Below are 72,089 nucleotides of genomic sequence, written 5' to 3'. Positions count from 1 at the left end.
TCAGCATGCCTTACGCTTGCCTCACTACGAATTTATGGTTTATTATCTTTAGTTTTTATATTGATGGTCACAGTAGAGTTCTGAGACTGTCCCTAATCAACACGTTGGGCTTAACTGAATTTATTATCGTGCCCTTGATGGCCTTCTCCTTCATGCTGGCCACTCAGTTTCAGGAGAAACGTAATCAAACTTCCGTGGCCTTTGCGTAAGCTAGTCGGCTTCAATGCTTTTTGGTATGCTCGCCATTTGTTTATTCAAGGTTTGCACTCTGCTTATCATTCAATCCATCTTAATGTATCTCAAATACCAATGGTACAAGAAAACGGTACATAGGTTCACAGATTCTCTTCACTTTCTCAATCAAAATAACAATTTACCAACAAATTATATTTATTAAAGGATAACTCAGCAAATATCATGCAGGCTTGGCTGTACATAGCCATATCCGTACTTTTGTACATCAGCAAGCGATTGTTCAGATTTTTTCATGAAAATAAACAACAAATTAAACCTTGTGAAGGTCGGTGACTGCTTTCTAGAATCTGTATTTCGTGATGTGACATGACACTGTCACTATAAATTTAGCATCAAATTCCATAAATTCATGTTAATTAAGTTTGAAAACTAACTCATTGAAGCTTCTTGAACCTTCATTATTGTCTTTTTAGGCTTCCAAATATCATAGTAATGTTCTTGCATTGCATATGAGCAAGCCTCTGGGATTCAACTACAACAGCAGGATGTATTCGTTTATAAGTGTCCAAATGTCTTTTCATTTGAATGGAAAGACTGAATTCAATTTACTGGGCATCATCTTCACTAAAGCATTATTATCGGAGCGGAGGTTCAACAAGCATTTTCTAAAGTTCATGTCTCAGGGTTCAAATCTGCTTTTTAGGTTTGAAAATGTCAGTTTTTTCATTCTCACATTTCCATATCCTAGGGCTAAAGTGTCATCATTTTTTGTGAGGCCAGCTTTTATTTAATTCTTTGTCTTTTGATTTGAAGAACATGTTTCCACAATATTTTCATCTTCTTGTGGGTATTCCTATCGAAATTACAATATTTGCAATAGGTTTGGAGTTATGTTTATGACGATGTTATAAGGCTTGATGATTTCGTAAAATTTATAGAGTGCTCACATGTTCAGGTAATTTAGTATTTTTGGTGCAAGTGCGAGTTCTCCATTATCCCTTAGAGTATTTATTGTTGGAATTGATTTGAATTTTATGTAGGTAATGGATCCGTAACTGGGCCTGCTCCTGGGTATAGATAAATTTTTATGTGCTAATAATAATATGTGAGCAAAAGCGATCCAGGTAAGGAACTAACTAATTGAAGCTTCTTGAAAAATAACTGATTCAAGCTTCTTGAACCTTCATTATTGTCTTTCTGCTTCAATGACATCTTCATGTTTATGCAATTTATGTGTAACTGTTTTAGTCATGTATCCTAAACTTCTCATGACATTGAATCTATACTAATGTGCAACTTGTATAGTATACCAACACCTTGAGGTAATGAACGGTGTATATTCAATACTTTAATGTCATATCAACGCTGCAATGACATCTTCATGTTTATACAATTTATGTGCAACTGTTTTAGTCATGTATCCTAAACTTCTCATGACATTGAATCTATACTAATGTGCAACTTGTATAGTATACCAACACCTTGAGGTAATGAACTGTGTATATTCAATACTTTAATGTCATCTCAGGAGTGGCACTTTCTCAGCAATGAGTTGACGCAACACCTTGAGGTCCGCATTGCAGCTCAAAAATATGTTACATATTGTTCTAGTTCTTTTGCTCTGCCTCCTTAGTCATGGATTTCTTGAACTTTGATGGGCCACGAAAGCTTTGCCCAATTAATTCTTGTGTTTTTGATACAAACAGCTCAACACAAGTTGCATCAGGAGACAGCAGTACTAAACATAAAGGTATGCCATGAAAGCATTGGCCAATTAATTCTTGTCTTCTTGATACAAACAGCTCACATATTGTTGTAGTTCTTTTGCTCTGCCTCCTTAGTCATGGATTTCCTGAACTTTGATGGGCCACGAAAGCTTTGGCCAATTAATTCTTGTGTTTTTTATACAAACAGCTCAACACAACTTGCATCAGGAAACAACAGTACTGAACATAAAGGTATGCCATGAAAGCGTTGGCCAATTAATTCTTGTGTTCTTGATACAAACAGCTCAACACAAGTTGCATCAGGAGACAGCAGTACTGAACATAAAGGGGAGTGAAAATGCTTTGATCAAGGTTGAGAATAGGAATGAGTGCCCCTTTTTCGACTGTGTATAGGAGTTTAGCAGCATGCTTCTTCCTAACTGTAGCTGGCAAATACTTAAAAACAGAGTCCCCAGGCAAATCTTTAAGGCTTCTCAATGCTTGCGTCAAGGCGCAACTTCTTCCTCTAGTGAAAGATTCAGTTTACCGATCACTTGCAAATGCATACGCCAACTTTTGAGTTTTGTAATCTGTATTTAACTTGATCCAGGCTTTAAGGGGAAGGCTATGTTGTTTATGCAATGAGATAATGATAATTATTGAACAATTGACACATTCTATCACCTAATGTGGAGTGCAACAAGGGGAATATATATAATAGTTGTTCTTTAATACAGTAATCTGAAGTTAAAGCTATATCACAAGTGAGCTCCAAGTGTGCTAGTCTTAAATGATGCCAGTATTCTAGTTTCATTTTTTCTATATATATGAAAACTTTCTGAAAAAAGTATCAGTCTGCTTTATAGGCATAATCTGCTTCATAGGCATAATGTCGTGCTTGTCTTGTACTCTTCACATGTTACAATCTGTCATAAGAAATGATTATTTTAACTTGATGCTATGCATTTGGATCTGCCATGGTGCTGAAACTCTCATTTTTATGCTTTTATCGTCTCTGCTGGGATGCCGATGATTACGAAACTAGCATATCAAGCTCACAAAGGAGAGGCACTGCAGACTGCCCTGATTAGAAATAACAACGCTCTTTGAATCTAAAGAATCAGTGTATCATTGATGCCACATCAAATAGGACCTACTTGGCTATGCCCTTAAGGCTACTCCTGGCTGTGATCGACTTGCTATGACTGCTAGCTATCGGCAATGACAACTGGCACTGACTAGCTGCAAAGACTAGAGGTTCTATGACTAGAGCTTCTAGACTAAGCAGAGGTTCTAGTAAAGACTGTGAGTATGGCACATGACTGTGTACTTGAGTTGTTCGATCCCTACCGTAAGTAAGCAAGAGCAGTAGGCAGATGCAAGCAATATGTTGTCAAGGTAAAACAGGAGCTGTGTTTCCTCGGCCCCTCTAAAAACAGCAAATGCAAGGCATAAGAAATGCTTATTTTAACTTGATGCAGGGACTTGCTGCCTCACAACTTCCCTTGTTCTAACTAATATTCAATCTTGGATGTAGAGAAGGTGCAGATGTGAAGGGATTCCATTCCAGTAATTCATTGCAAATGGGAGAAAAATCTAGGGTAACTTGTTGAATTAAGTTTTCTCCTTTTCCAAGTACTAATGTATTCTGATTCACCTACCACTATAGGGTTTTTTATTTTGAATTTGCACAAGAATAAAGGCTAGAATATGTTTCATGTTCCTAATGCCACCTGCTATGAATTACTTCCCGAAGGACTTGGTTAAACATTTTCAAACCCTCACCTTTGTGTAGAAGGATGGCTATAGTTTTTTTCTTTCTTTCGTTTTGTATTTGTTAAATATTGTGGCCCTTGTCACCTCTTAAGAATCGTTTTACTATTCCAAAAAACCTTGTTCGGATATTCTTGTATTTTAACCCATAATTATTGTTATCATGACAACTTAATGACTAATGTGTTCTTTTCCATGTATCTAGACTGCTAGAATTTTAAATATTTGTTTTAATTTATAATAGAAAATTTGACATGTTTTCCTTAGTACATGCCTTGCAGTTTTTGAAGATGATAATATACAGCTTCTGATTATGATGTAATAAATAAGGAAAATTAAATTATGCATATATCCTTTGTCTCATCCTTGAGTCTACATGTAAATACACAATGTATTATTGACAATATATTTATAATCAGACCCTATTGTAACTACTCTTTCCATGCCTACACACATTCTTTCTAAGTGGAAAACTTACAAAAATCACATGTTCATTAGTATAAATTTACTAATCCATAGCACATGCATGGATGCAGAGCTATATTAGTAGTAGACATGCAATATTTATTATATATTGTTACTGAAATCAAATCTCTCATTAATTAAGGTTTCTTGAAAAAAAAATGATATAGACATGTAAACTAATAACTTGTGAAACTAATTCCATACCTTCCATCTTCAATTTGCATTCTAATCATGAATCTATTTAAACACTAATAGATAAAGGAGAATAAGAACTACACTTAAGCATAGGTATTGCTTGGAAAATATTAAGGAATTGACCATGTTTCACCCAACCATGAAATGTCTCCAAAAGTTCCCCCTGATGTCTCCAAAAATTCCCCCTGAGCTAAGATATTTTTGTATTTGGGAATCAATCCCCTCTTTGATTTCTATGTGGTTTATTTTATACATTTCTTGCCAACGTATTTTATGGCATGCTATCCTTTTTCCTAGGCCTTTTTGTTTTAGTTTTTTTTTTTTTTTTCAAATGATTCTTTTATTTTTGTTTAAAGCACACCTTTCTCTCCAGTGGTGCTTTATTCTACCCCACTTATTAAATTCTCTCTCCAAGTGATTAACGTAACCTTTCTCTCCGAGTATTTTAATTTACTTTATTTTAATTATTTTCTCCAAGGCATTTTAGGAAACTTTTAGGGAAGGTCCATCATATGGACTTAACGACCAACAACATTTTCTAGGCTGGAAAGAAGTCTTCTAACCTCTAGAGCTCTACTCTGAAGTATCTCAAAGAAATTTATTTATTAAATCAAATAATAATATATTTCATCATCACATAAGTCAAATCATGGCTTCCATATCCATTTAGTCCAATAATAATTTAATGTCTAAAATTAGTAAACATTTAGAAACAAGAACAATAGGGGTGTTACAATAGAGAAATAACTGAAATAAAATTATAGCTAGAGATGATGAGAGGATTGCTACAAAGTTATAAGGAATATTAGGGTTATAAATGAAGTCTCTATAACAAAGAAAATGGGATTTGTTGTAGGCGAAGTGGAGATAGAGTTAACTACTCAGTTGGAGGAAAGTCTCAAAGGGAGCTGTGTTGCATCCATGAAAGAATATCCTAAGTGTAATCAACACATGTGATCAAGTAGATGAATATTTAAGTAGGAGGATGAAGAAAAAAATTCCAATCAAGGACTGAATTAGAAGGGGAAATTGAAGAAAGGAAAGCACGAAGGTATAGTTGGTTGTATGAAGAGATAACCTATGATTTTGAGAATTCTTTTTGGCAAGTTTGAATAGTTTGGCAACAAGTAAAAGTTCAGATTTTTTACTGGAAGTAGTAGAATAAGGTACAAGTTGATTAAGGAAATGGTAAGAGATTATTTTTAATTTGCAGGTGACAGTAGAGGTAGGTGACGACATTTGTAGCATCCTAGAGTAAGGACTGCTTGGAGTGTTTAAGAGAAGAGAACCAAGAAGATGCCAAAATCCAAAACTCAGAAGAATGTTTGATGAGGTATTGTGTTGCAAGGTCAAGACTTGTTACTACAGAGGCATGCTGCAACTCACAAGTTGAGGTGGTCATGAGAATACCACATGCATATGCATATGACTAGGCGGTCATATATCTCCGTACGTTGTGAGTTTCGTGCATAGATGGAGCACAAATTTTGATGAAGTGAGGATGTGAGCTTGCTAATGCGATGAGATCTAGTCACATGGTGATGTTGGGAGAGATTTTAAATGTTTTGCAGATATTTACATTAGGATGTGAGTTTTCTGTGTTGTTTTCTTTCAGATTTCTTGCATCCATGATTGTTTGTATCGAAGTTTCGAGCCATCCATCGTGCCTCATCATTAGGATATATCAGTAATTATGTAGGACAGATCTCATTGGACTTGAATAAATAGGGTTAAGAGATGCACAGGAATGGAAGCCAACCTTGCCAAACTTTTTCTGTAATTTTTGGGTTTTGATTTAATTATATACTATTAATAAAATAGAATGATTTAAATTAAGTTTGAAATATTTAATTATATAATTGAAGTGTTTAATTATTAATTTTTATGTTAATATCAGTAATGTAAAATAATTTAATTATTTAATTTGATATTCTTTGTCTGTAAATTAATATTTTTAATATTTAATTATATGATGAGATTTTTATTATTTAATTATATGTTTTTTTTTTTTTAGAATTTATGTGATGGGATTTTTATTTATTTCAATATTAATATTAAAATGAATTTTTAATTTATTCTTACTTACTTTTATTTATTATTTATTATTTATTTATGATTAATTATATTATGTTTGTTACTACTTTGTTTAATACGGTAGGTGTTTAGTACAGGGGTGAAGTGTGGAGAATGTTGAGGAGGGAGGTCAAGTTTAATGGAGGAAGGGTTAGGTTACGAGAGGGTGTTCTAGGACGTTAAGTAGGAATCCAATTGTCACTTATTTTCCATCATTCATCTCGATTGAGGTTGTTAGGGTTTCTACCTATTTCTATGGCTTCTCTCAGTTTTCTATGGTGATAATGATCAATTTTGGCTACCACCTTAGAGTTTTCAATGCAAATGTGATGATTGGTTTGAGGTTTTTGAGCAGTTATGTTTTATATCGGCGGCATGTTCTTGAATTCTAGTATGGATAGATCGAACAGTTTCTCCAATGTATGTTTTTCCACAGGAACACGGAGCCATGTAAACTCGTTTATGGCATTTGGGATCAACAAGATCTTTGATCAATTTCAGGCATCTGCTGATGGTGTTCATGGGTTTGAAAGTGGTTCTAATTTTGTTCTTTTTTAATATGTGTGCAATTTTATCTGTTGTGCCTAATATGTAATGGAGGTGTACCTTGCCTAAATGATCATCTAGTGCTTGTTTGCTTTTAGGATTCTTAGAATTCTCAAAGGCTTTGATCACTTGGTGTTTTTTGTATCCATTCTCTATGAATACATTCATAAGATGGTTCTTTTCATCTTCAAAGTGATTTTCATCTGAAATACGAATGACCCTGGTTGCTAGAGTGTTGAGAACACCTATTTTTTGGGATGGATGGTGGTGAGAGTTGGCCTATAGCTAATGTTTCGTATGGGTTTTCTTATGATGTACCTGGTGAGATATGGATCCATATTTGTTTCTTTTGATTAAGATGTCAAGAAAAGGAAGGCTATCGTTCTCCTCTATTTCCATGGTAAATTGGATGGAATTGGATAGACTGTTTAGGTGTTGTAGGAAATCCTTTAATTTTTCTTTTCCATGAGGCCAAATAATGAAAGTGTTATCGACAACCATTTTCCAAATTTTGGGTTTTAATGGGGAAAATTCAATGGCCTTATTTTCAAAATCCTCCATAAATAGATTTGCAACAATAGGAGATAGAGGGGATCCCCTGGCTACACCGCAAGTATGTTCATAAATTTCATCTCTAAAACTGAAGAAGGTAGATTTGAGACATACCTCAATTAATTTGGCTGTGTCAGAGTTTACGATTTTATGGATCACTTCAATGGCCTCATTTATGGGAATGTTGGTATAGAAATATTTAACATCAAAACTGACTAATATATCATTGGCATCTAGGTTTAGATCTTTGATCTCATTGATGAAATGGGTGGAGTCTTTGACAAAAGAACTAGTGTTTCCCACTAGATGTTTTAACTTCCTAGGTAGGTGTTTTTCCAATTGGTAAGTTGGACCTCTGATGGTATTAACAATGGGTGTTATGGGGACGCCTTCTTTGTGTATCTTCAGGTCTCCATAGATTTCGGGGGTGTATGGGTTGTTTTCTAATAGGTTCTTAATATTGTGTTCTTTACTTGATTTTATCACATCGTGTACGTTTTTGGATATCTTTTTTAGGGGATTGTTATTTAATTTAGTGTAACACCCACTATTGGTGAGGTGGTCTATCATATTTTCATTATAATCAATTGTGTTCATTATGACAGTTGCACCACCTTTATCAGTTTTTAGGACTATAATATCAGGGTCTTGGTTTAAGGTTTTGAGGGCTAAATATTCTTGTTTGGAGATGTTGCTTTTGGGCGGGTGGGATTTTCTTAGTATGATGGAACAATCTTGTCCGATATTTTAATTGATGTTGTCCAGTAAGTCCCTGATCCCATACTCTATGTTGCAAAGAATGTCTTCTTTGGGGATTGTATGGGGGAAATGGCAAATTTTAATCCTTTTTCAAGGAGATTGAGGGTGTTTTTGTTCAATTTGCTTGTTTGATAGGTTCACTACGTGTCTGATTCTACAGGTGGGTGGATATGTTATTGTGGTTATAAGGTTGATGCTTTCCCTATTTTCCACGGACTTTTCTGACCCGCATCTTTTATTTACTTATACCTGTTCCTTAGTGATAGTGGTCAGCGTTGTAGCCTCCCTTAGTGTTAATGAATTTAATAAGATTCTTTTAGGATTAGCAACATACCTGGGTTCTTGTACTGTTTCTGCTACGCTGTTGAGGCCTTCATGTTCCTGAGTGTTGCAATGGAAATTATCACAAAAAAATGATTTCTTTAGAGCTGGGTACGCTGGATATGTTCTTTGCAGAAATACCTGTTGGGATCACGCTGTTATGCCTGGGTTCTTGTGCCGTTTCTGTTGCACTGTTGAGCCTTGGTTGTTCCCATAATCCAAACTATCGCAGAAAATGATTTCTCTAGAGTTGGTTACGTTGGATTTGTCTACTACCATACCTGTTGCGTTCACATTGTTCTGCCTGTCACCTTTTTGATTGCTGCAATCTTTAGTGTATATGCTTCTAAATGTTGAAGGCGCCTGCGTATTTTTATCTGTTGTTCTTAACGCTATAGAATACATCTTTTCTTTGGATGGTAGATTTGCTAAACCTTCTTTATGTGTTTCAGGCTACATTAGTTGTTCTTTGGAATGTGTTTGAGCTAAGATGGTATTGTAACCCGATGTAGTCTTTGCTATAACCTGCGTAAGTCCTTCATTCTTTGTTTTTAATGTTGTAGCATAACACCTGCTATTACAGTTCTCCTTCAAGCTTCTCTTTGATGATGGCAGATTTGTAGAACTTTTGTTTGTTATTTTAAGTAGCATGTATTTCTCTTGGCTTACCGCGGAATCAATATCAGTATGGTGGTTATTGGTTTTTGGTATCTCGGTTTGCGCAGTGTTAATCTGATTGATTGTGGGATGGCTGGCCATGTGAGTTTTATTTTTAGAATAAGTTAGAGGAAATATTTCGTAATGTAAATGTAAATTTAGTTTCCCTTAATATGTGGGAAGGGGAAAGGAATCATCCCTTAGAATTCCTGGTTACCCTTGTAATCTTTCTTTATAAATAAATGAGTGTTTGAGAAGAAGAGTGTGTGCAATAGATGAGAAGTGCATTGGAAGAAGAGAGGAGAATCTCCAATGATAGGAGAAGAGGTAGAGGATGAGAGGGTTGGGGTTGACATGCCCACATTGAGTATCCAGCCATTTTATTGTATGGTGAATTTGATTAATGAGAAAAAGTGTTTATGAGCCTCTATGTTGGTAACTTATTTATGTTTATTATTAATGATATTATTTATTTTTACTTATTGAGTCAATTTATAGAGAGAATATGAATTTTTCATGGTTGTATGCCTTTATGTCAAAATGAATCTTTGGCTTAGATGAAATTGGAGCTAGAATATATACCCATGAGCGTATGAAGTTTTAACTTCATACTACTGTGTAGTTTTGGCTGACATGTTTAGAATATATGACGTTGGTCTAAATATTGGTTTTTGTTTTCATTGTTGGTTTATTGCGTTGTTCGATAGGTGATGTAAATGTGATTTGTTGATGGTATAAAATCTTTGAGACCCTGAAATTGAAATACGATGAATTGATTGATGTTAAGAGATTATGTCTCTTGAATTTAAAATATATGTGCTATAGTCATGCACCTTTGGATTTCATTGTAATTATTTCCAAACATGTGATGGAGTATTCACCATGTTTTGGTAAGTGACTTTGTGTAAGTTGAGCATTGTTATAGTAAAACAGAGTACCCTACCTTAATGTCTCTTTGACTCTCTTGACCCCCTGACGTTGTGTGGTGAAATTTCTGAGTTTCCTTTATCAAATTCCTATAGTAAAGGTTGCATAGGAACGTGTCTTCCATTTGATTGTTAAGTCAATAATCCCTTATCTTATACTTTATTAGTTTATTCACATTAGAATTCTACACATGGTGAGTCAACCTTTGTATGGTTGTTAACAACCCTTTTGTATTTGTGTTCCAAACATATGGGGGGTGTTCCTTATGTTTATGGAGTGTGAAGGTGTAGTATTTATAATGAATAGAGTGTTTTTATAGCAACGTGAATACCTATTCTGTGAACGTTGTCAAGGCACTTTTTGTAATTGATTTTGATTGCCAAATGTGTTAGATTTTCAACCTCATGGAAGAAGGGCATAATAATTTCATGTTTGAGTTAAGAATCATGTTGAGACATTGGGGAATTGACTGTGCAGAGGGCCAAGTCATTTTGGTTTCCTCAAACACGAAAAGACAAAGTTTTGGGGCACTATGAAAATATTTTTTAGTGACTACAAGATTTTGATATGCTGTGAAATTATTTTGCAGCGCATATAAAAAGCCTTTTCTAGAACTACAAGTTTGATTTTCTTAAGCTTGTTTGGCCTACTCCGTGTATCACTTGACAAGTTAACCCATATGTGAGTTGGGTGAGATTGGAAAATGATTAGAATAATTGTGGGTATTTGTGTTGGAGTATCCTAGGTTATGGGAAGTTTGGGTAACCCAGATTGACCCCATTAAGATGTAAAAATAAATTCTCTACACGTTCTCAAAGAATATATAAGGGGAAAATCAACATGTTTATAGGATATGGATAAGATCAAATAAATTATTAAAGAATCCTAGTCAATTTTAAAGGGAAAGGAGAAAACACAAGTTATATCACCAAAAAATCAAATTTGATAAATATAATTTAGAGTAAGTCCATGAAAGTGACCTAGGAGAATCAAATATGAGAGGGGCCCCATCATATTGTACTTTGGGAGATATTGGGGCCTTAATAAAGACAAAAAAAAAATAGCTACTTGAAAAAACTATAAAATGAACATAGTTGTGGTATATAACATCATTCTATGAAAAACATACGACATTATTACATAATTATTGTAAGGTTATACTCAATACCAAATGTCACAATGTTTTGAGCATAACCTAGTGTAATAATGTGACAAGCATTGACTATCATCATAATGAGATGAACAAAAACTTACATTCCAACCCAATTTTTGTCTTGTTCAACATCATATGTGATGAAAGAAGACCGTAATCAACCCTAGTCCACCATGTCCATACTAAAATACGGGCATCTAGAGACAACCATATATTAGATATGTTAACCATGATAAACAATGCCATATTAAATATCCAGTAATGAAAGTAACAATCTAAATCAACCCTTCAAGAATATCATATGACTACACAACCATTGAGTAATAGAACAATTTGTAATAAGTTAACAAAGATAATTGTTGCAATACTACACAAGAATTGAGTAATATAATCTATAAAAACAGCAATACAATTCAACATAGGTCCACCAAGATGAACAATTTAGGACCACCAAAAATGTTGCATAACCATTAATGGATGTTTCTATGTGACATAACCATTGAGGAACATAGAACTCAATATAAGTTGATGAATGTGAATATCATGATGCATCATGAGCATTCAAAAATATTTTATTGAAACATAACCCATAAGTAATTTTGGAAGGTGAACTAACCCTTAATCAATGTGATATTATCACAAGGCCATGATGAAAAATGCAGTTTGATGTAATATCATGATGATGAATCTCACAATGTAAAGTAACCATTCGAGAATGAGGAAAATAAATATAAGTCCACCAAGATGAACCATTTATGACCCCCAAAAATCTTGCATAACCATTATTAAATCTTTCTATGTGACATAACCATTAAGGAACATAGAAACTCCATGTAAGTTTATGACTATGAATATCATATGCATCATGCGTATTCAAAAAAATTGTATTGAAACATAACCCATAAGAAATTTGAGAAGGTAAAATAGTCCTTAATCAATGTGATATTTTTAGATAACCACGAGGAAAAATATAGTTTGAAATAATATGATGATGATGATGATGAATGTAACAATGTGAAGTAACCATTGAGGAGTGAAGCAATTCAACAAAAAGAAATGAAGAAACATATCATGATGTGTTCTAAACCTATAGGAAATTGGTATAATTAATGTGATTTTAATATGAATTAAGCATCCTTCTTTGTCAACATTAATGAGAGGATAATATTGAAGACAAAATGTTCATTTAGAAATCAAATTGTTAGCCATTAATCCACATCATAATCAACGATAAGTATTATAGTATCTATTTAAGTTTATATAATGGGTTATTGGATCATATTAAAATGTGGTCAACCAAATGAAACAATGTCCAATAATGATTTGAAATACTTAATCACAATTAAAAAAAGTCAACATTACTAGACCTTTTCTTACTGATGTTAAACATATCTAAACATAGTCAAACATAACCAACCACACTTACCAAAATCAACAATGCCCAAACATAATAAATAATTTTCAATCATAATAACCAATTATAAACCATACCATAATATGGTCATTCATGGTCAACCACAATTAGACATGGGAAATTAACTTCAACCATTGTCAATAACAGTTCACCATTGTGAACCAAATTCGACATCAATACACACTAGTTTATTCAATTTAATCAATGTTAAGGGTAATGAAACATAATGAAAGAAGGGTAATGAAATACATCAAAGGTCAATCATAACCAATCAAGGTTAGTCATGGAAAACTATAGTATAATATGGTCATCCATAATCAAGAATATCCTAGAAATTTAATTATTAATTATATTAATGTTATTCACCATCATCCATTGTGGTGAACGGTCATCAACATTATCAATGTAGCCACCCATAGTCAAATATGGTCAATGTACTCACCATGCTAAAAATGGTATTTCCTACTCAACCATTTATTAAATATTTAATTATTAATTATTATAATATTTTATTTTACAAATATATTAATTCTTCCCATGTGCATTAATTGTCTACTAACACAACCACATAAGTAAACATGGTTGGCACTAAGTCAAGTGACATCATTTTCTATGTTAGGAAACTAAGGCCATTGATTGTTGTATATTAATCACTTTGACTATGTTGTTATGATTGTATTATGTTCATATATTAAAGCATACCTTCATATTAGTTCAATATTTTATAATTCAAAATACTGATGTTTTATTTATGAATAATTGAAGACTTATTCTCAACCACCTCAAATCATGAGAATGTTTTCTCTCGTAAAAATGTAGATTCCCATTGAATTGGTTGTTATTAGCCAATCATAATTTGTAGTGAACCATGTATTCTGAATTGCATCCATTATTTTAGGTTCTTCTTAGTTTCCTTATCCTCTTTAAGTCCTTTCTCTTACATTTTGTTTTGCAAGGAATTTAAGAAATTCTAGATTTTCATAGATAGAAAATGAACTCCCTAGTGATAATAATTTCAATGTCAAATTGTTATAGATTGTTTATATATATAACATGTTTACAATATTGAATTTTTGTCATTTATCATTATGTGCACTTTTTTGTGTCTTGATTTTGGTTTAATTCCCTTATATTTACATGCTTATTAATATGTCAGTATGTACGTGTGAACACCCATACATGCATATATTCTATCTACTTAAAATTCACATGGAGAACAGTGTAATCATGGTATTATTCTCAATTACATAATTAGAGATATATATTTTTAGTGTCTTTGTCTCATTGAAATTTATTTAGTTTTCAATTATTTTTGAAGGGGGAATTTACCACCCATCTATTGAAGGTTCTTGTAAGAGGAGCTCTATTTTTCAATCTTGTGGACATCTATTATCGACAAATATGAATGACAATTTGGATTCCCACTTCTTCCTGGGTATCTTTAGCGTATGATCTAATATTGTTATTTTTAAACCACTAGCTTGTGTTGTATGATTTGACTTGCATTCAATTTAAGTGGTGTTCAAGAACATATGAACTTTATATTTATTGTGGAAGTAGAAGTATGTAGAATTCACTTCTATATGAAATATATTTGGGCCATTTATTTCTATGATATAATACAAGAATCCAATTATAGTTAATAGGTTTCATTTTCATGGGAAATATGTAATAGATTTCATGAAAATTCCATGTAATAAAAGTAAATAAAGGAAAATATAATAACCACAGTTGATGGGACACTTATTCCAACCGGAATGTTGGGCACGACAACCTAGGTGGTGTTCATTTGGTTGTTTATGACTAAGTAAATTGACAAAGGCAATGGGTAAGGCTTTGCAAAGGCAAAATGGCACTTTTGGCACTTTTATATAAGAAAATAATGGAAAAATGAATTAAAAAAAGGTAAAAGGTCACAGGTGTTAGGTTCCTATAATAATAGGGTTCATAATTTTGAATTGACCATGTATATATTGTAATATTGTACATACCTTTGCTTTTCTACAAATGTTTTCCCATACTAAAAAATGTAAAGAGGGTATGTCCTAAAAGAATAATCAAAAGACAAAAAGAAACAAAGATAAAAAAAGAAATATTAAATATGAACCCCACCAAAAAGTGATAAAAATAGATCATGAAAGTGTGCACATCCAAATGCCACTCCTCTGAGTTTACCTTTTGCAAGTAAGATTGTATGCAGCTTGTCAAAATGCCACAATCCATGATCATCAAACAGTTTAATCTTGATTCATTCATGATTTAAATTTCATGTTGATAGATAGAGAATAAATATCTATCCAAATTGTTTAATCTTGGCATGTCAGTAGTTAGGTAGAGAATAATAATGAGCTCATCAGTTTAATCTGAGCCATTGGAAATTATAAGGTTAGAACTAGATATTTTTCTTATCAAAAGAAAAAGAAATAAAGGGTCAACAAGCTCAAATGCACCCAATGAATGAAGAGAAAATGATAGGCTAAATAAAGGGTAGGTAGAAGAAGTTTTGCAAGTGCACAAGGTTGCTAAGTCAAAAGAACATTCATCATGCTTGATCCTATGTTTAATGTGTCGGAAGAGTTGTGAAAGAGAGGGTACTCACCACAGCTTATTTACTAATTCCCCCTTATTTCACTAAAACCCCACATACTTACTTTACTAACTTCCCCTCATTATTCCCTTCATTCCTTCTAAAAACCCTTTCCCCTCATTTCAACCTTTTTCCCCTAGTTTCACACATTTTCCTAGACATTACCCTTCAAAAATCATTCCCCCTTCCCAAAACCCCTTTCCCTAGTGTGAAACACATTCCCATCACAAATAATACATTCCCCCCTTATTAATTTCCTTTTTCCCCTTAAAAACCCACTAAACCCCTTTTATCCTAAGTTATTTACTATACCCCACTTTATACATTTAAAGTCCCCCACATCATAATTCCCCGACACCCTTTTAACTCACCAAACCTTGGTGTATAGTTAAAAACTCCGCCATATAACCCATGGTCCCACCTTTATTAACCATTTGCTTATATTAAAAATCCCATCATTATTTGTTGATTAATTACAATTCATTGTAATTAAACACTGACCCCCACAAATCACATCAGAACTCCATCCGTGGAACTTCACCGCGCGATATCCCTCTGATCTCCCACCTCTAGATCCAATGGTGCACAACCATATCATGTGGATTCATCGTCCAACATTTAACGGCTTGAGAGCATGCAAGATTCGTGGTTTTGGTCGAGCATTGTTCTGTTATGTGGCAGCACTAGGTTATATCGTGTGATCATGAAAAATACTGCCCTCCATCCAAAAGTGGTGTGATATGGCCTAAAACCACCTCCCGACCTAAACCAAAACTCCCCACTGTTCATTCAATAAATATTGCACCAAAATGTAACAGTTATAGGTTAAAAGGCTGAAAAAGTCCCATTTTACTCTTTTCGCTCATTTTCATTGTAAACCTTTGTTAACCAATTCTGACACCCTCAACCTCTACGCAACCAAATTAACCACATTTGGCCACCCAACGATGTTTCAAACACCAAATTGAAGCAACAAATAGCCATTTGAAGCCTCAGTAACCTCTGCAGCTACCACAGAACCCCATTTGTGCCCCAAACTGTCAAATTTCTAGGTATTATTGATAGAACCGAAATGGCCCTGCAATTTAAAGTTCTACACAGTAGTTATCAAAGGTTAATTAACTAAACTAATTAAAAAACTTTCCTAAAGTCAAGAAAAGCTTACTTTGCACCCAAACACCTTTTTGCATACTATTATTACCCTCCCCACTATTTTAGACCTTTTGACCTTACTTCCAAAGCCATAGAAAGAGTAATTCCATTGAAAAAACCAAATTATGGCTTCCCAAACTTCTGTGGATGTAAGACCTCTACAAAACCCTCACTTGGATATCGACCACCTTCCATTGGCCGACAAAGAATTTCAAATCAAGGACACTTCTTCCCCTGCCCACCTATTGAAACTCTATTGCTGGAGTAAAGACAAGTTTTTGAACCAAAATGATGACATTCACCTATGGGAGTCCAATTTGGCCAAGTACTTGTTCCCAGAAGTAAACCTACTCCCAAAAATCATCCACTTCTACGAATTTTGTTATCTTCCCAGTTAAAGAGCCATAGTCACCCCTAACCAATAGGTTTTATTCAATATTACAGCATAATCAATAGATCAAATGCTGCAGATCCAACCAGGCCCAAATGAGACCCCACTTTCCATTGAAGGTTTACTTGAACTCTACATAAAGCTAGACCTTCCTAAGAAGGCTCAGATTTTCCAAACTTTCATCATAGAGGAGTCTCATACTCCAACAGATAGTCCTCCATATGCTGCCACCATTTTTTTTTAGAGAGGCAGACAAATTATAACCATGCTCTCTTGCATTATAGCGTACACCATTGATGAACATTTGGATGAGGTTGTTCTTGCTTTCCTTTCTATATTTTTCCCAGGAAAGCCTCCTACTACAGTTCACAACTTTTCTCGGTTTATAGGAGACAGAATCCATAAACAATTTATCATAATACCAAATGAGGGAGTATTTAAATACTCTTCAGTTTTGTTTCACATGTTGCTATATTATCAGTTTGACAAATTTCCAATCAACATCCAAAATTTAGACACCAAAGGCAATCCAAGATTTGTCATCTTTTGGACACCATTTACTGAGAGATATTCCATTATTTTTTCTTATAAAGACTTCATTGATTCATCTGTCCATCCAGTTATGAACGTGCTAACTAGTAGCTATTAGCCCAGAATAAGTGACGAGATTAAGAGAGTCTTACTGTTGGCCAAGAGCAATAGAGTGGGAGATTGGTATCTATACCAGGACCACACAAAAATCATAATATATCAATGCCAACTCACTCCCTACAAGTTTCCCAAATACCTCCCCATGAGGATATTTGCATTAGAGTATTTTCTGAGAAATCATAAACTTTGAATAAGTCAATTTCCTTTCAGCTAGGAAGAAGACCCAGTTTAAAATTAAAAACCAATTGGGCCCTTTTATTTGTAATAATAGGGAAGCTTGACCAGAAGCAGGAAAAATTTTGCAGCAGATGAAATTCAAGAGAAGTTTTATGTGGTAGTATGACCCTAATGGAGTCATAAATAAACTAAGGCTCTAATTCAAATTGAGTCCTTTTATACATGAGCCTAGACCAAACACTGAGATATTTTCCAACCAGTCAGAATGGTTGGAAAACACTTTGATAGATATGGAGAATACTGTAGTAGATGTGGAGAATACTTTGATAGATGTGGAAAATTAGATTGATACTAGTTCCTTTCTACAAGTTCCATCCCTAGAAGAACAAATGAATATTACTCCCATTTTACAGACTCCAGCCAATGAGGACAAAAATGTGAAGAGAACTAAGAAAGAAGGTTCTAGCTCAGGGGTGGACACTACAGATGATAGGTTTAAGATCAGTTATAGCAAGAGGCCCAAGATTAATCCTGTAACTGAGTAAGAAGACACCATTGAGACAGTAGAAATCACTGACACTAACACAATGGTGGGAAAAAGCAAAGGTGCAATAGTTTCAGAGGAAACTCACCAGCCTTCTACTTCAAACACTCAATTGATTGAAAATAAACTTACCATTGAAGTCTCATCATCCAGTAAGGCTGTGGATAAAGGGAAAGATATTAAAGAGAAGTACAAGGAAATTATGTTGAGGAATAAGGCATTAAAGGCTAAGACTTATGCTCAGGACTTCAAACAAACACCTGCCAAGCAAAATAGATTAACGTCGTTGTTTGACATTAAGACTGGTAAGATGCAAATGAAATTCATGCAACCTACACTCCAGCAGCCCAAATCATCAGAAGACTACAGGAAGACTGAATTTGAAGTTTTGGCTAGGGATGTTCACCCTATTGACCAAATTGAGTTCCATAAGCAGGCAGGTGACATGATTTATTCCACCATAACAAATAAAGAAATAACTATGCACAAAATCCAAAGCTCACTGGATAATATCACAACACAATATAAGTTGGAAAAGGAATCCTCATAGGCCAAGGACAACAAGATCAAGTCACTAGAAGACTTGGTGATTGAGCTTGGATATAATCCCAATGATGTCAAGGTTGTAGAAAAACTGATAAAGAAGAAAAATTAGGATATTGTTGCTTTGATGAAGCAACTAAAGCTACCTCATTCAGAGCATCCACAAACCATGGAAGTCCTAGAAAGCCAAACCCAGCAGGAGGAGATCATCGACCTCATTCTCCAACTAAATGATTAGTTGAAAGAAATGGAGAAAGAATTGCATAGTTTGATATAGTTAAAACGAGCCAGCCTTGAGATAGACATTGCCACTTCCATTCCAACAGTCATTACAACAATACCATCAACCTTGGCAACTTCATTGGACCCCACAGCTCCATTGGCTACAACACTTCCAGCTGAAACAACATCTACATCAGCAACATGTTCAATAACAACAGCAACTCAGCCAAGTGATGAGGTAAGAAAACAGGTCAAAAACATGGAGGACATGTCCATTCAGACCACAGAGATAAATAAACTAAAAGAACAAATAACAAGTCTATAGGATGAGAAGAAACTGGCATAGATTATGCACAAGAACAAAGTATAGAAATCAAACAGATTAACTGAAAGAATGAAGAATTTGGAGAAAGGGTTAGCATTAAAGGAGGCACCTGCCAAAGCTAAAGAATAGCTATGGGCCAATATCATTGACCTAGTCAATGATATTTGGCCATCTATACAAGACATATTTAAACAAAATTATTTAGTCAAAGAGGCTACTAAATAAATTCAAAGAGTTAAGGATGAACTTGGATACATGCCAGAAGAAGCCATCAGGATAATCCAATTCCTTGACTCTAAAAATAAATATGAATTGCAAGAGATGGACATAGTTGACGGGACCGACACCATACTAGAGGTGAAGAAAGTTCTCACCAAGAGCAACCTAATGATGAACCTTGAGGATAAATGCCAAACCATGGAGCTGGCTATACACAAGTTCATGGTTAAGTTTGATGCTTTGAGGTAGAAAGGTCTGCCAAATCCCTTGGTGATAAATGATAGATTGATGCCACATGAAGACTACAACAAGAAAATCAGGGAGGTGGCAAGAGATCAAGCCAATAATTCTTCCATGAAAGGGATGCCTATAGGAAAGGTTCTGTACCAGACATTTCAGAACCTATTTTACCTCTAACATGAGGTAAAACACCTTTATGTGAAAAAACCCACCTTTCCAAAGTAGACAGAAGTAGATGAAATCTATAGAAAAATGGTAAATATTAAATTACTAGATTTAGAGACTTGGGAGAAATTAAATGACTTACTGTAAAAATGCAAGGTAAATGTAAATACAACGCAGTAAAAGAAAAGCAACAGGTCAGCCTAGTCTAAGAGTATCAGATGAAAGAGTATCAGTTAAAAGGGAAAAGTAAAAAGAACAGTTAGCGTGAATACAAACAACAAAGCAGAAAAGGCAGCAAAAGATATGATAGCAAAATCTTATAACAGGGAAAGCTTGCAGTAGTTGAACATCTGTCTCTATCTTCTTTCATGAAGATATTTCTTTTTCCTAGATTAATTTCCAAGACAATTTGGGATATTTTGTAACTATTTTTGTATAAATACTTCATAATTCGAAGTATAGAGTGTGGATTGCTAGACATTTCTATAGTTCCATTGATCTGTAACCTAAGGGTTCATTGTACCAATTTTCCAAGTCAACAGACTAGATTGAGTAATAAATAGATTGCATTACAAGATTCATGTCTTGAGCTACTTCATTGAAGTATTTTCTTTTTGTCAAATTTTTATTTTCTCAAGTATTTCACAAACTTGCATGTTATCTAAATTGAATGAATGAACTAGAATTATATTACAAAATTTGTTTTAAGTACACTCTGTCATGAACAGTTAATCATTTTAATGTTTTCTTCTGATATCCAGATTAGGGAATCCTTCTTTTCTCCCTAGTTTCAATTGACCCCTACCATTTCCATCATTATCCAGTTTAAGGAACCCTTAATTTCTCATTGGATCCGATTGAAAACCACTTCACCATTGAGCCTTAAGATCTAAATTTACTCAGCTACCTTACCTTGTGAACACTATCTTTAGAACTTGATCCAACCCTGTTTTCTTGACAATTGACCCCATAGCCTAATGGTAAAAGACATCCCTATATCCATATAATTCAGTGGTCCCACCACAAAATCAAAACTGAAACCCAAGTACAATCATAACTAGCCTAAAATCAATTGACTAAAAAAAGTTAAATCATAAAGAGAGATCCCTTTATGAGCATTAGGAAGGCTAGATCCTAATCTCCAAAGTTGGTTTGTGGTTACCTCTATCATTTCATTCACAACAACTCTAGATAAATTTTGGAGTGATAACAACAGGTTTCATGTGAGGAGGCAAATGAAGGAAAATAAAGGAAAATGAAGAAAATTGAGGCCTCATTCATAAAAAGGCTTTTGAGGATCAGTTGGCAAGTTCTTAGTTAATGTAAGCTCTTGGCTCAAGCTTTCTCTTCGGTTATGCATGGGATAAACAAAGCAAAACAAGGCAAGAAAAAGGAAGGAGAAAGCAAGGAAGAGTAGGATCAAGCAACTACAACATGGTTATCTACAGGTATCGATTTGCATGTGTGATTTCCTTACTAGATTTCACATACATGGTATTGCATGTGGTTCTTGTACCATTGTGGCATAGGATTTTCCATGTGTAACAATGTTTTCATCCTAGCCTTTCCATTTCTAGATAGCCATGGTGTGATGGGGTTCTCATGTTTCAGTTGATTTGGACTGTCAAATGGATTCAAATTTTAGTAAGGTGGATCTATCAAATGATATAACACATGGCCTAGTAACCCCTAAACCGAATTGTGGGTTGTGGTAAAGCCAAATTTTGTGTTGCCTTAGATGGCCTAGGAATCCTTTTCGGTGAATGGAAGGATGTACGATAAATCCTAGAGGTGGGTTTCTCTCCATTGGGCCTAATAACACTGGGTTCGGTTATACAATAAATCCTAGAGAGTGGGTCTCGGTTTAGGGCCTAGTGATCCATTCTTGATTGCAGTAAAGCCTGACAGACTAGGATCTAGGTTTAGGGCCTAGTGATCTAGGTTTGGATTGCGGTAAGGCTTGAGAGACTAGGAGAAATGAAAATTCCTCACAGTGTAGGTGAAAAAAACTAGTGGCATTCATGCTTGTTTGGCCTAGTGATCGGGTGGGGATCATGGTAAATAATGTTATGATGTATTTATTGTGTTGGCCTAGTCATCTGGGATGGATTATGGTAAAGTCTGGTTTCTGTTGATGAGGGTGAGGTGGTTTAGCCTGAGTATGCGCCGGTTGGTTCTTCTAGTTTGAGTCCCACATTGATGCTTGGAATATGGCATGGGGGTGAATGGCTCAATAGAGTTTTGTCTCAACCATTCTATGGTCAGCTAGAATGTGGAAGTCCCATCCTAGGTTGGATTTTTCATCATTAATGAAAGGTTATTTCTACTTGTATTTATAATAGAATTGTGATGGATTATATGTGGTTTATATGGCTATGAATTCATTGGTAATTTTTTCCCTTTTATGCTAGTTATTTACATGCTTTATGAAAGAAAGCATGAGTGGATCTCATCATGTTCTTACTTGCTATTGAATGATCAATGCATCTATGACCTAATGGATGAAATGGAAGCTAATGTGGTAAGGAGACAATGCTTCATAGAGAATATCAGATAATTATGAGACCCATATGCTCAAATATGTTATTTATACCTATAGGTTGCATGTTTACCGAGTGTTTGATAGAATGCCTCTCATGGCTAGTATGGGTCTAGTCAAAGTCTTCAACAATTGTTTTCTCTAGTATTATCATTTCCATGTTATTTTACTGATTTGAAGAGATGGTTCAGTTCTGGGAAGTGACCTAGGCTTTGGGCCTAAAAAAGTGGCTCAAATATTAGATTCATTGGAATATCATTGACAAGTTGGGTCTTTGTTCAATGGCAGACAAGCTTGTGATTGTGACTATAGGGCTACAGTCACATGCATGCCTTGTCATGGGAGACACTTTGGTTTTAATTCATATAAATGCTAGCTTAACTCGGGGGTTGGGAACTTGGAGTGGTGGATTAGCTACTGAGGGTCCTGAAGCACTTGAGGGAGGTCTGTGTGTTGTGTTTTCGTCGATTCCATTTCCTTAGTTACCTAGGAGGTTAGATCATATCATAGTGGCCTCTCATCACATGTTTACCCCGGCTGGCCAGTTATTTGGGTAGATGTGGGAGGAGGGTGTTAAATAGTGGTATCAAAGCATGGTTCACCCCTCTGACTGGATGGGCTATGTGTTGGTCATGCATGCATGTGAGTTGCATGTCTATCTCTTGAACTTACATTCCATGTGCTTGTTGCATTACCTAATGTTGATCATGGTTGTAGTAAGGTTGTCATGAGGAACTTGATGTTAATTTTGTGGAATGCATCGTCATGAGTATATGACTGGTTACATATTGTTACATGTTTCTTACATGTTGTATGCATCTTGATTACATCTTTGTATGTTAGGTTGCATTATTATATGTTTGATTACATGTATCGGTATTGCATGTTGGTTACAAGTATTGATCACTTATGCTCAAGTACATGCGTTCATGTGTATTGTGCAGTTGATTATGCATTGCTTATTCATGTTGATGGTTACATGTGGCAATGTTTATATTGGAGTAATGGTTGTTGTCATGCATGAGATAATGTTTTGTGTGGTTGATATGGTCATGCATTGATGAATGGACTCTACCTATGATGATATGTATATGGTTTGGTACTCATGTGTTACATGTCTATAGGCAGTTGTCATGCATGTATGGTCTTGGTTATAAAAATGCACGAATAGTAGGTAAAACATGCATTGTGAATCCATGGTATGCAATTTAGGCCATTAGGGTGATATTGGTATATTATGATGCTAATGTGTTGGCTGAGATAGAGCAGGAGATGTAAATCATCATAATGAGGTTGCAAAATTTGACTTTGGGGTGGGTAAGACAAGATCGTCATATAGGTATTCTATGTTTAGAATGTATGTATGTAAGTCAAGGATTTTTATATCCATTAGGTTTAAATACATTAGGTTTATGTACATGTCTTTCGTTGTTACGGTTACATATGTGTTAGATGATAGTTGATTAGTGTAGTTATATGCACATGTGTCGGATAGTTAAGAATGATAGTAATTGGTAGTTCTATGCATTCCTATTGTTCTTTTATACGAGATAACCTCATGATTATGTTATATGTTGTTGATGAGCGTGATAGGTTAGCGTGTTGTTGTTGTATGTTAGTAACTTGATGCTTATGGTTATTACATTAAGATCTTGATGTTATATGTATCATGCTAAATTGGATTGTGCTATGTATATGGTTAGGGTTACGACATTCAGGTATGAGCCGACATATTTTTATATGGTTTTGTACTAATCTAGATCAATTGTACATGTGTTATTTCTATGTATAAACAATTTTTTTTATGATTTAGGATGTTAACATGTTAGTTAGTGATTGTTATGGATAGCATGATCTTATTTGTGTTTAACCTAATGTGGTGAGAAGTTATATTGCGCTATCTAGCTTGATTGTGCAGATAAGATAGCCTCCCGTAAGATACAATAAGGTACGATTTTTCTTATGTCGTATATTTGGTGCTTGATTGTTTCATTATGTCATCTAGTTAATTTACTTAACATGGTATGTTTCAAGTTGGTTGAATGTTTGATGAATTGCATAATATGAATATATGTTCAATGATATTGTTTTAAGATGGTTGTACTAATACATATGCGTTGAGACACTTGATATGTACTTGAGTGTAAGTAGGTGATAGTGGTAGCATTTTGTATTATGACTGATGACTATGGGTTGACTATCGATTATGACATGATTGTTAGTGTCGGTAAATGTTGATTTCAAATTGATAGATATTATTTTCTTGATATTTTGAACATATGGTTGACATGTGTGAGCAATTGCAACAAACATGCTTGGTAGTAGCCTAACAAGGTAATAGTTGATGTGTTGATATAACTAACAGTTGGATGATGTGACAACGCATAGTAAGACTTGATTATAATGAGGTAAAAGGCTAAAAGAAATGAATTGGGCAAGAGTTCCTTTGGCTATGTTGGAAACCCTAATTCCAAACAGATGAGAGTTTTTCATACAGGAAGCCTTGTTAACCTTGATTTTTTCTAACATTATGCATATATGTACTATAGTTATGAACATGTATTTGACAGGTACATCAACTAGTTGCTAGTTACAGGTGGATTCGTCAAACGATTGGAGTCCCTTGAGAGGGGGTGTGGATGTGTTCAAATACAAGGCAACATGCTTGGCACATCAAGATGAAGTAAATCGTGTATTTTTATGTTTATTTATGCACTAACATTTATGTGTTTATGACAGTATGATGTAGGGAGTTGGATGGAAAGAGAGGTTGCCATGAAACCTTGAAGAAGGTTCAAGTTGAGATTTCCTCGGGAACCATGGGGATTGATCATGGTATTTGTTGTAAGTCTTATGCTTTTTGTCTCTTGTGATTTTGCACTTGATTTGTGATTTTGCGTGTGTTTGGTGCATATCTATGACACTTTTTTGTGGTGTCATGTTGTTATTGGTTTTCATGGTATTCCTTCTTTTTTGTTTCTTGTTATTGCCTTTTATGTTTTGAGCCTTGAGAATTGGTTTGGGGAAGAGGAAAGTTGATGGAGCTTGGTGAGAGATGTGTGGTACCCGAAGGGTAATGTAAGACATAGATGAATCTCGGTGCATGAGTAAGCGCAACAGAAGGTAAGACAATGATAGTTAGTTGGACTGGTTGGGTCCATTGTGGTAAATGTACGGTGGTAGTATGTACATAAGAAAGGTAAGCATAAGAGTTAAAGTAAATGGATATAAGTTCTTAGATGCCTTGGCTATGTTGGGAACTGTTGTTCTCAATGTTGTGCATGTTGTGCACAAATAAGGAAGTTCTCTTAACCTATACCTTATGTTATTAAGTAATTATGTTATGATCATGATTATGTTGATGTTTATATATGTCTACATGTATGTATGTATGTCGCTGTCTGAAAGATGAGGATTTTTTTATGCTAATGATTATATATGTATGTATCTATGTATCTATGTCACTTTGTAAGATGGTCATCAAGAATCTTCCTTTTGGGGGAATGATTTTCTATGCAGGTGAATGACATGAAGAAGTTCCTTGCTATGAGGAATAAAGTGGGAAGAGTAGTCATGACAAATATATGAGGTCAGTATCATGTGAATATGAATTTATATTATATTCTTGTATTATGCCTATGCTTATGTTATGGACAGGATATACCAAGGGATACCTCAACAAAATGAAAGCAATGTGGTCTGCAGCATGTTAGGATAAGTATGGATAAGACACTGGAAGCAAGGTTTCTTGGTAAGGACAATGTGGTTTTGGATATGTGGTACTATTGCTATGCACATGCTATATATGTTGTACATGTTGCATCTAAGATGTTTGCACATGTGGTGTTGTGTATATATAGTGTGTGTACACGTTGTTTAGGAAGGGTTATGTATAGGATTGTACAAATAGTGTTGTGAAAATATTACATATGGCATTGTGCACGTGATTGGATATGCAATGTTGTGTACATATGTCACTATGTACATGTTGGATGTGCAGAGCTATGTACAAGTGGCGTTGTGTGTATGTTTTGCATGTGGTGATATGTTCATATGGTGTTGTGTGCATGTTTTACAAGTGGCGTTGTATGCATGTGGTGTTGTTTACATGTCACGTATGTTGAACCGTGTACATGTGGTTTCACATACCTGTCGTGTGCATGGTACTATTTACATGTAGTTATGTACATGTTGTACAATTCTGTAATGTAAATAAAGTATTGTGTACAAGTTGTGCAGGTGGTCTCATGTACATGTGATGTTGTGCACACATTGTGAAGGTGGTGTTTTGTACACGTGGTACTGGTGTACATGTGGGATTATGTGCATGTTGTATATGTTGTTTTGTGGGCATGAGATACTATGTATGTGCATTGTGTATTCATGTATTGTGACATATGAATTCATTGTGTTGCACTCTATATTCGTATTTGTTTTTTAGTGTACACTAGGTGTAGGTGTATATGTTGTATTCCAGGTGTAGGTGCATGTATTGCATTATGTTGTATGTAGTTTGTGATTGTATGTGTGTGATGCACATGGTTTAGGAGAAGGAAGTGGGTGTTTGTCTAGTGTGGAAACCAATCCAGAGTGTGTACAGAATAAAGACAAAGGTAGAAGTTAAGGATTGATTAAAGGATAAGTATCCATATTTTATTCATTTTTACTATGAATGTGATTTATGATTCTCATCTATGATGATTACATGTGATCTATGATTTTGGTTTATGATGGTTACATGTGATTTACGACATTGATCTATGATGGTTGTGTTTTGAGCTAACCTGATGTGATATGTTTACACATGATGATTTTCTCAAAGAGGCTAGTTTGACTTGTTGTGACACGAATAAACAAGATTGCAAGTATAGCTTATTGACAAGCTACCAATGATGTATGATTTGAGGTTATTTCAATTTATTTGAATCTAATGGAAATTATGTGCTTGGAATAGGAATGCATGAACATGCCTAGATTGGTGGCTGTAATTGATTGTAAGAATTGGCAGCAATAGAAAAAGAAATTGAAACATGTAGTAGTATGCTTGTAGAGTACTTTAGGAGAAGGGCCATTGTGGGACATTGGTACCCAGTAGTGTCCCTTGATTTCCATGATCATCCTATGACTGGTATGATGGTTTTAAGGCAAGTATAATCCTAGGTTTTGTATGTTCCAATGCGAGGAAGCCTTGCCATGCGATGTATCGTCAGGGATAGGACATTTCAAGGAACTTGAAAGGTGAGTGATTGCACGGAAGAGGGTGACCGAATCTCCTGAGGGACTGTGTAGAAGAGAATGGAAGGTCACAAATCTATTTAGCTTGGTCATTAGCATTTCCAGATGGAATCAGATGAATATTGGGAGTGCACCCTGGAAAAAACAACAAGTAACTCTTTGCTAAGAGGAAAAGTGGTGTGGGATTATAGCGTTATACATTGGATGCATATTTGACTTTGCAGTGGATTATGGAATTTCAGTGAAGGAGGTGGATGTTGGTTTTACTTTTAGGGTGGGGGTGTGAGCCTTTGGATTCCTTTGTTTATTGCTACATGCATCGTATTTTCTTATTTGCTAGTTTAGAAGATGTTCATATGTGGTTATTATAAATATTGTAATGAGTTTTGTTATAAAGCTCCAGTAAATGTTATGTTTGTCACATTTTAGCATATGGTCATTGTAAATACTACAGCGAGTTGTGTTATAAAACTCCATGGGAAGTATGTTTTGTTTTTAGTAATCTTGTTGGTTATAGGGGTCATTGAACACCGAGGATAGTGTTCCCTCAAAGTGTAGGGTTTTGTAACAACCCTAGTGAAAATTCTCTTTATTAAATGTAAATAAAGGGAAAAATAATATCTACAGTTATTGGGACACTTATTGCAAGCTAAATGTTGGGTAGGTAATCTTAGGGGGTGTTCATTTGATTGTTTATGGCTAAGGAAATTGACAAAGTCAATGACTACGACTTTGAAAGGAAAGATGGCATTTTTGTCACATTTATTTATGAAAATAATGGAAAATAAGAGAAAAGGAAGGTGAGATGTCACAAGTTTCACATGAGTTGGAAAGTAAAGGAAAATAATGGAAAATGAAGAAAATATAGGCCTCATTCATAAAAAGGATTATGAGGATTAGCTGGAAAGATTTTAGTCATTGTAAGCCCTTCGCTCAAGCTTTTTCTTTGGTTATGCATGGGATCAAGAAAGGAAAGGAAGGCAAGAAGAAGGAAAGAGCAAGCAAGGAAGAGCAGGGTCAAGCAACTACAACATGGTTATCTAAGGGTATTGATTTGCATATGTGATTGCGTTGCTATATTTGGCATGCATGGTATTGCATGTGGTTATTTTGTTGTTGTGGCATAGGTTTTTTTAGGTGGAATAATGTTTTCAAACTAGCCTTGCCATTTCCAAATAACAATGGTGTGATGGGGTTCTCATGTTTTAGTTGAGCGGGATTTTTAGATGGGTTCGAAGTTGAGTGAGGTGGATCTCTAAAATGATAAAACAAATGGCCTAGTAAACCCTAAACTGAACTATGGGTTGCGGTAAATCCATATTTTTTGTTCCCCTGATGGCCTAGGAATCCTCGCTGGTGAATGATAGGATATATGCAAATCCTAGAGTTTGCTTTCTCTCCGTTGGGCCTAGTAATCCTCAGTTGGGATATGTGGTAAATATTGGAGAGTGGATTTCAGTTTAGGGCCTAGTGATCCGATGTGGATTGTATTAAAGCCTAAGAAATGGGGGTCTCAGTTTAGGGCCTAGTGATCTAGGTTCAAATTTGAGTAAATCCTGAGAGACTAGGACACACAAAAATTACTCACAGTGTAGGTGGAGAAATCTAGTGGTATCCATGCTTGTTTTCCCTTACGATGATGTGGAGATCATGGCAAATCATGTTATGATGTGTTTATTGTGTTGTCGTAGTGATCCGAGATGGATTATGGTAAAGCCTAGTTTGTATTGATGAGGGTTAGGTGGTATAGCCTTAATATTCCCTGGTTGGTTCTTCTGGTTTGAGTCCCACACTCATTCTCGGAATATGACATGGGAGTGTATGGATGAAGAGAGATTTGACTCAACCATTCTATGGTCCAGTGGAAGATGGAAGACCCATCCTTAGTTGGATTTTGCATCATTAATGAAAGGTTATTTCTCCTTGTATCTCTATGAGAATTATGATAAATTATATTTGGTTTATATGGATGTGACTTCATTATTATTTATTTCCCTATTATGTTGGTTATTTACATATTTTATGACAACATCCAATAGCGGCTCTCATCATGTTCTTACTTGTTATTGAATGATAAATATATCTATGACCTAATGGATGAAATGGAAGCTAATGTAATAAGGTAATAATGCTTCATAGAGAATCTTAAATAAGTATGAGATCTCTATGCTGAGATCTATTATTTATGCCTATAGGTTATGTATTTACTAAGTGTTTGACAAAATTCCTTTCATGAATAGTAGGGGTCCAGTCAATTTGTTCAAATTTTTTTTTCTCTAGTACTGTCATTTCAATGTTATTTTACTGATGTGAAGAGATGGTTTAGTTTTGGTGAGTGAGTTAGGCTTTCGGCCTAGAAAAGTGGCTCAAATCTCGAAGTCGGTAGCATAGAACTCACAATTTGGGTCTCTGGTTACTAGAAAGAAAGCCTTTGAGGGCAAGTATAGGGTTGTAGACACATGCATTCCTTATCATGGGAGATACTTTCGGTTTAATTCATCTAAATGCTAGGCTAACTCAGAGGTTGGGCTCGTTGAGTGATTGATTAGCTCCTGGGGGTCTTGAAGCACCTGAGGGAGGTTTGTGCGTTTTGTTTCCATTGATTCCATTTCCTTAAGGTTACCTAGGAGGTTGAATCATATCATTGTGGCCTCTCATTGCATGTTTACCACGGCTGGGAGGTTGCTTAGGTAGATGTTGGAGGAGGGTGTTACAAAATACATGTTAGTTTTATTTTAGAAAATTGTCATACTAAGAGATACAATAAATTATTTAATGATTCTAGCTATAAAGTAAAGGAACAAAAGAAGAAGGAAATAACAAGCAAGGAAGAGTAGAATCAAGCAACTACAACATGGTTATCTATAGGTAATTATTTACATGTGTGATTTCCTTTCTAGATTTTTCATGCATGGCATTGCATGTGGTTCTTTTGTTGTTGTGGTAGAGCTTTTTCCTGGTGGAATAGTGTTTTCATCCTAGGATTGCAATTTTCAAATAACGATGGTGTGATGGGGTTCTCATGTTTTAGCTGAGCTAGATTTCCAGATGGATTTGAAGCTCAGTGAGGTGGATTTCCAAAAAGATAAAATAGATGGCCTAGTAAACAATGAACTGAACTATGGGTTGTGGTAAAGCTAGATTTTGTGTTTCCTCTAATGGCCTAGGAATCCTTGCTGGTGAATGACAAGATATAGGTAAATCCTAGAGGTTGTTTTCTCTCCATTGGGCTTAGTAATCCTGGGTTGGGATATGTGGTAAATATTGGAGAGTGGATCTAGGTTTGCGGCATATTGATCTAACACAGATTGAATTAAAGCATGAGAGACTAGGGTCTCAGTTTAGGGCCTAGTGATCCAAGTTTAAATTTGAGTAAAGCCTAAGAGACTAGGAGACACCAAAATTCCTCATGGTGTAGGTGGAGAAATCTGGTGGTAACCATGTTTTTTTTCACTTGTGATCATGTGGAGATCATGGTAAATCATATTATGATGTGTTTAATCTGTTGGCCTAGTGATATGAGATGGATTACGATAAAGCTTGGTTCGTATTGATGAGGGTGAAGTGGTTTAGCCTCAGTATGCCCTAGTTATTTATTCTGGTTTGAGTCCCCCATTCATGCTTCGAATATGGCATGGGAGTGAATGGATGAAGAGGGATTTGTCTCAACCATTCTATGGTCGGGTGGAACATGTAAGTCCCATCCCGGGTTGGATTTTGCATCATTTATGAAAGGTTATTTCTCCTTGTATCTATATGAGAATTATGATAAATTATATGTGGTTTATATGGATATGACTTCATTAGTATTTATTTTACTATTATGCTAGTTATTTAGATGTTTTATGACAACATCCAATAGTGGCTCTCATCATGTTCTTACTTATTATTGAATTATCAATGTCTCGATGGGCTAATGGATAAAATGGAAACTAATGTGATAAGGTAGTAATGCTTCATGGCAAATCTCAGATAAGTATGAGATCCCTATGCTCAGATCTGTTTTTTACACCTTTAGATTACGTATTTACTAAGTGTTTGACAAAATGCCTTTCATGGCTAGTAGTGGTTCAATCAAGGTCTTGACCATGTTTTTTCTCTGGTACTATCATTTCCATGTTATTTTACTGATTTGGAGAGATGGTTCAGTTCTAGCGAGTGATAGAGGCTCTAGGCCTAAAAAAGTGGCTCAAATGCTGGAGTCAGTAGCATAGCACTAAAAAGTTAGGTCTCTGATCACTAGAAAGAAATACTTTGATAGCAAGTATTGGGTTATAGTCGCATGCATTCCTTATCATGGGAGGGACTTTTGGTTTAATTCATATAAATTCTAGGTTAACTCAAGGGTTTGACACCTGGAGTGGTTGATTAGCTCCTGGGGTCTTGAAGCACCTAAGGGATGTCTTTGTGTTGTGTTTACGTTGATTCCATTTCCTTAAGGTTACCTAGGAGGTTGAATCATATCATAACGGCCTCTCATTGCATGGTTACCATGGCTATTCGGTTTCTTAGGTAGATTTGGGAGGTGGGTGTTACAAAATACATGTTAGTTTTATTTTAGAAAATTATTATACTAAGCGATATAAGAAATTATTTAACGATTCTAGCTATCAGCAAAAATACAACATGATATATTATCTAAATTTTCAATTAATTATGTGAGACTACATTTGTTCTCAAATGAATTTGGAAAAGACAACCCTATAGCCAACATTTCATTCAAGAGAATCAAGCCTTAATAATAACCGTTGTTCTAGGACTGATTTATAGATACTAAGATAAAAACAAAACCTTGCTATCCCTTTCTTATCCCTCATAATTTTAGAGGGATAACAAGTGTGGTTTTCATTATATATGTAAATTGTTTTCGTGTCACCATTTGCGTTGTGGTTCTTGTATTTTTGGTTAAGATGATTCTAGATGTTGACTTAGTGGATTAGATGACTTATTAAGTTATATTGATGATACAATACCAATATATGTTGATATCACCTTCTATGATATAACATGATGATGTTTCTTGAACATTCACATTGTCTCAGTACTTGATGGCTTGCTAAACATATATTTTATCATCCATTATAAAAAACAATTACCATACACGGTAGTACAATGTTTGTCCTAGTATCAAAATAGGTCTGCTTCTTATCCTTTCACTTAGAATAATAACTATGCTAAACATATGTGTCCTATAATCTAATAGTTTATTTTTTGGTCTAGACGTTATGGCAACTGACATGGAGAACTTGAAAATTTATATTCATATCTAAGGTGATAATGATTGAAGAATTTTAAAACCAAGATAGATATCCTATCATAATAATTATGTACTCATTTTACTGGATTTTCAATACTTTTTAACAAGGAAGCTCAAATAACCAATGATTTATTTTAGGCCTATTTGGGAGAATTCTTTTAATGTTAGAAAATTTTTAAATATGGTGAATTTGTAAAATTCTTTTTGTCATCCTCTCTTTCAACACTATGACAGGCCAATTCCATAGGATGACAAGAATAAAAATTTATATTTTTGAAATATATTTTCTCCCCTCTAGTATCAACATAAAACATACAAAAAATGCCAAGTTTGTTAAAGTTATGCCCATATTGGAAATGTCAGTTAAAGGTTGAGGTATGATTTGGTTTTTATGTTAAAAATTTGAGAATGTTGTACCTAACATAATTTGAGTGGATACAAATATAAATAATAGCTCCATTACAAACAATTTGTTCAAGGTAAAGAGCGCACATTCCTTATAAGATGCACCCTTTTAGTGCTTCTTATTCTAGAAAATGTTAATGCCTTAAAGGTTATTGAACTTATTTTGTTATAAATATACACCATATATAGAGTGAGAATGACACATTTTGGTTAGGATGGATATGTCATTAATGTTGTATAATAATAGAATATTATTGTCAAGGAAATCTTATTTGAAGATCCTACACTAGAGGGTCTAGGTCAAGCTATGGTTATTAAAAAAATTTAGTTGCAAGACACCACTTATCCATATTTCAAATGGAAGTAGTTTAGCATCTATTACATTTAAGGAAATTGTGGCTTTATTTTTCTTAATGTTATTATGTGCCTAGAAAAATAGTAAAATTCATTGCTATAGGTCTTGGAAAACCAAAGAGAAGATTGAAATTCATCTACATTAGTGCCACCACATCTAGTAGTCTTTATTAGATTCGTGAAGTCCCCCTTACATGAACACTTTGGTTGAATTTGGGTCATGTTTTTTAGTATATCGTTATTGCTGAAAGGAATTATAATAATCTTATGAATCTTGAAAAAAAAAATCCTTCACCGCTGACATATATACTAGTACAAAATGGGTAATTAGTTACCAAAAAAAGGACTAAAATTTGCAAATAAATGACCATTTTTGAGTCGATGACGAGTAGTATCTAATTTACAGTATCTCATAAACCAGCTAACTTTTAGTTGTTTGTAACTTAGTCATTAATTGGTTCTCTCAATTTTATCATATAGTGGTATATTTAGTCATTAATTTGGTCATTAATTTATTCATTAATTCTCACAATTAGTGACCAACTATACGACAAAATATATTACTATATGATCATCCAAAAAGATGAATTAATGACTAAATAAATATGACCAAAATGCTGATCGTGATATAAAATACTGTAAATTAGCTACTAATAGTCATATATATGAAAATTTTAGTCATGATTTAAAACCAATTCATCACCAAACAAATATGACTAATTTTTCATCTTGTTATAAGATAGTGTATATTCACTAATGATAGTCGTATATATGTAAAATTTAGTCATCATTTATAATCACCAATTTATCATTTGCAATACTCATTTATCTTTTTTTAGTAGTTTCATATTCATTATATAAACGACTAATTTATTTGTTGATATTTATTCCATTTACTTTCATTAATAATCATTATAGACAACTAATTTAGCCATATACTCATTTTATTTGTGTTCATCATTAATCAATATGAACCATTGATTTAGTAGTTTTAGATTTCTTTTATGTGTTCATTATTAGTCAACATAGATTAATTAGTATGATTTTGTGACTAAATTAAATAAATGGCATACAATGCACATATTCATCTAATGTGAAAACACAAAGTTAAATATGTTTATTACAATACTAAATAATATCAAATAAAACTATAAATAATTTCAACCATGTAAATTATATTATATGAAATTTCAAGTATTACAATACGAGTTTTTAACTTAATATTGGTTGCAATACAATTCACACATGAAATGGTGTTTCAACACTTCAAAACATCATCATTATTTTTCCAATGCATTGTAGGTGAATTCACCAACTCTAAAGACTTGACCATCAGTATGTATGTGTGTGTCTCATTCAAGAGATTGGCTTTAAGGGCATCACTAGACTAGTTCTCTTCTCTCTCTTTCTGCATTTTTCACCCCTGTTTTATTGTCTCTTTCTTTAATTCTTGCTTCTTACAACCATTATTTTGTTCATCTTATGCAAATAAAAGAAGATGCAATGTAGAGTATAATGCATCAAAGTTGATGAACATTGCAATATAAACTAAAGTATCCTATAAAGGATTTATACAACATATACCTCAACATCAATAATGTCAATGCCATTTTTTCCCTAGAAAGGTAAGAAATTCAAACAAGTTTTCTTGAGTTAGAAAATAGTTTTTAGTTGGGCGATAGTGGCCACTATGCGGCTAAATGACCTGTATAAACAAAGAAAATAAAACACTACCATATAAAATAACACCTTATGAACATAGTATTGAACCTTCAAGAAAATCTTAGGCACACTCATAACAATTAAGTTACATGTTAAGAATATCATACAATAGATAACTTGTGAAAACAAATGGAGGAAAAAAAAGACCAGTGTAAAAAATATCCTTATTGCTTGTCCTAAAAGATTCATGTTCCTTAAATTTGGAAATGCTTTTGCCCATGGTAAAACTTCTTGTTTATTATGACCTATGTTTCTAGGATCATGAGATGGATAGAGCATCAAATTGGATTGTGGAGAAAAAATGATTCAACTTTCCAAGATGAGTACCTCACTTGGTTTAATGAAGGTGCTAGTTGTGAGTAGTGTCCAAACCTTAGGGAAGAAGGACATTAACGCCCAAGAAAAAATATCGACATGGTACAGTAAAGGAAAATATTTCAATCCCACAATGGCCTCTAGTAGTACATTTTGTTTGATGGATATCACACCCTAAGAGATTATTGTCTAATAGAATGAGAAGTGTACATATATTGTCATAATGATGCTCACAGTCAAACCCTATAGTTGTGTCCCATAATATTAATCATATTATGATATTTAATTATAAAATTATGACTATTAGATAATTATTAGTTTGAATAATTAGTCTAAAATTGTGTTTTGAGTATTTATGTATACATAAAAATATTTGAAAAAAAGGTACTTTTGATGACTAGTTAGTTATGAGTGAATCTAAATACACAAGAAATTATGGTGCCTTAGTGATTCTATAATTGTTATTTTCTCATTGTACCAATTTCTCCCATGTCCTCTACTGCTTTTGGTGAAGTCCTCTTTGATAATTTACAATGCCAATGCAATGGACATTTCCCCTTGATGTTTTTCAGAGCCAAAGGGAAGCTCCATAAGTAACAACCAATAAGTAGCGTAAAATATATTATTGAGGGCCAAAATGTAGTAATTATATGGAAATCCAGGAAACATTGCATGGTAATCATCTTCCCTTTAATATTGATTAATAATTTCTTTGCATGATCATGCAATACTAGAGTGTCAAGAAGGGACATTTAAAGTTAGTAATCCCTCAATATCACCTTTGAGAGTTCTTAATAGTTAATACTTCCTATTACAGACACAATAGATCACGAACTTAAAGGATAGAAATATAAACATGACAAAAATGAAATCAAAAGGAATGCCAGGAAGTCAAGTGCGACTAATCTTGAGTCAAGATAACACCAAGCCTTTCACATTAGCAAGGCATTATTAGCCACTAAAACATAAAATCCTTCCATTGCAACATTTTCACCATTTCTTTCATTTCCTTAATTGAGAACAATACTCTCGAAAGAAAAAAATCATTGAAAAAGGTATCAAAATCCTAACAAATGTTGGAGTGATTTTTGTATCAATTAAATAGAAAGGAAATTGTTTGATATTTTTTTAAATTACAGAAGAGATCGAATAATATGAATTTTTCTCATCCCTTGGTCCTAATCAAATTTTAATCTTTGGGTTCCAATCAAGTAATCAAATTCCCTCCAAGATAGTTAAGGTATCACTTTGGAGAAGGGCTTCTAGAAGCACTCGGATAGTAGAAAGGGAATTAACTAGGAGGAAAATGAATCACTTTAGTGGGTGCTCCAAAATATTTGAAGGCAACTAAAAATGATTTTGTACTTCCTCCACGTATTTTAAAACATAAACTCTTCACTTGCATCTATTTGATTTTCCATGTTTCTCTAATATGTAATTCTTTGAGTAAGAATAGAGCATTCATAAATATTCTCATGAAAGAGGACTCTTCATAATCCTAAGAATTTAGGCTCTAACAAATAAACAATTTCATGTAGTGAAGAAATATTACATAGTAGATTCTAGTGTTTGAAATGACAACTTTGTTCTTAATCGCATTACAACAAAAACAAATTCAACCCTAACTACTTGGGATCTAATAAATCAAGAATTTCATGTAGTAAATAAAACTTACATGGTTGATCCCAATTCTTTGCAATGAAAACTTTATTCTTGATCTTATTATAACATAGATAAATTCAAGAGTACATACATATTTCCTTATTTGAGAGAAACTTTGAACACATTCTGATATTTCATAGAAAATATAGTGATACGATTTACCTTTAGGACATGAGAAAGATAGATGATATGATTTAGCTGTAGGTTGAGAAAGCTATTTACATATACCAACTAACACTGGACAATAGTGTCATTGAGACACCATATCATGGTATTAGAATCATGTAGATATATAGTGTTATAGAGAGACCTTGCAACGCCTATTCAACACTACCTTCAAGCTTCAAACTCATCAATTGATTTACTTCAATAGAAATTTATAGTGAGATATCATAAAATACAACCTGACAAAAGCCATTTATTATAATTGTTGCTACCTTCTCTCGACCTATCATCCTCTGGAAATAGAATAACTAATCTTCCCCAATTTTTGAGGTACTTTCTTCATGTTCAACACGAGATGTTGGGTTATTCACTTGGAAAAAGTTGCAAGTATTAGATGCATAATGGAAACAACCATGCAATTCAAGATTGCTCATAAAGTATCTTGCCTAAATTATAAAACACCATCTAGTTAAAACTACCTACCCAATATCCCACTTAATAATTCAAAATGTTGAAAATAGCAGGTGTCTAAAACAATATCAACTATTTAATTGCATAATCATACTAAACTAAACATACCTTTAAAATGTTGAAAAGTGTGAAAAAAATGGAGTTGGAATATTATACTTACATCAGGGTAGTTATACCTACATGAAATGTAACTTCTATATAACATTCAAAATAGACTTTTTCATTTAAGAGACTAACTTTTTTTTAACTTGGGTTAATAACCAAATACTCCAACAAAAATAGTAATAGATTTGAATTGGTCCTCTTCACAAGCCAGTGGGGAATTTTAAACCGGTATGAAAAGTATCTTCTACATATTTGACAATTTTAAATGTAAAAAATTACCCAGACTAAAGTTATACAAACTTTTTCTCATCTACATGTAATGTAACTTCTACATATTTGACAATTTTAAATGTTAAAAATTACCCACACTGAATTTATACAATTAACATATGCACAATAAGATACAATATGCATCAAATATAAGTAACATGAGTTTACATGTTACATTAAGAAAACTATTTTCTCATCTAAGCTACGTGTAATGTAACTTCAACATATTTGACAATCTATAAATGTGAAGAATGAACCAGACTGAAGTTATACGATTAACATATGCATAATAAGATACAATATACATTAGTTGTAAGTAATATGAAGTTTACATGTTATATTAAGACAAACGTTTTCTCATCTAAGCTACATGTAATGCAACTTCTATATATTTGGCAATTTTAAATGTAAAAATTTACCGAGACTGATATTATACAATTAACATATGCACAATAAGATACAATAGCATCTATTGTAAGTAATATGAACTTTACATGTTACACTAAGACAAAATGTTTCTCATATAAGCTATGTGTAAAGTAACTTCTACATATTTGAAAATTTTGAATGTAAGAAATTACCGAGACTGAAATTATAAAATTAACATATGTACAGGAACCTAAAACCTTCACCAAAGAACTTACTAGAACTCCACATAGTTTCACCTTTATAATCCACCACCATTCCAATAAGGAGGAGTGCCCACTGCTTCTGGTTCAGTCAACCAACGTTTATAGAGGCATAGAGATAACTGTAGATCTGCAACTGTAAAAGTGCGATCAGTACAAATGGGAATATTCACACTAACTGAGACCCATCTCTCCACACATAGATTACTCAAGCCCACTAAAACAAGAAAATTGCAGAAGGTTAATGGAGTTGGGATTTTGAGGGAGAGATATACCTTAGGGAGGAAACCTCCGAGAAAGGATTTCATGAAGTCTGATCTAGACTGCCTTTATCCCACCCCTACAGATCTATCTCCAGATATCAACATAGTTTGGAATTTAGTGGCCTTTCACAAATTACCCCATTACCGAAAAGTTGTTAGTGGCTCCCAAAATTTGTGAACATTCGAACCCTGACGAGATACTTCCTAACTAGATCATGATAGTCATAAATTGTGACCATTTAATTTGAACCCAATGCTAAACTTGAAATGAAAAAGAAAAGAAATATTTATTTTGACATTTCCACACAGATATCTACAAGGTAGAAAAAAATGCAATGCTAAGATGTGATATTGTAACTTGTGAACATTTTATTTGAACCGAGTGCTAACCTTGAAATGAAAAAGGAAATAAATATTTAAAATGGAAAAAATAAAAGAAATATTTATAATATAAAATAAAAGATATAAATTATAATTAGGTTAAATGATTTATTTTTAATAATAAATATTTATTTTTGTGTTAGAGGACAATACAAAAGAAGCAAAAGTAAAAAATGATATTGGGGATGAGTGTAAATATTTAAATATTCATTGAATTAATAATAAAAATTTAAATGAATAGCAATAATAAAATTCAATTTGTTATGTTTTAATTTTTTTATTAACTTGTGAATAGGCTTTGTTACAATATTGTCGCCCAATACCATGTCTTATCAGTACGAGAAGCACAAAAACCATAACTTATTTCACAAACAAAATATTTTATAACAATATGAAAAGGTTCATAAACATGGATATTTTTTTTTTGCTAGAGCAAGACACGGTCCTTCTATTCACTCAGGAAAAAATTACAGATATTACACAGGATACAACGAACTCCCACAAAGGAGAGTGAAAACACAGAGGTTCAGATTCCCACAAAGGGAGAGTGTAAAAACTCCAAGATCTGAAAAAAAACCTCCAAAACACAAATAGGAACCAAGTCAAGATTATCATGGAACCATATGTGGGTAAGTGGAAACAATGTTTGCTCTCCAAAACTCACTGAAGATCTGACTCCTAGCAATTTAGTAGTCAGAAAAGAACCCGCGTGGAGACCAATCCCGTGGTAAAACCCCAAGTAGCACGATCAACACTGACCATTGATCTGATACTTCAGATCCAATAGCTGGTGTCCATATCACGTGGATTAAAAGCCCATAGAATAATAAGCAATGAAGGCAGTTTACTTTTCCCAACCTTCGCCACGTGTTGTCTCCTGAGTGGAATTGCTAGCTTTTGGAGAAAACTCACTTTGGTTTAGATAGTGTCCGATGTGGGTGGTAAACCATAGGTGGTTTTGTCCTATCGGGCTAGTGAGCACCAATATTGTAGCAATAATTTTGCAACTCCTGGGGCTTCCTGCTTTACTTTTATCAACCCGCTAGTTCGTAACAAACTTGGAAGCGACAGTGTTGTATGCACAAATACTAGCTCTTACTGTAGGTTGTCATTTGGTCAACTGGTGCAAGATCACTAGGAGCTTAAGCCAACTTCTATGAATTCTCAGAAGAATATTTTAACTATGATGAAAGAAAGCTAACTCCATGGAGGCTATTCTAATTGAAGAAAGAGAAGGAAGATTGAAATGTAACGCAAACCCTAGCAAACCCTAATTTGTCCAACTAACTCTACTTTTGTAGAAAAAGTGATGGAAACTGATGAAATGAATGCCATTGACTACGGAAAAGGTAAATCACATCTAATTAAGCTATTCCTAGAAGAAAAAAAGAAAAGAACATCTTTTTGTATATTTTGAGTGTTTTTATGTGAAATTACTACGCTTACAATTTATCGGATTGTGATTGTGCAGAGGTTTGGTGACGAAGGAAGATGGACTTGGTTTTTGCAGAGGTGGAGGAAGGTGTGGGGAGGTCCTAAGAAGCCCCTAGTACCCTTCTGAAGACTTCCATTACAATCGGATTTCGAAAAACTATTTACAGGGAATTCTACAGGAAGAGGCCGAGAGCTAATTTTGGAGGTTTTGAAGGTGGAAAAATGGTGGGAAAGGGTAACTGAAGGCTAGATGAAGGTGTTGAGTTATTTGGAGCTTGTAAAGGAAGATCAAGAGGGATCATGATGGCTGAATTTATTCAAATCACAAGACAAAAGCTTATGGAGACAAATGTAGAAATTAAGGCAGATTGGTGAAATGTTGCGAATGACTTGGGGAATATGTGAAAAGTGAGCTGATGTTGGCTGCTTTATGGATGTATGGTTAGTTGAAGTGTCCTGCAAGAGATATGCACATCTACTTACAAAAATTGATCAAAGAAAGGACTAACTATACCATGAAAACAAAAATTTCTCTATCTTGACCTAATTTCTAACCTACAAACAGAAAATGCTAAACTATAACCTTTGAACAGAAAAACATGTAGAGATATCTATTGTAAAAGAAAAGGAAGTTATCTAGGCAACTGAATCTAAAGCAATACATTAATCTTCCAAATCAAGTCATCACACTAGAAATTGCATTGGAGAGCAAAACTGTGTTTTTGGTGGCAACAGTAGTGCCTTGTCCTCGAATCATAGTCCCAGAAAGGGAGAAAGGAGATCAGGGCCTATTGTTGGCATTTTTGAATCTTATTCTATCACTGCATTAACCTACTTAAGCAACTGAAACAAAGATAGCTATGCAAACCATCAAAATAAACATAATCTAAACAAAGTAAAATGAATCTATGTAACATAAATTAACTCATGAACTGAAGCAAAAAAATATAAATACAAAGCAAGAGGTGTTGGGTAGCTTGGGTTGGGCCCTAACCCAAGAGCTTTAGCCCTCTAAAAGAGATCAATGCTAGCTCAAAAAATGTTTCATCTCCATTATCAAAAGTAAAGTCACATTACATCAATTTTACTAAAAAAGAAAGCTCGAAAATGAGTTGAACAAGTGCTGCACAAAAGTGCGAAAATTCTACTAATGACTGGCTGAACTACTAAGGCTCTAAGCCCCCCTATTTATTCAAATGGATTCCTCCAATATTCCTCCTGAAATCAAGGAGCTTGGCTTCCCAGAACTAGAGATAAACAACAGTCCTTCTTTACTTGCTCGGCTGCCCCTTGGATGCATCAATGTGGACCTTTGTGCTCCGAGGTGTTGATGGAGGATTCGAGGAAAGGGGTTATAAATGAAGAACACACTCCCCTACAAATCCTCTTCCCTATTTTCCTCGAGTATTTTCTGCCATTTGCTCATAAATCCCTTGACATTGTCCAAAATTGACCAAAAAGTCTGCATAAAGCACACATTACTCTACATGGGAAAATGACTAACCCAATTCACTCTATTAGCATAAATATATTCAAAAACATGTAATAAACTAATGAGAATGGTGGATTAATTTGAATTAAGAGGCAAAATGAGCCCATATAATTACCCATTTTTGGGGCTCATCATCACCCCCTACTGAATCGGTTGCTCGTCCTTTGAGAAACTAGTCTAAATATTCATCCTTGATGGCTCTGATAGATTCCCTCACATCCCATGCTTCTGATGTGATATCTTCCTCTTTATCATGGTACCCTACCTTTCTATCCACCTCTTCCCATTGTTTCTATTCTTCCTCCTCTTTTACTCCTTCCAGCAGTCCTAGCAGCAGTGGAGGACTGAATTCGAGGTCAATCCAATTGGCCTTCAAGCCTTGCATAGAGTGCTTATACAGTGGCACTCTCCTCATGGCTTCTCTCATCCTCTTTGGGGAGTGATACTCCCTGATCTGTAGGCTGTGTGGCAATGTGTTCCACCTTCTCATGCAAGCATGAATGCAGTCATCTCTAAACAATCTCTCCATGTCCTCTGAATGTGCAATAGCCTGGGCCTGCTTAGCAAGATATTTGGGGACACTTTGAGGATTATCTACAAGGTGTTGGTGGGCATAGATGAGAGCCATGGGGTCTACTAGCTCTGCTCTAATCATCAAAGGTTCATTCAGCTATTTTGCCATCATTTTATAGATTTCTACTGCCCTTTTCTCTTCATGGCCATCAGCTGCAAGTCTCCTAACACAGCATTGGGGTCCATAGGTTCATATCAGTAAGGGCCACGTTGTGTAAGTAAAACTCTCCCAACTTCCCTTTGTCCTCAGTTGAACTATGATCACATAGATTTATGAATTTGCCATAATCCTGAAAAGGTATTGTGCCCCTCTTGGCTAGTGTCTTGATCTGAAATTGGAGCCACTGATCCTTGAGGTACACTGCATATGACTTGTCTAGTTGCTTGCACTGTAATGCCTCCATAGTCTAGCTGGCCATGCAGGCTAATTTGGCTTCCCTTTCCTATAGCTGCCTTCTTAAGATCAATACCTCATTTTCTACCTGGGGTTCCATTTCCTGTTGCTGTCTTATTAATGCCTCACTGTCTGCCTGGGGTTCCTTTTCCTGCTGCTTTCTTTTTAAGATTGACAACTCATTTTCTACCTGGGGTTACCTTTCTTGCAGCTACTTCCTTAACATTTCATTTTATTCCTCCAATCGAGCTCTTCTGGTGCTTTCTGTATGCCTGACCATGCTCAATTCTTTGCCCATTTACCTCAATTTCTTTTCCATGTGCCTGATGTCTTCCACCACTCTTGATTTTGCAATCTGCATCCATGTATGGGTCCTTACTCTTTCCTTTTCCAGCTCAAAGAAAAGAGGGACTGCAAACTTTTGTGGGATGATTTTCCCTCCTTCTAGAAGGTTGAAGTAAGAGCCTAAGTTAGGTTGAAGGTCAGGCTCTGGTATCTCTTTTGCCTTATCTTCCTCCTTAGTCTACTCTTCTGCCTTCTTTTCAAGATTTTCAGTCTCTTGAAGCTTTGTCAGTGTCTCGTGTAGAGTGATCTGCACCTCCTGTAGGACTATTTCAGAGTCCATAAGTTTGATCCTTTCTTTCCAAGTAGAAGCTCTAGGGCCGCCCCTTTCATAGGTAATGGGGATTTTGGATGGAGTATCCTCATTTTTTGAGGTAGGGGCATCTCTAATGATGATGGGCTTCTTTGAAGGTGGCTGAGGCTTCCCCATCTTTATTCTAATGCTCTTTCAAGCCTTGAAGAACATAGATAGTTGTCTCTTCCTTATTCCTTTGGGCTTGGATAGAGTACTATGTGTAGCAAGAATAGTCGATGCCTCTCTTGCTAGTGTCTCAGGAGACACTTCTTCCTACTTTACTTCTTCTTTTTCATTTGCTATTTTTCCTGTTTCTGTTGGTTTGCTTCTGCTGTCTCTGATTTTGTTTGCTCCTCTTCTTGCTTAGATTCTACTTTTCCTGTGGCAACCTTTTTTTGAACTATCTTAGGTTTCGTCCTCTTAGTTCTTGGCCTCTTCTTCTTATCTGCTGTGGTTTTACCCTTTTCTACTTTTGATTCTTTCTTCGTATTTACTTTAGGCTCATCTTTGGTGGTGTCATGTTTCCCTTTTTCTATCTGGTTTCCTTCTTTTTCTATGTGGGGTTCCTCTTCTTCCATTTGAGTGTTCTTTTCTTCTCCATGGATTCCCTTCTCAGCTTTTCCTTTTTGTTCTTCCTCTTCACTTTCAGATGGACTAAGGTCATAGGTGAGAGTTTTTATATCATCCTCTTTAGTCATGTTTTTGAAAATCTCCCAGGCTATGGGGATTGTGAAAGTGTGGAGGGCATCCTCCACTAGCAATTTAATTAGCCCATGGTGAGCCAATTGGTCTGGAACCCCTACCTTCAATTTGGTGCTAGATTCTATTAAGGATTGGAGGAGAAAATATGGAATACTGAGTTTTCTGGATGCAGGAAGGTCCATGCCATATCTGAGTTCATGTAACAGTCTGAAATGGTACCCATAAACTATGTTGTATCTTCCTTCACAAGAGATGTATTTCATAATCTGATAACTGACCTCATCCCATGGATAAGGTATACTTGTTCTCCTGATGCCATTCTTTTCCTCCACACGATGTTCATTAGGGTAGAAAAAGGTCTTCTTGGCAACTTGACCTAGTGGTTTTTCTTCCTTGCTCTAAGGTAGTCTAAGTGGGAAACTTGTAATCCTGTTGTTGAACTCTGGGGTGATTTCTATAGTTAGAACCCTGAAACTGACTGTGGCATGGGTTTTTGAGTGGGATTTTAAGGACAATATCAATTACTCTATGACTTCATCATCATACCCATGCAACTTTTCAAGGAAAGGAATCCAATTTTCTCTAGTGAAGAGGGCTACCACTTCTGGATGTTCATGCAGCTTAGTTGAATTCAAAGGCTCCTTCCTCATAAAACCCCCTATCATGATGTTTTAGATTCTGCTGGAATATCTCAGCTGAATAGGGAGGAAGCAAGTTTCAATCCCGAAAACAATGGAACAACTGACGTTTTCTTTCAAGGAACAGGGAGAGAGTTTTTGTAGTTTTTTTTTAAAACAAATTTCAACTTTAATTCCTTCCAAAATCCATTCTCTAGACTCACATGACTTCTCTGTCTATTTGAGGGAAACAACATCTTAAAAAAATAGAGAACATACAGAATTGTGTGTTTTCCTTTTTCGAAATAAGCAGATACCCAATGCAAGGTCACTCTTTATAGGCTTGATTTTCTAGGGTTGCATCATTTCTTTACATAGGAGAATACCACGGAGGAGAAGGAGACAGTCTTTTAGTGCAAAGAGCAAGTGGAGAAACTGTATATATTTTTAAAAAAACATAGGCAGGCTCTGTTCTCACTTTCCTTCCCTTTTCAACTCAATACCTCGCTTGGATTCACACCACCTTTTGTATATATATGGAAATGGAGAGTGGGTTTTACTATGCCTACCTTTTTTAGGCCAAATTAGTCATGAAATCCTGAGTTTTCCTCTGCGGTGCTGCTCACTGGCCTTCCTGTAGAAAGGCTCCTGTAGAGCCCGATAGGTAGAAGGGTTCTAAAACTGATAGAGAGCGACTGTTTCGAGGCTCTGGAGGTGGTAGGTTGGTTGCTATAGTCGAGAAAGCATCGACACAAATGAGAACAAAGGTGGTGAAGGTGATCGACTGCAGTGTACTTAAGCTTACGAGAGCGTTCTGCGGTGAGGAGGTGAGGTGGAAGGATGGGTACATTACCCTCATTTGGATTGTCGGTCCCTACTTAGGTTTCATGATGAAACTTTTATGCCACCTACCACAATTATTTCAATCATTCCCGTTAGATGCCGCCACTACCTGTTTTGAGATTTTTTCGAGTTGATTCAACACGCGTGCTAATTGCACCCACTGAGCACAGTTTGAACTAGATGAGGGTGGCCAGTTAGCTGGCAACCAATATCGTTTAATGGAAACCATCTCACTTTTCCATGCAATTTTTAAATTATACTCATGCAACAGAGGAACAAGTTTATTCACTTACCTGTTAGTCAAGAATTGCGTGCTACTGTGCTGTTGCATGCCCAGACTTTGGTGTTCTATCCATGGATTTCTGCTACTAGCACCCATGACTTTTGAATTGGTGGCTTGGCTACCTCGTACTGGTGATCTTCAATCAGAACCAGGCTCCTTGCGGATTTTATACATCTGTGGTTGCGTGACCCCGCCTCTGGAGCTTGATTTTATGGGGATCAGCTGCTACAGGAATCCTGCAGGATTTCCTATAGCTGCTTCTCCCTCTAAAACTTTTCGCTGAGGCTTGAGCAAGGACTAGAGAGGTAGTTTAGGAAGGTTTTGTTAATCAAGGAAAAGCATCTGGTATGCACTAGTAAGATTTAAGTTAAAGATGCTTCTTGTTTATTCTTCATTCTTCAAAAAAACAAAAGAAACAGGATTTCTTTGTTTTCAGTGCAGGGAAGAAAGAAGCGAGTGGAAATGTAGTGGTGCAAGTATGGAATGGAGAGTTAGGAGGAAGAATGGTGGTAGGGGGGTCCACAGGTCTTCTGGACAAGTTTCTAGCCTTTTGATCCTTTTCTTGACTTGATTTCGAGCTCTCTGTGATCTCTATAGGAGCCTTCATAAAATGCATAGAGCCTCCTGTAGGATGCATAGTTTTTCAAAACAAGTGAGATTAGGGACTAGGAAAAGCCAATAGCAATGGAGAAATGGTATATCAAAGGTGTATTCAACTTGGCCATGTCCTTTTTTCTTCTGTGACCCTCCTGCAATCTGCAATGCATTCAAAAGAAGTTAATTTTTCTATTCTCGTTTTTTTTCCTTTTTTCTCTTTTTTTTTTTTTTTTTTTTTTAGGAGACAGTTAGGGCACCTCCAGGATGTTTCCACCCTCACTGCCTGCCCTCGGTGCCTCCTCAATTTTATTTTCTATTTCTGTTTTTTGTTTTTTTTTTTTTATTATTTTAGGGCGTGGGTGGAGTGGAGGCAGAGACTTACTCCACTACCAACACTGTTTTACTTATATTCTCAATGAATTCTTGCTTGGAGAGGGGATTCTTGCAGATTTTCAACCTGTGCCCATTGACAAGCATGGGGATGGCTTCCTCATCGATGGTCCTAATCAGAGCTGAACCATTCTCATTGCATCTTTCTACCATGTACGGTCCCAGCCATCTTGTCCTCAGTTTTCCATTGAAATCTTTATACCTTGAATCATACAGCAGCATCCAATCTCCTTCCTCGAATGTTTTCTCTTTGAGGTGTCTTTCATGCCATATTTTTCTTTGAAGCTAGACTACCTCTGAGTGGTTAAGGGTCTGCAATATTTGTTCATCCAATCCATTTAGTTGGAGTAACCTTTCCTTTTGTGCGTGGCTAAGATCTAGGTCCAGCTGAGCTGCCATCCTTAGTGTGTTATATTCAAATTCTATTGATAGCAAAGCCTTCTTCCCATAGACCAGCTCATAGGGTGTGAACCGTGTGGTGGTCTTCCAGGGGGTGTTATAGGCACAGGTTGCCTCAACCAATCGATCTGCCCAATATTTTCTGTTGCTGCTCACTACCTTGGTCAAAATCCCTTCCAAAGCTCTATTAGTGACTTCCACCTGTCCATTTTCTTGCGGATGGGAAGGGGGGGAAGTTCTATGCTTAATTTTGTGATGTGTGAGTACGTCTTCAATCAGATTGGAGGTAAACTGACTCCCTTGATCTATGACTAATTCTCTTGGATATCCAAACTTATAGAATATATTCTCTCTTAAAAAATCAGCTACTTTTTCTTCTGTTGCTTCCTTGATCACCTTTGTTTCCGCCCATATTGTCAGATAATCAGTGCACACGATGATATAATATTTCTACTTTGAAGGAGGGTTGACAGGATCCACAAAGTCCATGCCCCACTTATCAAATGGCTCGAAAGTCACTTGACGTTGCAGGGGCATCTCATCCCTTCGAGTAGGTTTCCCCATCCTTTAATAGTGGTTACATTGGCTGATATATCACCTTACATCTTGATGAAGAGTGGGCCAATAGTAACCTGCTTATAAAATTTTCAAGGTTTGCTGCAAAATGGCCCCCACTAGGCCCACCATGATAGGTTAGGAGAATGTAAAAAACTTCCTCCTCCCTGACACATCTCCTCAAAACCTGATCTGGGCTAAGTTTGAAGAGATTACCCCCAATCCAATTGAAAGGGGCACTTTTCCTCATGATCTTGCTCTTCATCTTTGAGGACAGGTGTGGCCGGAACTGTGCGGAAACCAAGTAACTTGCTATATCAGCAAACCATGGAGAGAGTTCTGAGATAGAAAATAGGTGTTCATTTGGCATTTGATCATCCACCATTCCTTCTTCACCTACAGGAAGATCTATTCTAGACAAAAAATAAACAACAACATTTTTCTTACCCGGCTTATAAACAATGGTTAAATCAAATTTCTGCAATAAAAGCAACCATCTAATAATGTGAGCATTTACATCTGGTTTGTTCATTAAATACCTAATTGCAGCATGATTAGTGTGTACAAATGTTTGATAGTTGGTGATGTAGTGCTTGAATTTATTTAGGGAATGGACTACAACTAGGAGCTCCTTTTCGGTTCAGTGTAGTTTAATTCTTTCTTCAACACGTTTTTACTTACAAAATATATGGCATAAGGCAGCGTCTCATCAACTTTTCCTAAGGCTGCTCCTATCGCTTTGTTCGAGGCATCTGCATGAATGTGGAGAAATAGGGCCCAATTTAGACCTCTCAAAATTGGGGCAGTCACCAGTTTACTTTTCAAGGTATCCACAGCTTCTTGACAGTTGTTAATCCATATGAATTCAACATCTTTTCCCAAAAGACCAAAAAATGGAGTGTCTAGCTTACTAAAATCCTTAATGAATCTCTTATAATACCTTGCTAAACCTAGGAAACTTCGAATATATCTTACCTCTTGAGGAGGTGGGACCCTTTGGACAGTGGCAATTTTGTTGGAGTCCACCTACAATCCTTGATGAGAGATTTCATGACCTAGCACGATCCCTTCAGTCATGAGGAATTCACATTTTTCAGGACTAAGGGACATTCTCATTTCAATACATTTGTCCAAAAATTTTCCTAGGTTAGACAAAGCTTCCTGGAAGTTAGAACCATAAGGAATAAAGTCATCCATATAGATTTCCACTGCATCATGAACCAGTTCAGCAAATATACTCAATACTACTCTTTGGAAATTGGCGGGAGCATTGCACAATCCAAAAGGAAGGACCCAATATGCAAAGGTACCCTAAGGATAAGTGAAAGTGGTTTTATCTTGGTCTTCCAGGCTGATTTGGATCTGGTTGTACCTACTAAACCCATCTAGGAAGGAGAAAAACTTCTTCCCTGCCAGGCCATCTAACACTTGATCTATGAAATTTAAAGGAAAATGGTCCTTCTTGGTGGCCATTTTTGGTTCCCGATAATCAACACAAATTCTCCACTTCCCATTTTTCTTTGGCACTAGAACCAACGGAGAGACCCATTCACTGTCAGAGATAGGGTAGATGAATCCCGCATCAACTAACTTTTGCAGTTCTTCTTTGACAATGTCCTTAAGGGCTGGATTCATCCTCCTTTAAGGCTTCCTGACTGGTTTGCAATCTTCCTCAGTGTAAATGTGATGAGTATAGACTGAAGGGTGCACTCCCTTCATCTCCTTATAGCTCCAAGGAAAAGCATCCAAGTGGTTTCTTAATAAGCTACACAGTTCCTTCTCTTGAGAGGTGGATAGGGATGAGTTGATTTTCAAGGTTCTTTCTAGGCTGAATTCCATATTCTTAACTCGAAGAGAGGTTGGGTTAGCCACATAGAGATCAGCTAAAGGATTGGCTTGGGTTTCTTCCACCGGCTCTTCTAATGGCAACACACTAGGCGGTGGATTCCGAATCAAGTTTTCAATAAGATCATCCTCGGTTTTTGGTTTCCCCCCCATGGTAGCTTCCACTACAGATAATGGTGCAGAATAGACTTCATTCTCACCTTCATCCTCCAACTAGAGGGGTAAATCATGTTCTAACAAAGGTTGGGCAGGAGGATATAGGACTAGCTACTTCGACATATGCCCATCTGTGATTGTCATGTTCCCAGCTTGACAACTGATTTAGGCATCTGCAGTAGCCAACCAAGGTCTTCCCAGGATGAAAGGATACCCAATGAGCCTTTCCTTTCGTTGGAGAACCAGAAAATCAGCAGGGTACTCCCAATAATTAATGGAGACCATTACATCTTCCACGATCCCTTCAGGGGTCACAGTGGAGTGGTCTGCTAACTGTAGTATTGTTGTGGTCTTTCTTAGGGAGCCCTGAAGGTTGTGCTTGAGCATAGTGTCCTCGGTCACCACATTAATGACAGCTCCTAGATCAATCAGGGTATGGGGGATTATGGTGCCATTGATGTGGACATCGACTACAGGGCTTCCAGGTGTTGGAAATAACACTGAGAGGGGGGGTGAATCAGTATTATCAAATTCTTTTCAATATATCTTCCAAATTTATACTTTAATTTATTCTTCAGTTATTGATCATTAGTTTGTATGTCAGTACCATATAATAATGAGCAAGAACAGGAAAAACAGATAATCACACCAAAGAACACCATATATAAGGTGGAAACCCAATGTGGGTGAAAAACACCTGCTGCAATATGTCCCTATATTCTTTCAATTAGAAACTTCTTTTGCAATGATTTTGTACTGGTGCGGTCCTTTACCAGTACGCAGGCTGAAACCTGTTGAGAGCTACAACCCTCTCTCGTTTTCCAGTTTCTCCTGGAAGGGAGCTACAACCCCCTTAACTCTTGTACTAGCTATTCTACTAGTACGTAGGTGCTAACCTACTTCTTTTCTTCCAATGACCACTTTTCATAAATTTTCAAACTAGATCCATAAAAATAAAATAATCATCAAGTACATGTGAATCAACCAATCTCCTTTTTCAATCAACCAATAAATCAACCAATAACTTCTCAGAACGCAGTAACCAGAACAACAATACCAATAATCTAAACCCAAAACTCTTCAGCAATAGATAAAAGGCAGCCAACAAATATTTCAAGAAAAGTCCGTAACTTCACCAATAGAAACCTGCGAATATCCGCAACTCTTCTGTGTCTAAACTGCGCAGATCCACACTTGGTCCTTCTTCTGGTCGATGTACCACCACACCTACTCCTTCTGCTGCACTGCATACCTCTATGCAGATCCAAACCTGCACTGTCTGCCTGATAGTGTACCTCTGCACCTGGTCCTTCTGTTCCTCTGCATACCTTCACATTGTACCTTCTACTGTGCTGCGGACCTCCACACCAGCACCTTCTGCTTCGCTGTTGACCTCCGCACCAGTGCCTTTTGCCTCGCTCCGGATCCCCACACCTGCACCTTTTGCTGCACTGCGGAACCCCGCACCTACACTGTGGATCACCTACGGACCTCTGAATAAAGCCAAATTAATAGTACTCCAATGTGCCACAGACAGTCAGATCCACAAATCTGATCATGTGCCCGAGAGATCATGACCTATCAATATATTCGCCTTAAATTTCACCTTGATTTAGATCTAGCTTTTCAAACCGATCACCCAAAATTTCAGATTTTAAGATATTCAAATTTCACAAGTGACTAGCCATGTGATCTCCTTTGCTTTTTATAGGTAAGCCCTTACTCAAACCATGGGACAAAACCATCGAAAACCAATACAAGGGATCCAAACCGGGGTTCAATAATTTAGATCCTATACCACGGACCAAAACGATAGGATCATGAATGTCGGGCTAAATACCATGGGCCAAACATAAGAATTCCCACGTGTGCGCGCTTCTCTGCATTGGAGTGAGTGAACTGGGGTTCACACCTTCTGTTCGGATAACCTGCAGACATGACCGCACTTTGTGAATGGCGTGCCTGCGGGCCCGCACCTTTTGAACGGTGTACCTACGAACCCCTTATCATTTTTAGAGCCTGAACAAATATTTTCCACTTGAGTGAGTTACCATCAAGTACAACACCTGTGCCATAGTGCCAAACCTGAATCATAATGCCAACAATCTCCCCCTTTGGACTTGAAGGCAACCTCGAGATCCTCAAAGTCATTCTCCCCCTTTGACATCAAGGGCAAAGGGTTATGCCCCCCCGAGAACATGCTGAAGTCTCTGCTTTGCTGATCACGCTCCCCCTGACTATAGAAAATAAAAATTATTCAAGAAGAACCATAATCTACCATACACCATACATGACCTTGACAAAAGAGATAGAGACATATTAGCAGCAATATTCAGATCAGCATCCATGTTCTCCTTCTGTACTTTCTCCTCCAAGATCTTCTACCATAATGCCAACAATGCATTATTATAAGAATATATGCTCCCCCTGAACCTGTGCCATTCGACCTTCAACCAATCCATAACCTAGCAAATGTACGCGTATACCCCATATGAAACTCACGTACAACCAACAATCTCTGAAACAGATGAGATTCAACAACAAGATGATGCATAAACTACCCCCAGCTTTTTCTTAAGGTATTCAAAGGTCTCCCTGGGCAGTGGTTTGGTGAGTATATCAGCAACTTGTTCCTTAGAAGGAACATACTCTAACTTGACCTTTTGTTCAAGCACTTGTTCCTGAAGAAAATGATATTTGATAGGTATATGTTTGGTCTTTGAATGCATGACTGGGTTCTTTGAAATGCTAATAGCACTTGTATTATCACATAAGATGGAGATAGGTGGTGTACAAGTGATTTGAAAATCCTGCATGGTCTGCATCATCCAAAGGAGTTGAGTGTAGCAAGATGCAACAGCCACATATTCCGCTTCAGCTGTAGATAAAGCAATCGAACTCTGTTTCTTGCTGAACCAAGATACTAATCTAGAACCCATAAAGAATGCACCACCACTTGTGCTCTTCCTGTCATCCACGCTTCCGGCCCAATCTACATCTGTATAAGCATGAAGTGTGAGATCTGTATCTCTAGGATACCATAAGCCATAGTTTTTAGTTCCTTGAAGGTACTTGAAGATTCTCTTAACTGCCTAAAGATGAGTTTCATTGGGATTTGCTTGAAATCTTCCAACTATTCCCACTGCATGCATGATGTCTGGTCGGGTATCTGCCAAATAAAGTAGACTTCCAATCATGGATCTATAGGTTGGTTGATGTACTGCTGCTGATTCATCATTTGCACTAAGGTTGCATCTTGTAACCATAGGGGTACATACTAGTTTTGAATCTTCCATGCCATACTTCTTCAAAATCTGCTTGAGGTACTTGGTTTGAGACAAAAAGATACCGCCTTCATTTTGTTGGATTTGTAGACCAAGAAAATATGTCAGCTCTCCAAGTAATGACATTTTGAATTCTTTCTGCATCACCAAGTCAAAGTTTTGACTCATAGTTTCTTCATTGCTGCCAAAGATAATATCATCTACATACACAACAAGCATTAGCAATTTGTCATTTTCAATTTTTATATAAATATTGCTATCTGCTGATCCCTTTGAAAAGCCTTGTTGATGAAGATATTTGTCCAAACGATAGTACCAAGCCCTTGGAGCCTGTTTAAGACCATAAAAAGCTTTTTTTTAGTCTGCATACAAGATTTGGATCATTCCCAAGAATGAAACCATCTGGTTGCTCAATGTACACCTCTTCTTCTAAGTCTCCATTCAGAAAGGCTGATTTCACCTCCATTTGAAATAATTTTAACTTCTGAAATCTTGAGAGAGCAAGGAAAATTCGGATGGCCTCAAGTCTAGCAACAGGAGCAAATGTTTCTTCAAAGTCTATTCCTTCTTGTTGAGCATACACTTTACAAACAAGTCTGCCTTTGTTTCTAATTACTTCCCCATTTTCATTCAACTTATTTTTGAAGATCCATTTTGTCCCTATGACATTCTTATCTTTTGGTCTACGTACCAACTCCCAAGTGTTGTTCTTTTCGATCTGCTCAAGTTGTTCATCCATTGCCTTGACGCAGCATTCATCTTTGCATGCCTCTCTTACATTTTGTGGTTCAGTGGAGGAGGGTAATGCCAAATAGCTTGAGGCTTCTGCAATTGTTCTTCTTGTTTGTACGCCTGCCTCCTTTTGCCCCAAGATTTGAGTTTCTGGATGATTCTTTTGAACATACCTGGATGGAATCTTCTCTTCTATCCTTATCTGTTCCTCTGGTGCCTCTTGAGGCTCTTCTTCATCATCAGTCTAATTTGAAGGATGATCTTCATCCTCTTCGATATTTTCATAATTTACTTGCCTAGGAATGTTTCCTTCTTCATCAACCACTACATCAATGCTGTCAACTATTCTTCCAAGTCTTTTGTTGTAAAACTTATATGCTTTGCTGTGAGGAGAATAACCAAGGAGAATCCCTTCATCTGCTCTAGGTTCAAACTTGCCAAGATGTTCAACATTATTCTTAATATAACATTTGCTTCCAAAGATTTTGAAATGTTTTACCGAAGGAGTCTCACCATACCAGAGCTCATGAGGAGTTTGAGTGCCGTTCACCTGGACATTTGTTTTGTTGAGAATAATGACCACAACAAATGCAGCTTCACCCCAAAAGGTTGCGGGAGTTCCAGATTCATCAAGCATTGCACGAGCCATTTGTTGAACCGTTCTTTTCATCCTTTCCACTACTCCATTTTTCTTAGGAGTCCTAGCTGTAGAGAATTCCCTTCTTATTCCATGTTCTTCACAAAAATCGAAAAATTCATTTGAGGTAAACTCCCCACCTCTATCAGACCCGAGGCACTTAATTTTGTGATTTGATTCGTTTTCAACCAAGGCTTTGAAATATTTGAATTTTTCAAAGGCCTCATCTTTGTGCTTCATAAGTCCTATCCAAACCATCCTGGAGAAGTCATCAATGAATAATATAAAGTATTCTTCTCCTCGGGGTGACCTTTTCCTAGATGGTCCACATACATCTGTATGGACTAGTTCAAGAGGCCTGCTAGCTGATCCTTCCTTCTCAGGGAAGTTAGTTCTGGTTTGCTTACCAAACTGACATGATTTGCATATTGTATTGTCTGGCATTCTGATGTCTGGAAGACCACGAACTGCCTGGTATTTGCATGCTTTCCTTATCTGTGAAAAGTTTAGATGCCCCAAGCTCTGGTGCCATAACCAGTGTTCATCATTCTTGCTCAAATAGCATTTTTGTTGTCCTTCTTCAAATATGTATAAATTATTTGGAGTTCTTATGCCTTTGATCCTTGTTTTTCCTGTATCAAGATCACAAACACTACATCCATTTGATCGAAATATTACCTCAGTTCCTTGATCGCACATCTGACTAACACTCAGTAGATTATGCTTTAAGCCATCAACATACAAAACATTTCCAGCCTTGACTTTCTCTTTCAACTGAACAGTGCCTTTTCCTTTTATGACTACAGGGGTATCATTTCCAAAAGAAACTTTCTTTCCTTTTTCTAAATCACTATATGATTGAAGTTTTTCTTTATCACCTATCATATGCTTCGAACATCCACTTTCGATGTACCATTGGTTTTCCTGTCATTCTACATATAAAGTTATCCCACATCTTTCTGGTTGTGGTTCCTTCATTCTCCATGTTCTGGCATTTGAGGTTTGTTCCTTTTGAGTTGTCTTCTGAAACCTTCTCCTACATTCAGACTCTTCATGACCGAAGTTATTACAAATAGAACATTCAATTTCACTTTCGAGGGCAAAAAAGTTGTTATAGGTCCTTTTCGTGATTCCAGTCATACTTCTTTGTTTTTGAGCTTCTCTAGTCATGATTGTCTTATAGGCAACTCATTGAGCTGCTTTTTGACCAAAGTTATGGCAAGAGAAACATTGGTCATTGAAGAAACTCCTGTGATTATCAAATCTATCAACCAACCGATTGTAGTTTCTACTGACATCCATTCTTGAGGCAAATTGGGAAGATTTTACCTGTGGTTGGTTGTAGCTTCTGTTTGTCCTTAAGGTAGCTTGCCCTTGATTTTCTTGATAATCTTTGTTCGTTCTTGAGGTAAATTGTCCCTGATTTACCTGATGATTTCTATTAGGCCTTTGCTCGCTCCTCCTTGCTGCATCAAGATAACTTTTGGAGGTGGATGCTTGAGATGCTTCTCCATTATATCCCAGACCTGTCTTGATTAGTGGAGAACGCTGCACATTGATAATCTCATCCAGAGTTTCAGACCCTTTAACAAATTTAAGATTAAGAGCTTTTGTTTTCTCAATCTCTTTTCTAAGACTAACAATTTCACATTCCAATTTTTCGTGATGTTTTTCCCTTTCAGCCAGTTGACATTGCAGAGAATCAATAATCACATTTTTCTCTTCTAAACAAATTTTGAGATTAGAAATCTCTTCATAAAGACCTTCTTCATCTACAGCATCCATATAATCATCATCTTCAAAAGCCATTAAAATTTTATAATTATTACCTCGTTCATCTTCGTCACTATTTGAAAGTCCATCACTATCTTCATGAGTGTAATAGCTTTTCTTATTTGCATTCTGTTTCTTGTTCCATCTAACAGGTTCCTTCCCCTTGTCAATCTTATCCTTATGAGGACATTTGGTAGCATAGTGACCGACTCTTCCACAAGCAAAGAATTTGAAAGGTAACTTACCTCGGAATCGTCCAGCACCCCGTTGAAGGTTTTTGACAAAATTTGATTCTTCTTCTTCTTCTGACACGTGTCCTGACTCATAGTAATCTCCTTTGCCGAAAGCCTTGAAGGAAGCTTCTCTCCTGTCTGATGGTCCTCCTTTCCTCATTTCATAAGCAGTCAGAATTCCGTGTAGCTATGACATGTTAAGGTTTCATAGATTCTCCTTTTCTTCTATTGCAGAAACTTTAGATTCAAACCTAGGGGACAAAGATCTTAGAACCTTTTCAACCACAACAACCTATTTTATTTCTTCACCCAAATTTTTCATACAATTAACAATCTCATCTACACAAAGGAAATAGTTAGCCTTACTTTCATCGTTGTGCATTCTGAGATTTTCATACTAAGTTCTGAGGGTTTGAAGTTTTGCTCGTTTTACCTGATCATCTCATTCATAGCTCAGAACAATCTTGTCCCATATTTTTTTTGCGGATTTATACTGCATAACCTTCACGAATTCTGATTGACGTAGACATCCTAGTAGAGTATTGACAACCTTTGCATTTGTTTCATATTTCTTCTTCTCAGCCGGATCTGTAGGAGTTGCTGATGGAAAAGTGTACCCTATATCTATGATATCCCAGACTTTTGTACCAAGAGATTGAAGATAGGTAGTAACTCTTACCTTCCAATATACGAAGTTTGTCCTGGCAAAAATTGGTAGCTTGATAGATGCTTCTCTCTCGTAGTTTCTCATGATGATGGATCTTCCTTCAAGTGATCAAGCTTCTTCAGAAGGACCTGCTCTGATACCAATTGTTGGAAATAATACTGAGAGGGGGAGTGAATTAGTATTATCAAATTCTTTTCAATATATCTTCCAAATTTATACTTTAATTTATTCAGATATTGATCATTAGTTTGTATGTCAGTACCATATAATAATGAGCAAGAACAAGAAAAACAGATAATCACACCAAAGAACACCAGATATAAGGTGGAAACCCAATGTGGGTGAAAACCACCTGCTGCAATATGTCTCTATCTTCTTTCAATTAGAAACTTCTTTCACAATGATTTTGTACTGGTGCAGTCCTTTACCAGTATGCAGGCTGCAACTTGCTGAGAGCTACAACCCTCTCTCGTTTTCCAGTTTCTCCTGGAAGGGAGCTACAACCCCCTTAGCTCTTGTACTAGCTAATATACTAGTACGTAGGTGTTGACCTACTTCTTTTCTTCCAAGGACCACTTTTCATAAATTTTCAAACTGGATCCATAAAAATCAAATAATCATCAAGTACATGTGAACCAACTATTGTCCTTTTTCAATCAACCAATGAATCAACCAATAACTTCTCAGAATGCAGTAACTAGAATAGCAATACCAGTAATCTAAACCCAGAACTCTTCAGCGATAGATAAAAGGCAGCCAACAAATATTTCAAGAAAAGTCCGCAACTTCACCAATAGAAACCCTCGAATATCCGCAACTCTTCTGTGTCCAAATTGCGCAGATCAGCACCTGGTCCTTCTTCTGCTCCGTGTACCTCCGCACCTACTCCTTCTGCTACACTGCATACCTCTACGCAGATCCGTACTTGCACTGTCTGCCTGACAGCGCACCTCTGCACATGGTCCTTCTGTTCCTCTACGTACCTCTACACTGTGCCTTCTACTGCGCTGTGGACCTCTGCACCAGCGCCTTCTGCTTCGCTGCGAACCTCCGCACCAGCGCCTTCTGCTTCGCTGCGGACCCCCACACCTGTGCCTTCTGCTACGTTGTCGACCCCCGCACCTTCACTGTGGATCGCCTGCGGACCTCTGAATAGAGCCAAATTAACAGTCCTCCAATGTGCCACAGACAGTCAGATCCACAGATCTGATCATGCGCCCGAGAGATCACGACCTATCAATAGATTCACCTTAAATTTTACCTTGATTTAGATCTAGCTTTTCAAACCGATCACCCAAAATTTTAGATCTTAAGATATTCAAATTTCACAAGTGACTAGCCAAGTGATCTCCTTTCCTTTTTATAGGTATGCCCTTATTCAAACCATGGGACAAAACCATCGAAAACCAATACAAGGGATCCAAACCGGGGTTCAATAATTTAGATCCTATACCACGGATCAAAACCATAGGATCACGAATGTCGGGCTAAATACCATGGGCCAAACATAAGAATTCCCACGTGTGCGCGCTTCTCTGCATTGGAGTGAGTGAACCGGGGTCCGCACCTTCTGTTCGGATAACCTACGGACATGACCGCACTTTTTGAACGGTGTGCCTGCTGGTCCATACCTTTTGAACATTGTACTTGCGAACCCCTTATTTTCCTTCATTTTCAAAGTCTGAACAGAGATTTGCCACTTGAGTGAGTGTCATCAAGTACAACACCTGTGCCATAGCGCCAAACCTGAATCATAATGCCAGCACCAGGGTCTAGATATTTCAGACAGAATACCTACCCCAACATCAGGTTGGATAGTTGTCCTATGACATTGGTAGTTGGGGCATCTCTCCTGCGCCTACCTAGATGCTTGAAGCACTTCTCCTTGATCATCTTATTGTATATAGGCACATCCATTATGGCTTGGAGAAGTGGTATCTTTACACATAATTTTTTTCAATTCTCCCAGAAGTTTAGTTTCTTCTAGGGTAGGTTGTGTTGTTCCAGATAATCTCTCAGGAAAGGGTGGAATGGCTTTTGGTTCACTTTCCTCTTTTTCTTCCTCATCCTCCTTAGGGGGAGGCTGGTTATTTGGGAGAACTTTCCTAGATAATAGGTTAATCTCCTGAATCTCTACAACATAGGTCGGGCATGATGGTTCCCCACTATATCCCTGCTGGGCCTGTCTGTTATTCGGGTTTGGATTTGGTTGACTAGGTATTTGGGGTTGCCTTGGTGGAGCAGGAGGCGATGGTTGAGGTTGAGCAGGTGGTGGAGGCAAAAGAGTGGGAGGAGAGTTGTATTGGGGCCTCGACCCCTAATGAGGTGCATTCCATCGAGGCTGTGCCTAAGAATAAGAGTGAAATGACTGAGCAACTGGTTGAGCATGGTATTGAGATGGATATGACTAAGGAGGGGGTGTTGCACAAAATATTGTCACCATGACATTCTGCAATCAGTGTGAGTCTATCATCACTCATACTGTCCTCCTATGCAAGTCTTAAACCTCAGCTCTTCATGTCAAGCCTTAAAAATGAGAGAATGTCCTTGAAATTCTCTAAAACTCTGGTTCCGCATTTTCTCTTAGCATTACCTGTGGTCCTGCACCCCCTGGTCATGTCCCCTATGGACCTGTCTGCTCTGTCTCTAAAGGAAAGGGTGCGGACCCCTTTAAAGGTCAAAAAGGCGCAAGTTTATTATTAAAAACTCACTTTGGGTTAATTCTGGATGCTTCTAGAAGGAATCTTGAGGTGGCAAGTTCGCTCCTAGGTGGTTCATGCATCCCATAACTAAAGGAGCTAACCCCTTGATGTGAGGAGCTTATCCCTTTGAAGGAGGACTCTATGCTTTTGAAGGTGGACCTGGTAACTTCCTTCCTCTGCACTATAAATTCATTGGGCTGGTTGCTAGGGAGGTTGAAAGCTGAATATTTTTTAGGGTAGATGATGTTGGAATTTAGAATTCCTAATTGAGCTTGAGAGGAGAGATTACATACCTTTTGATCTCTTTGGGAAGGGTGTGAAGCTTGTCAAAGTAGAGGAGATTCTTGCTGGACCTTGGGAGGAGCTTGTACAACATCAAGGCACCAAGGTTGTAAAGTTCTTCTTTGTTTAAATTTAATACAATCAGATTCATTTTTCTCAATAAATTGTCTCCTATGGTTTATTTCATGAATTCCTTGATCATCATGATAAATATGATTTATTATATTTGCTATGCAGGTGTTATTTGATGTGTGCATGTTTGTGTTTGCAGGTTCTTTAAAAGGGAGCTCATTTGGACGAATGGAGCGTGGCTTCCACAAACTAGCACTGGACTTGAGGTAGGGTCTAAAATATCTCTTGGTTTTTATTTATAAATCGCAATATGTAGAGAAAGATAGAATTTGTTTAGTTTGCTTGTCGCTAGATATCCATAGATACTAGGGAGATTGGTCTTGTCCACAAGAATGATTTATCTGCCCGACAAAATGATGACTCCACTGGGGACAAGTAGATTTTCTGCAGTGGCTGGTGGACAGGTGGAATGTACAGGACTAGTGTTTTATTATTGGTGGCCACCAGCTTGAAATGGAGCCAGAGGACATTTCCTTTTTGACTAGTTTGCCCAAGAGAGGTGAACAATTGACTCTATTCGGGACTAGGCTAGGTATGGACCAGAATTTAAATAAAGTGCATGCCTTTAATGCATCAATTGAAGGTTGATGATTGATTGCAATGAGGTCCACATTTTCATGCTCCCATTCCCGCCAACTAAGCATGGTGTATACCCTACATTGAAAGAAAAGGCGGATGAGAACATTTTAAATCGAATTTTTTGGGCGAAATTTGAAGAATTTGGAATTTTAAAACCTATGTAGCGAGGACCGTACTCTCTAGTTAGAGACAGTGCGTAGGTCCACACTCTGCCTAAACAGTGGGTGCATTCCGGGCCGGGGACCCCCGCGAGTGGACTTTTAAACAAATTTCTTCTTAAAAATCAAAATATAAACCTAAAAAAAAAATTCAAATGGTTTAAATGCAAGAGTAAAGTGATGTGGATTACCTGGAGGTGACGGTGTTCGATTCCAACAGATGGATTTTCTGCAATCTTCACGGGAATTTTCTTACCCAAAAGCTCTCTTTCTCACTCTGAATTCAATTACAAAAGCCCTTTTTATAAGCTTTTTTGAATAAATGAATTTTTAATTTGTTTATTTTTCACTTTAAAGAGGTAACTTTTGAAGCATTTTTATTTATTTTAAACAGGTATGAGTAATGTTTGAGTTTTCGTGCAGAATATCAGATTTTTCAGGAAAAATTGATTATTTTCGACAAAAAACATTAGAGTCATCTTTAAGCTCTTTTCTGACTCCTAAAATATGAAAAGATTGCCAAGTTTTTCTCTTTAAGCTCGTTAAAATGGAACTAAAAAGACGGTCCACTTACAACTCTTTTCTGACCGTATAAACATGAAAATATTGCCAGATTTTTGTCATTTCAAATTCGATATTGGTTATAAAACGAAGTGTCTTTGGTTGCTTTTTTACTTTTTTGGATCAAAGACACTAATTATGAAAAGTACTCCTTGATAGTAATGGTCAAGCGGTTCTCTCAAGTATTATTTGATACTTTTTCAGGCTTGGGAGACACAAATTTACGAAAAAGGACAACCATGGAGTTTTCTTAACTTTTTCTTCTGACTCCCTAGGATTGAAAAACACCAAGTTTCTCTTATATTGGACTCATTAAAATTTAACAGTAAAGGACATGTTCAATTACAAACAGGAACATACCACTCCTTCTTAGGGTTCGAATTTAAACTAAGTTGGACTCATCCGAAGGATGAGCTTTTAACCAAGCAAATGTTATCCTCCTCAAGCTTGTTAAAAAATAAAGAGGTACATGCCAAAAATGGTAGGGTAAAAGAGAGAAAAATGAACCTATTTGTTAAACTTTGTGTCTCAGAAAAGCATTCAACCCCTCTTGAACACGTCACTTTTTGTTCACCTGGGTTGGGAGATCCTTTGCCTAACAGTTAATCAAACCATATTGAAAGTCTTCAGCTGGCTTCTGGGTATTAGCTTTGGGTCAATTGTCACCAAACCATCTGAAGTGTCATTATGTGTTCAAGAGGTCAGTGCAAATAAACCATTCATCTGCAAAATATCTGTCATCCATCTTGACCATCCATGAGTTAGTCTTTGCAACTATATTTCTTCAAACTTGATCTATGATTTCATGTTTTGGGCTTGCCTACGACGGATAGCTTTCTATCGACTTCAGCTCATTATCTAGAAAGATGATCTAGGAATCGTCAGTACCTTGGAATCTGCATGCCTCAATGGCAGGTTTCTCACCTTTGACGACAGGTTACATCATTGACCTTCGATCAAAGGATTCCGTGACATGTTCGACATCAACTCATCTATTCACATTTCATGGATTATACTGAGTACTTTGAGAGCCATTGACATTACTGGTGGTTTCTCTCACACTTGTTAACAATTTACATCAATGACTGGTAATCAAGTTGTTTCTACCATGTTCGACTTCGACACATTCATTCACATGGATAGAATCGTACTATTTTGGGAAGTAGAAATCAAGACCCTGGATCTAGTTTCCACCATTCATGCTACAAGGAATTTTTTTATTCATTATACAGTGGACTATTCATAAACAGATGGCTGCGTCCGTACTGTGTCTACATATGTCTATACTTGTGATGTATTACAAGATCATTCCTATATCAGAGCAGTTTAGTTAGTTTTGTAATCAGTTTTTATCTGAGTATGGGAATGCTTACCTCAGCGATGATATATATATATATATATATATATTGTATTGAATGTTTTTACAGGTTCCAACCAGGCTCTCCACAAGACGATCCTTGAAATGATAAAGTACATCACTCTTCTTAGATGACAAATACTATCTATTACAGACTTCATACTTTAGGGGGCAATCTGTTGTAAAAAATATAATCACCATAACATTCTGAAATCAGTGTGAGTCTATCACCACTCATATTGTCCTCCTATGCAAGTCTTAAACCTCAGCTCTTCATGTCAAGCCTTAAAAATGAGAGAAAGTCCTTGAAAATCTCTAAAACTCTGGTTCTGCACTTTCTCTTAGCATTACCTGAAGTCTCGCACCCCCTGGTCATGTCCCCTGCAAACCTGCCTACTCTGTCTCTAAAGGAAAGGGTGCGGACCCCTGTAAAGGTCAAAAATGTGCAAGTTTATTATTAAAAACTCACTTTGGGTTAATTCTGGATGCTTCTAGAAGGAATCTTGAGGTGGCAAGTTCGCTCCTAGGTGGTTCATGCATCCCATAACTAAAGGAGCTAACCCCTTGATGTGAGGAGCTTATCCCTTTGAAGGAGGACTCTATCCTTTTGAAGGTGGACCTAGTAACTGGTGGGCCCCAGTATTGCAGCAATAATGTTGCAACTCTAAGAACTCCCTTTTTTAATTTTATCAACCCGGTTGTTCATAACAAACTTGGAAGTGACAGTGTTGTATGTACAAGTACTAGCTCTTGCCGCGGCTATCACTTGGTCAGCTGGCACAAGTCCGCTAGGAGCTTAAGCCAACTTCTATGAGCTCTTAGAAGAAGCTTTTTAACTGATGAATGAAAGCTAACTGAAAGGGGCTAATTTACTTGCAGAAAGAAACTGGAAAGCAGAAAGGAAATGCAAACCCTAGCAAACCCTAATTTTACCAGCTAGCCCTACTGATGTGAAAAAGAGGATGCAAGCTACTGAAAGAGATGCCATTGACTTCTAGGAAGGTAAAATGCATGTGTGTAAGTTATCGCTATCTGAAGAAAACATGTTTTTCTATTTTTGAATAATTTGTCACAAATCATGCATACAATTTAACTGTGCAGAGGTGGATTGGCGAGAGGAAATGTTTGGAAGAGGTTGGGAAGGTTCAGAGAGGGCCTAAGGGGTCCCTAACACCCTTCCAAAGAGTTTCACAGAGTTTGGCTATCAAGAACCTCATTTGTGAGCTTCTACAGGAAGTCTGCAGGGGTTCTACAGGATGTTTCAGGAATTTCTACAAGATGTTTAGAAATTTCTACAGGATGTTTAAAAATTGGATTTTGGAAGATGGGTGAGTGAGGGAAGATGCATGAATGGATATGGAGGTAGGATAGGGGTCTGAAGTGGCACAGGGACTGGTGGATGGAGTGGTGAGAAGGTGTAGATAGCTAAGTTGGCTAAAAGAAGGCTGAAACAATGATGTACAAAAACTAGGGTTATGTGAGCGAATGTGGCAAATGTGAGCTAAGGATTCTAAGTAGAGGGTGGAGTGGATGGTGCTGATGGAGAATAAGCAGATGAAGGAGTGGTACAGGTGCTTTGCAAGTCGTTTTTCCAATCTAAACCAACAAAGACTTGTAAATTCAAAGACCTAGTTACGTTGACCTAATTTGCTAGCTGTCAGTAAAGAGAATGAACAGAAGTGTGACCTGCAGTGAAACCATGTATTTTAACTCATGCAACTAAGCAAACGAAAGTCTGAACTTGTAACCAACTTCTACACATGAAGATCAAACACTAGTGATTGCATGGCAAAGAAAAATCAGTGTTTTTGTGGGCAGCAAAGTCATCCTAGTCACAGCTCATGATCCCACTGAGGGAGAGGTGAAACCACAGATGTTTGTTGGCCCCTTTCTTGAAGATTTTTCTGTTAGCAACCGATCAACTAAATCTGAGCATGAAAAGTTATTTTACTCATCAAAAACAACCTAAATAACAAAACAAGATTTAAATCTAAATAGAAGATTTTATTCTAAGAATGCAGCAAAGACACATGAAAGTAAACAAAGGAGGTACTAGGCACTTGAGATGGGCCCAACCCCAAGAGCTACAGCCCCCTAAGAGAGACTTAGAGCTGGTGAAAAGCTGGATTCATCTTTATTGGGCAAGAAATGTTTCATTCCAAAAGCTGTCCACAAGGAGAACTTGAAAATGTGCTGAGAGCAAAGCTAATCTACTGCCTAAAAATCAAACTACAAACTAGCTAACTTATGCCTACACCATGACTAAAAAAATGACTACAAAATGACTATAAAGTGACTAACTGAAATGAGGCTCTAAGCCCTCTTATTTATACAAATTGACGACCCAACTGTCCTCCTAAACTTTAGGGACTCGGCTGCCCAAAACTTGCAGTTAACAGCAGTCCTACTTGACTTGCTTGGCTGCCCTTGTGATAATCGATTTGGTGGCCCTTGAACTCCGAGCTGATGGTGGAGAATTCGAGGTAAGGGCCCATAAATGAAGGGGACACCTTCCTACAAATCCTCTCCCTTGTTCTCCCACGAATTTGGCTGCCAAGTGCTCATTAAAACCTTTGATTTTGTCTCCAAATTGACCAAAAACACTACACAAAGCACACATTAGACTTGTTGGCATAATGACTAACCCAATTCACTCTGTTAGCATAAATATAATCAAAAACATGCAATGAACTAATGATAATGGTGGATTAAGTTAAATTAGGAGGTTGAATTAGCCGATATAATTATCCATTTTTGGGGCTCATCAGTAACTTCCTTCCTCTTCACTATAAATTGAGGCATTGAGTTGGTTGCTAGGGAGGTTGAAAGTTGAATATGTTATGCCCCTATACTACTAGTGTAACCCTTTATTGTTATTAGTACAACCCACTTATTATATTGATGTACCCATGTAGTGCCCATATTGTTACTATTGTGCCCCATAGAAGCCCACTATTGTTATTATTGTGCCCTTACACTATTATTGTTATGTTGGCTCTAGTTATGTTATGACCCCTTAGACTCCTATATATAGAAAGGAGGTCTTTTTATTTGTATCATCCAAGAATTGTTCATTTATGTAATGTAAAGGAGGTTGCCCCCTTGAAGAGGCTGAATTCTAAGGCGTTGATCTATCTTTTCTATCTTTTCTTGAGCTAGTTTCATAACATTTGGTATCAGAGCTTTGGATTCTAGGGTTTCGCTGCTCCAAATAGGTCATCGTGGAATTTTCACTATAAATTTTTTTCTGCTACGTTTCAGAAGCTAAAAAAAAAACCCATTTGAGAATACATTTCGCGGAATCTCGGGTCCAAATTTCGGAGATTTTCACGCCATATTTGAGGAGATATGATCTGAGGAAGTTGGTCTCTTTGTAGACTCCTGAATTACATTCCAAACAGGTGACCTGGGGAAAATCGTCATAACTTTCTCTCTGAACATCGGATTGAAATTTCATAAGAAGGTATAGAAATAGGATGGAGTGTCATTTCTTGTAGATATTTTTCAGAGCCAAGGGTCCAAACAGTGACTTGTGGCACATCGTACAATTTCGGTCTACTGAACTAGTCTATAATCAGCTCATCTTAGGAGATTGTGCATAACGCTTCCTTGGAGAATCCAATTTGGATCATACTGGTGGCATTGGAAAGAGGACACAGAGGGCTACTACAGACCTCAATTTGAGAACTTAAAGATCTGAAAGTACAGATTTACAGTCGTTTCAAGATCGAGCTCCTAAAATCAAGAAAAAGCAAGATGAAGAAATTTGATGGCAAGGATCCGGTGAATTGGATACTGTAGATGGAGCAATATTTTGATCTACATGGTGTACCACTATTACAAAAGGTATGTATTGCATCTTCATATTTAGAACCGAATCAATTTGTAGGGTATGAAGGGCTTTGTTCTCGTAAACAACTTGTTACGTGGTCAATTTTCACGGAGGAAATGGTAGCACATTATGAGGATACAAAGAGCAACACCTTCTTTAGAGAAACACCACAACAATTGGAAATGGTAAAAGGGCTTTGTGACATAGTGGAAAGAAAAATTATGGAAACCAGGAAGCATACCCCTCACAACTATAATGATTGAAGTGTTGTTTCTCCTAGCCTTCCACAACCTACAAGGGTTACACCACAACAATTGGAAGACAAAAGAGAAAAAGGGCTTTGTTATAATTGTGATAGCAAATGCACTAAAGGTCATAAGTGTGCTGAGAAGAAATTATTTTACATAGAATATGAAGAGGAGGAAGAAAAGGATCAAGAAACATCAAAAGAAGAGGATATATGCCAGGACCCCACCCCAGAGAAAGAAGAAATGAATCAGACCATATCTTGTAAAGCATTGACAAGAATTAACACTCCTCAAACTCTCAAGATAGAAGGATATATCAAGAAGAAAAAGGTGTAGGAAGTGAAAGATCGCATCGAGAAAGAAGAAATAAATCCAACCATATCTTGTAATTCATTGGTCGAAATTACCACTCCTCAAACTATCAAGATAGAAGGACATATCAAGAAGAAAAATGTTCAAGAAGTGAAGGATCACAAAGAGCATCAAGAAATGAATCTGACCATATCTTGTAAAGGATTGGAAGAAATTGCCACTCCTCAAACTCTAGAGATAGAAGGACATATCAAGAATAAAAAGGTTCAAGCAGTGAAAGATCACATCGAGCATCAACAACAAGTTCTCCAACTTTTAAAGGATAACACCACCTCAGTGCAAAATCAAATGAAACAACAGGTAGATCAACATCGTAGTGAAAAATGTTTTGATGTAGGTGATTGGGTATTTTTACTGCTACATCTCAAGTAAGTTATTTATGAGAAGGAAATGTTGGCAATACTACATGCACTTAAAAAATGGTGACCTTACTGAATGGGAAGACTCTTCAAGGATGAGGATGTGGAAGCATTGTTTTGTACTATTTCTATTATCCAACCAGATTGGATAAACGAAGCAAGGGATGAATGGAAGAAGGACGAAGAAGTATGGCCACTTATTCAAAAGTTGCAAAATATCCCAATTCAAACAACATTGCTAAAAATTGAAGAGGAAGGAAAAAACATATTGGAACCTGGAGTAGTCATAGAAACAAGAACCCGACAACTATGAAATCAATAAATTCCAGAGTATCTCATCAAGTGGAAGAACTTACGTGCTGAAGATTCCACATGGGAGGACACGAATTTTATACAGAAGCATCGAGAACTACTCAAGCCTTGAGGACAATGCTTTTTGAAGGAGAGGGGCATGTTAGGCCCCTATACTACTAGTGTAACCCCTTATTGTTATTAGCACAACCCACTTATTATATTGATGTACCCATGTAGTGCCCATATTGTTACTATTGTGTCCCATAGAAGCCCACTATTGTTATTATTGTGCCCTTGTATTATTATTTTTATGTCGGCTCTGATTATGTTATGACCCCTTAGACTCCTATATATAGAAAGGAGGTCTTTTCATTTGTATCATCCAAGAATTGTTCATTTATGTAATGTAAAGGAGGTTGCCCCCTCGAAGAGGCTGAATTCTAAGGCTTTGATCTATCTTTTCTATCTTTTCTTGAGCTGGTTTCATAACAGAATATTTTTTAGGGTAGATGATGTTGGAATTTAGACTTCCTAATTGAGCTTGAGAGGAGAGATTACATACCTTTTGATCTCTTTGGGAAGGGTGTGAAGCTTGTCAAAGTAGAGGAGATTCTTGCTAGACCTTGGGAGGAGCTTGTACAACATCAAGGCACCAAGGTTGTAAGGTTCTTCTTTGTTTAAAGTTAATACAATCAGATTCATTTTTCTCAATAAATTGTCTCCTATGGTTTATTTCATGAATTCCTTGATCATCATGATAAATATGGTTTATTATATTGGCTATGCAGGTGTTATTTGATGTGTGCCTATTTGTGTTTGTAGGTTTTTTAAAAGGGAGCTCATTTGGACGAATGGAGTGTGGCTTCCACAAAATATCACTGGACTTGAGGTAGGGTCTAAAACATCTCTTGGTTTTTATTTATAAATCACAATATTTAGAGAAAGATAGAATTTGTTTGGTTTTCCTGTCGCTAGATATCCAGAGATACTAGGGAGATCGATCTTTTCCCCAAGGACAATTTATTTGCCCGACAGGGGGTGTGGACCAGGAAGGATGGGCAGGGGGACCCCAAGAAGGCATGGAAGTGGCTTGATTGGGGTTGTAATATGTCTAGGATGTCCATTGCATTCCCTGCTGGTAAGGTCTGGGTCCATGTGGCCCCCTTTGGTTCATGAAATGGAGTAGTTTAGTGGCTCCTTCTGCCCCGTGGTATGCAACTTTAAGTCTGGGCAAGGAAGGGCACTAATTTGTAGAATGGTCTTCTTCACAAACTAAACACACTTCTATAGAGTTCAATGGACATTCATTCCTAGGATGCCTTCTAGTGCACATAGGACAAAAAATGGCCAAGGCCTTTTCTAGTTCCTCTTGTTTCATTTTGATATGTAAGGTATCCATTTGCATGGCAAGAGTCTGCATCAAATTGCTCTTGAAATCTTCCAACAGATTTCCAAATTCACCTCTAAGGGATGAACTAGATGAGGATGTACTAGCTAAGGGTTGACTTCCCCTACCTCTCTTTCTCCCTACCCTAGAATGGTTTCTAAACACAGTCTTTATGTCTTCATAAGGTAGTTGGTAGATGTCCCCCCCGGCCAACAAATTGAGGGTATCTAGAAGGTCTTCTGGGACTCCTCTGAGCAAGAACAACTTCTGCGATTCGGGGTCAAGTGTGCACTTGGCCCTTTTATGACTGAGGTGAAACCTCTCTTCATAATCTTCCAAGGATTCATCGCTTCCCATGGTCATTTGAAAGATTTCTTCCTTGGTATCCTTTGACCTACAATAGTCCCGGTATTTGTTATTAAAGGCTTGCTGCATTTGAGCCCAAGTTGTGATGCTGTTGCCAGGTAACCCCATGAACCAGCACAATGCTACATCCTTGAGGGTAGAAGGAAACCGTTTCAACTTTTGCTCATATTTTGCATAGTCATAGGTTCGACAGATAACAACAAATTCAAACAAAAAGGTATCAGGATATTCCATAGTCAACCCATGGAAGTGAGGTAAGGCTTAAGGACTTATGTTCTTCATTTTACTGTCTCTGTTGGTCTCTCGGATGGGAAAGGTACCCTCTACTCTTTCCCCATTCCCTCTAACATTTCTGTTTTCAGCCATGGTCTCAGGAGGGACGATTTCTTCCTCTTCTTCTGTTATAGGATCTTCGTATATCTTTGGTTGTTCACCTATAGGTTCTTCTCAAGCACTGCCACCGAAGAAGAGAGAAGGGTGACTTTGTGATGTGGTGGGGGTGTTAGGTAGGAATTTCCTTGAATTATCTCTATTCCTACGAGGCATGAAAGGAAATCTCTTTTTGGGTAATTTTTGTTTTTTTCTGCTTCTACCTGCAAAACTGAAATTTATTGAACAAATAAATTGCAACTAACTAAAATGAACTTACTGAAATGAAATTGTAGATTTGAAATGAAAGCAAGGAAATGACTAATCTACTTTTGTTGGAATGGAAATTGCAGAATTGAAATGAAAGCAAGGAAATGACTAGTCTACTTTTGTTGAAATAGAAATTGTAGAATTTAAATGAAAGCAAGAAAATGAATAATCTACTTTTGCTGAAATGGAAATAGCAGAATTGAAACGAAAGCAAGGAAATGCAGAAATTGAAAGAAACAACTACTCTACTTTTGCTGAAATAAACTACTTTAGTAGAATGTTGCAAGAAGAAATAGAAGAAAGCAGTAATCACAAAATACTCTGATGCTTCCCTGGTAATGGCACCAAAAAGTGGTGAGCACCAGTATTGCAGCAATACTGTTGTGACTCCTCGGACTTCCTACATTACTTTTATCAACCCGGTAGTTCGTAACAAACTTGGAAGTGAAGGTGCTATATGCACAAGTACTAGCTCTTACTGCAGGCTGTCACTTGGTCAACTAGCGCAAGATCACTAGGAGCTTAAGCCAACTTCTATGAATTCTTAGAAGAAGCTTTTAATTGTGATGAAAGAAAAGCTGGATCTATTTCTTCAACTTGTCATGACGATGAGCCACACTTGCAGGTTCGAAACGCATCGACAAAGGTCTTTCTATATGTGATTTACGCCGAATGTCTTCTTATAACTGTTATGGATCACAGAAGTCTCAATTCAACAAGAAAGGTAACTCTATGAAGGCTATTCAAATTGCAAAAGGAGAAGGAAGACTGAAATGTAATGCAAACCCTAGCAAACCCTAATTTATCCAACTAACCCTAATTTTGTAGAAAAAGAGATGGAAGCTGATGAAAT

The sequence above is a fragment of the Pinus tabuliformis genome, chromosome 4_2 (assembly GCF_031772625.1).
Source record: "Pinus tabuliformis cultivar Carrire ecotype Pingquan chromosome 4_2, CPIR1, whole genome shotgun sequence".
Classification (NCBI taxonomy): Eukaryota; Viridiplantae; Streptophyta; class Pinopsida; order Pinales; family Pinaceae; genus Pinus; species Pinus tabuliformis.
Note: the sequence above shows the minus strand (reverse complement) of the source record.